We start from the raw sequence: 71,752 nt of genomic DNA, 5'->3' as shown, positions 1-71,752 counted from the left end.
AACCGGTTAGAAGTAGTGGTCCAAGAATTCGATAAACTAAGCTCCGAAAGATGATCTTGAGCTTGAATCCGCGAGCCTTGATGCTATGGTTTGACCCGAGAGAGATGAGATGGTGAGGAAGTGATCTTGGTTGCTAGAATTCTTAGGGTTTTTAGTGAGAGAGATGAGAGGAGAGTATGAGAGTGTTGTGAGTGGAGTGTTGTAAAAATGGTTAAGGGAGGGGTGGGTTGGTTTATATAGGATTTCGAGTGGGTTAGGGTGTGGTTGCGATGTGGGTTTCTCGGTCACAAGGCCCAACCGGCCCAACAGAAAATGCTCACTCGAGACTAAGCGGTCTCGAGTCGGGTCTCGAGTGTATTCAAGGTTCCGGCTCATCTCACTTATATACATACACGCCTACATATATATATATATATATATATATATATATATATATATATACGTACACATAACATGATATAACAGATAATTCATCGTTTTCATTTAATAAAATACGTACACGAAACGTTACATCAAGAAAGTTTGTCCGGGAAAACCCGAAGTGTCACATTATCCCCAAGTTTTAGGAACTTTCGTCCCGAAAGTTAAGGCAGCCACTATCAAGCTAGTGTGAGTGAAAGCGTTTCAACGGGGTGTCACAATTACAATTGAGTACCCTCTAGTTATGCTAATTATAATTGATGATCTAATATTCCCCAGCAAGCTAAGGGCGGGGAACGACCTGAAGCTTGGACCTCAAAACAAAAAGCGTTGTGACAGGAAAGGCTTCATGAAGACATCAACGATTTGATTATTTGTGGAGATAAATTGAACCTTCAGTTTTCCTTATGCCACCTTCTCCCGAACAAAGTGAAAATCGACCTTAACATGTTTAGTTAGAGCATGAAATACGGGATTGGCTGATAAATATGTGGCACCTAGGTTATCACACCATAAAGTGGGTGAACTTTTGCTTGTAACACTGAGCTCATGAAGAAGAGCTTCCAACCAAGTTAATTCAGAAATTATATTAGCAGGAGCTTTATATTCTGATTCGGCTGACGAGCGAGAAACCGTTTGCTGTTTACGAGTTGTCCATGAGATCAAATTGAATCCCAAATATATAGCAAATCCTCGCGTGGACCGGCGATCATCAAAACACCCGGCCAGTCAGCATCCGAATACGCTTCAACCAATGGAATGATGGTTATGCCTATGAACTTCTATAAAAGCATGCAAGGTAGCACCAAAATCGTGACAGATAAACAAACCATAATCAGAGGTGTTGTTTAAGTAACACATGATCAGTTTCACAGCAACCAAATGATTCTTAGTTGGGGCATGCATATATTGACAAACTTTATTAACAATAAATGTCATATCCGGTCTCGAGAGAGTAACGTATTGGAGAGCACCAACCAGCTGCTGATAGTTTGAAGGATCAGTAAGTTAGTGGGTTATCCTTAAGAGCCAATGCTTAAGAGGTGCTCATAGGTGTAACACCCCGTGTTTCCGAAAGTCAAAATCAAAGTCAAGATTGAAGTCAAAGGAAGAAAAGACCGCTAATTGCGATCTGTCTCTCCTTGCTCAATCCCTGTTTTGATTTCTTTGACTATAGATAGTCTATTTTTATGTTTTTACGTTAGTTGTATTATGTGGAGTAATTAATTACAATCGAAGTAATCGAAGTATAATTCTCGATGTGAACCGTTTTACCACTGTGAATAATAGGAAGTAACAATGCGATAAAGTCAACTAATCAATAATCGAGCTAATCTAATCATCATCGAACTCGAAACTCGAACTACGCAACGTTGGTGTTATTATACGTGTGTGTGCCTTATGTGTTACTTGTGCATGTTTACTTTATGTTATGTGTGGTAATTAATCGAAACTCGAATCAAAATCGAAACCCAATCGAACTCAATCGAAATCGAATTATGATAATTGGTGGAGAAGAGATAGCGCGAGATATAGATGCTTGTATGTAGATATAGTAGTTGGGATTAAAAGTAATTTGAATAGGAAACCCTATCGTACTTGCATCGTCATCAACCGAAATCGAAATATCAAAAATCGTCACACCAAACACTCGAATCAGGCAGCTGAACGATCAGGCTATCAGCCAATCGAACAGCCAGCTGATCGGACTGCTGTCCGATCGGACAGGTTGTCCGATCGAGCTGCCTGGCCGATCGGCCAGCCCTTTCCTCATTTGGCATCCTATAAATACCCCTGTCATTGTCATCCTTTCCACTTTTGGAAACCTCTGTCCGACCAGCACGCTTAGCTCATCCTTTTCTCAGATTTCTCTCGATTCCGGTAAGTTTTCGTCCTAAATCTTGTACTTTCTTGATCTACACGCGCTCCTACACCTTTCTATCTTTCAAATCTTAACTTTTAAGAATGAAATCATCAAGATTCAAGTGTTCTAGGATGATGTCATCATGGTGTTCTTGAAGAACTTCATGTTATGGCCTCAATCCACCAAGAATAACTTGGATGTAGCCGATTTCCACATAAACAAACAAAGATCTTTCATAGATCTAAACATTTACACGGTGAAAAGGATTGGAAAATGGTTTTTCCAACTTTCTTTCAACCCTTTTGCACTCAATGCCTTCAAAACCGATAGAAACGGAGCTTGTGCCGACTTGCTAATCATTTCGGTGGTTGCGTGGCTCAGGATTCGGATTCTATCCACGAGGTTCACCGATTTCGGGTTAAACATTATACTCCGTTCCGAACAGTTCACCGGCTGGATTTGGGTGATTCCTGTCTGATCAGGAGAAACAAGTAAGAACGAGGGTTCTATGGTTCGACTCGTTGTCAAAAACACCTCGATATAACGACAGACAAATCAGAACAGCCAAGTGTTAGACGAACAGGCCAACCAGGTCAGGATGCTGACCGATTGGACTGCTGTCCGAACGGACAGCCAGCCGAACGGACAGTCAGCCGATCGACTGGCCAGCCGATCGTCTAGCATGAGGTCCCACACCTAATCAGTTTATTATTTCATTATTTTAGAAGACTAGTATTGAACGAACTATTGTTCGATCGGACTACCGTCCGATCGGATTACTCTTCGGATCATGAGATACTATACTTCAACACTTAATCGATTTTCAACATGTTCAATGCACGAGGAATCCCACCCGATCGAACTGCTGTCCGATCGAGTGACCTTTTGCTAAGGACATGTTCTCCCTTGGAGTACTAACCGATCGGGTTGCCGGCCGATCGAACAACCGTTCCATCGACCGACCTGAAAGGTAAAGATACTTCAATATTTTCAAATGCTACAACGAAAACCTCAAAAGGTCAACCCATCATACACAAACACATCCTTCTCAAAGGAAGAAACAATCCACTCGAACAGCCATCTGATCGGCCTACCGACCGACCGAACAGCTGTCCGAACGGACTGTCAACCGAACGGTCAGCCGTCCGATCAGACTACCGTCCGATCGACCAGCTGTCCGACCCTCCAACACTTGTTCCCGTTTTACGCGTTGCTTATCGTTATGCTATCAAACTATTCAGGCTAACCCTACTCTCAAGCGCTCCCTTCAATCCATCAATCGCTGTGAGTATACTTGATCCCTTTTTGCTTTCAGCACTTTTGGGTGATACATACGTTACTTATTCTAAATCATAATCGAACACACTACTCAATTACTTTAAACGCTAACCGTTACCGCATGTATTACGTGACTAAATGAATGCTTGTTGTTATGTTTACACATGGAATGTTGTCTACCTGCCTTAACGACGATAGTACTATAGTTTGGACTCAGCACTCGTTCACACGGGGGTTGTTAAGGACAATTACTCCACCATGAGCGCTTTAGGGCGTCCTCAAGATATGTTTTCAGATACCGCTATCCAATTACAATCTGTCTTTGCTCAATGGATACAAAACACCCACGCTTTAGCACCTGGTGCAACGGCTCCAGCAGTTTAACTTGGGGGGGGGGGGGGCGGTGATTTAGTAGCAGCGGGTGGCAAGGTAGCTTTGTTACCCATTCCATTAGGAACCGCGGATTTTTTGGTACATCACATTCATGCATTTACGATTCATGTGACGGTATTGATACTTCTGAAAGGTGTTCTATTTGCCCGTAGCTCCCGTTTGATACCGGATAAAGCAAATATTGGGTTTCGTTTTCCTTGTGATGGGCTTGGAAGGGGGGGGGGACATGTCAAGTATCAGCTTGGGACCATGTCTTCTTAGGACTATTCTGGATGTGGTGGATTACGGTGGTAATCATGTATTGCGAACTGCCTCGGGCAATGATGTGCAAAATGTGGTCTATAAAAACTAAATCTAATCTAGACACCCTAGTTTTAAATTTATAAACTAAGACTCTCTAAATGCTAGACCACTGACAGGCAAGTGTACCTATCGTACGTAGTAAAGCCTAATGAAGTCCGAGTATCGAACCCACGAGACACTAGCGACGCTAAACTAGACTCTGACTCAACTAATACTTAATTGGTTTTAATTGTTTTGGATTTGAGGATTTTAATTAACTAATTCTACTAAAACGAATAAACAAGAGAACGAAACAAGCAAGCAAGATTGGTGAAGTGACAGGAAGCAGACAATGATGAGGAAGAACTACCCAGGCTTCGAATCCCTAGAATCATGCAATGCTACTCTGATAGTGACAATGGTTAAATATCCTACTCCCTCAATTGACCCCCCGTTAGAGATGTCCCAAATGAAGAAGCAAGACTAAATGTGAAGTGCTAGAACGAACCGGCTCGAGCTATCGATACCAAATCCTACGAAAATAGAATCCTTTTGACCTCAGAGACGGTTATGTTAAGAGAAGATCCCAAAATCGCAAAGCAAACCCAACTTTGATAATTAAAATCCTAGGAAACCTTAATTACGATGCAATAAACGAGCTCGAGCTATCGGTCACCCAATCTACCCACCAATAATTAGCTAATAACCTAGCTCACCTTAATCGTCTTTCGAGTCACAAGATGAGGATGCAAGTTTTAATATAGTGGTTTCAATTATTAGTCAACTTGGTCAATTCCTCAACACAATATTCAACCCGAAAATCCTAAGATCAACGAATTAAATTAAATCCTAAGTCTAGGGGGAATTTCTTCGTGCCTAAACCGCTGAATTTATTGACTAATAAAATAACCAAAACATACCAACATGCAATATCAAGATCAATATCAAAGAAAAGTTATGTAAATCACATCAAATAACCATAATCATGTTAAAATCGCATTACAATCATCAAGTTCATCTAAACCCAGGTAGCATGAAAGATTAGCCAAGAATCATCGTCAAGAAAAATAAACAAGTCTGAACCGAGTAGCAAAACATATTCATAGGTCTAAATAAAACCAAAAATAATAAATTACAAACCCAACTCAAATCTTGAATGATGGCTTTGAAGCTTGATCAAATCTTTTCTTTCCTGTTCCTTTGATCGCAGCCTACTCCTGTCTCTCGAACTATGCTTGATGCCGTCCGATCTTCTCTTACTACCTCTGTTCAATCGTCCTTGTGAATTTGATATATATATATATGGCTAGATATATTAGGTGATTTAGGGTTTCAAGTATTGATGGGGTACGGTATTAAACCTGACCCGAGCGGTCAGACTTCTCGTTACTTGTGGCTTTTATATTAATTATTTATTATTGTTGCTACTAACCCAACCGCGAGGCCCAACGCGATGTAGTTTACACTACTTTGGGCCGGGGCTTGTAGAGATAACCCCTAACTGGGCCTGGCCCATTGAGGTTAGGGGAGGCCCATATCCCCCTATATAAAGAGGTCTTCACCTTGTTATTAGGGCAGAGGATATGGAGCCGCCACACTTTTTGTAGCTGGAAACAGGAGAATCTTCTCCTACCGGCAATCTCTACAGCTCCACTTTCTTCTCTTCTCCATTGCAGATCTAGGTTCAAGAGGAAGAACAAGATGTGATTCTTCACCCTCATGTAGAGCGCGGTCAAGTCATCCCGGCGGTGAACCCGTGTTTCTTCATTGGCGCCCACCGAATCAAAATCTACTTCCAAGAATTACAACTTGTTCCTTCTCCATTCCATCTCTCAGATCTGTTTGGTTTTCAATTTTACACACAGCTCTTGATCGAAAACCCCACATCTGGGTTTTCTTTTATGTTTTATGTGGGTTTCCTTGTTTTCACTTCTAGATCCGAGTTTCTCAACAGATCTACACATGATTTCTGTTCGACAACCCTTCATATCTATGTTTATTAAGGGTTTTTGTGAGATTAAAAGAAAAAAAAAAGAAAAGAAGAAAAACAAAGGAAACCTGATCTGCTTTCATCCGGATCGGATGTCCTCAGTTCCAAGATAAAGGGGGTTGATGAAATTCACCGTCACATGTAAGCACCTACCTTATTTCCATTAATGCAAACTTGTGCCAAAACCAAGGTATGACAAAATACTCCATGTCATTATTTACATCTTATGCTACGTGCCACACCTAAAGAATCTAAAATGCTCACCATGAGTATTAGTTTGTGAGGAGCATTAATGATCTTATTTTAATATTTATTATTAATCCTTTTTTTATAAGAATCTTACCTAACTGTGCATACAAACAAAATGGTACTACCAAGGTCAGAGCCTTTACAGCTGTAAAGGCATGGTCACATATTTCAAAACCTTTACAGTTGTATGCAATTAATATAGTTGTCAGGAACAAGCCGACTTCAACTTTAAAATGAGATGGTCACCTATAGTTCCTTTTTCATGGATACATAGCCATGGTTGGAATTTTTCACAATTCCTCAAATGTTTCGACCATGTTTTACGAGAAATACAACCCGACATTTCGCAAGGATCTCACTCCACGGGTGCGCGAGTACACACCCGCCTGCCGGACACACGCGCAGCTTCGCGAGCAGACACCCATCTGCTGGATACGTTCCGCCGCCGCGCAAGTGCACCTTGCCTGTCCGCGCATAGTGAGTAAGCTCCAACAACTCGCGCGCCGTAATTACCCCCCGCGCGTAGTGAACAAGCTCCACCGACTCGCGCGCCATACATGCATTACACCTCGCGCGCGGTAAAACAAGCTCCGCTACGGACAGGCTACTCACCCTCGCGGACGATGAACAAGCGTAGTGAACAAGCTCCACTGACTCACGCGCCATACATGCTTTACACCTCGCGCGCGGTAAAACAAGCTCCGCTACGGACATGCTACTCACCCTCGCGGACGATGAACAAGCGCAGTGAGCATGCTCCGCCACCCGCACGATAACATTTAACAAACCTGCAACCCTAAGACATGCCTCCCCGCCTTGCGCGCCGGGCATGCCATACGTCTCGCGCGTGGTGAACAAGTTCCACCACCGCGGGCGCGCCTAACATGCTCTACCGGATGATGACCTCCGCTCTGTGCAACACAGGACTACAACAACGGGTGATTTCCACCAGCGCACGCGAATATGTGCCAGAGTTGAATCATCTTCGCCACGATACATTTAAAAGACCAAAAGAGACATACTTTAATTACTCCATAACATGGCACCATTAAAAACCTGCTTCAAAATTTTGCGTGAGAAAGAAGCTAAAAATGTGTCAGATGTTTGGTGGGGTTTATAAGGATACTTGTCAACTTTTTTGTGGTTCAAATCTCTATTTTTACATTTCACTCCACAACTTACTATCTTTCACAACAGTGACCCTTGAATATCATATACTGATGATTTTTTTTATATACCTTCTCACATACACCAAGAGTTGGACTATCACTTTGAGGTTTTAGGCATACATGGGTATATATTCATTTTAGCAAATATAACTACTCATGCTATTATGCTTACATTTTCAATTAAAATATTGATATTCAGATTTTCCACAAAGGATAAAAAATGTTTTTTTTTTTTTTACTATGTAGACGTGTAACCATTTTTCGTTAGGCAATAACCAACACGCCCGCTACACGTGTATACATATACGAGCATACACTCTTTACTTGTCTAATATCAATATTTTAATATAACGCTACTAACATTTTAGTATCAATAAACTGAAAGACTAGCAAGGCGTAACACCATTCCGAGGGTCAAAATTGCTTTCACATATTGTGAAGTATCGATGCATAATACACACTTCTCCTAAGGACAAAGTTCCGGTACAATGTGTTCCATATGTCACTCTTTATTACAATATATCTTGTCAACTTATTTTAAGTTCGAGAAATACTAATACACGACTGGGCATCTCATGATACACCAGCATTTGATAATGAATTTTGCAGGTTTGGCGACGCATTACATACGAGCACGTAAGTCGCTTTACGCGCATGCTCCTTTACTTATGAGGACGTAAGTCGCCATACGCGCATGCTCCTTTACATACGAGCACGCCAGTCTCCGTGCGAGACTGACTACTTCTCTACATGTGAGCACGTAAGTCGCCGGCAGGCGCATGCTCTTTTACATCTGAGCACGTAAGTCGCCATCCGCGCATGCTCTTTTACTTATGAGCACGTAAGTCGCCGGCTGGCGCATGCTCTTTTACTTATGACCACGTAAGTCGCCGGCTGGCGCATGCTCTTTTACTTATGAGCACGTAAGTCGCCGGCTGGCGCATGCTCCATTACTTATGAGCACGTAAGTCGCCGGCTGGCGCATGCTCTTTTACATCTGAGCACGTAAGTCACCATCCGCGCATGCTCCTTTACATTTGAGCACGTAAGTCGCTCTACGCGCATGCTCCTGTACATATGAGCACGTAAGTCGCCATACGCGCATGCTCCTTTACATACGAGCACGCCAGTCTCCGTGCGAGACTGACTGCTTCTCTACATGTGAGCACGTAAGTCGCCGGCAGGCGCATGCTCTTTTACATCTGAGCACGTAAGTCGCCATCCGCGCATGCTCTTTTACTTATGAGCACGTAAGTCGCCGGCTGGCGCATGCTCTTTTACTTATGAGCACGTAAGTCGCCGGCTGGCGCATGCTCTTTTACTTATGAGCACGTAAGTCGCCGGCTGGCGCATGCTCCATTACTTATGAGCACGTAAGTCGCCGGCTGGCGCATGCTCTTTTACTTATGAGCACGTAAGTCGCCGGCTGGCGCATGCCCCTTTGCATATGAGCACGTAAGTCGCCACGCGCGCATACTACTTTACATACGAGCATGTAAGTCGCCACGCGCGCATGCTCCTTTACATACAAGCACGTAAGTCGCCACGCGCGCATGCTCCGTTACATACGAGCACGTAAGTCGCCATGCGCGCATGCTCCTTTACATACAAGCACGTAAGTCGCCACGCGCGCATGCTCCATTACATACAAGCACGTAAGTCGCCACGCGCGCATGCTCCGTTACATACAAGCACGTAAGTCGCCACGCGCGCATGCTCCGTTACATACAAGCACGTACCTAAACCTTGTTATACAAACCTACTAGCGAGTGCGGAATCCAAGCTAGCAAGCAAACCGAGTTAGTAGCAAGTAGAGAAACAAACACACAAAGATTCACCGATTAACACTAGTCGTATTAATGCAAATGAAAGTTCGGTTACAAGCTCAATGTTTACAGAAGTGTTCTATAAACTCTCTAAGTGTGTGTGTGAGTTCTGGGCAGAATGCTCTCTAAGCTTCTATCTCTCGGGTGTGTGGGAATGGCAGAACTCCCTAACACTCAACACATGCATGGGTATATATACCCAGCTCAGCAGGTCTGCTCGAAGGATTCGACAGATGGTCCGAAGGATCACCTGTCGACCACATGTTACACGAAAGATCAGCGTGGACCTCGAAGGATCATCCTTCGAGGTCTAATGGTCGAACCATGGTCGAACCATATCTTTCGATCACCTCGAAGGATCAGGTGTATCCTTCGAGGCTATCCTTCGATCAGAACATCTTTCAACTGTTGTCCAAGTCAAACCGGAGGATGGTTGACTTGGTCAACTTACAATACAAATCAGGACATCGTTTATATCAGACCGAATACAGACAAAGTACAGACACAAGTGCACCAACAAACTCCCCCTTGGCTGTAGCTTTGTCTTTGATCTCTAAGCTTTGTCTTGTTCTTCTAAAAGTGTAGACTTGTCTGGAACTTCGACAGTCTTTGGTCTTCAGGTCTTCAAGACTCTGATGTCCTATCATGTCTTCAATGCCGGAGGATCTTCAAAGTCTTCACGTCTTGAAAGTAGAGAGTGTATCAACAAACTACCCGTATCATGTAGGAAGTGTGTTGACAAACTCCCCCTTAACATAAGCTCCCCCTTGAGTTATGCTCGTGAAAAGACTTTATCTTTATGAAGTGAGATCCTTGTGGTGTTGATGATGGCCAGCGGCAACTCGATCATCTTCATCTTTTGAGCGCCTTCTCGTCGTGTCTTCATTCCAAGGCTTGTCATCGACCATGTTCTCCTAGCCTTTAGAATCTGCACATGCAAGAAATCTAAACGCGTAATGAGAACAACTGCTTGGAATAGTATAAACAAATGACACACGTATGACCATGTCACAAATAAACACCGTCCGACAGTTTGAAAGTTTAATAAATTTGCCAATTTTAGCCTTTTAACTTTCAAACATGCAAATTTCGACCGTTTATGAAGATTTAGTCAGTTCGGTTTTCAGTCAGGTTTCAGGTAACGAAGACTTGAGTTCCAACATCGTACGATCGAAAATAAAGCAGAAATAAAATCTTTTTGGCTTTTATAAAGTTTAAGACAACAATTTAAAATCCTTTGAGTGTTATCAAACGACATCACCGCTAATGTCGTGCTGATATGCACCAAACGATGAAACTGTTTAAAAGAACTAATAAAGGTTAAGCAGTAAATAAATATATACAAACATTCTTTTTGCGAGTTTCGAGGGTAAGAGAATCATATCAGTGTACGGTCATGCCAAAACACTCTTGTTGTTCAGTTAGTTAACATTAAGATAAGCATCCTATAACAATTATCGGTATTGTTGTCCACTTAAGCTCAACTTATCAGATGTAATCATGTTTAGAGGATACGTTAATGTATGATTTATACTTACCGACCGGTGTTCATCCACATCACGACACATTCCCGTATCAAGGTATGCACGAGAGTTCATCTTACCAGTGAGTATACCGATTATCATCTGTTTGACCGTATAAATTGTGAGATACTCACTTATTTTGATTTGAAAACAAGTCCTATGTGATATAATCACTTATTGATGAGGAACTTGATTTTCGTATGCATGAGGGCACAGGTGCAAGTCCGTGAACAGGTCAGTACTTCCGTACAGCAGAGAGACGAACTTGACACCCGGATAAATGTGATATTTTATCACTTATTTGAAATGGACATGTGATTGTTTATCACTTATTGAGGTCGAATGCAGTATGCAATATGTACACGTATGTATAGTATCATGGAAGATCTAGACTTGCGTCCCCGTTATTTTTCGGTAAAAGATACAACCATAATACCCAGATGATAAGCAGCATAAAGACCGAATATCTCAGAACCTCGGCAATCTATCAAACGAAATTTCGGTACTAAGACCATATGCCAATGAATGGTTCCCACCTGATCTTCAGTCGATTAAGATTTATATCACCCTGCACACTTTAAAATGATTGTGAGCCTACCGATACATCTTATATAGAGCTGCTTATCGTTTTGCATTTAAGGTTTAAAGAGGTTTGGATAGACCACTGATGTACTATCATTTTCTCTTTTGCTCGCCAGGAAACTCATTTTTGTTTTTCTATTGTTTTTGTGTTTTTGAATTTTTCGATGTTTTTGGATTTTCCGATTTTTGGATTTACTCCCCCTAAAATCAACAAACTAAGATAAATTTAAAAACACAAAGGTATTTACAAAAATGATTTTCAGATGTTGGTTTTACTCTTGCTTGACCTTAATGCCGTTTACCAATAATAAAAAGTCAAATCTTGATTTGTCAAAAGCTTTGGTAAATAAGTCGGCACGTTGGTCATCGGTGTGGACCTTAACAACATCGATTAGCCTTTTCTCAAAGCAATCACGTATGAAGTGATATTTGATTTCGATGTGTTTGGTCTTTGAATGCTGCACAGGATTTCTAGTGATATCTAAAGCAGCAGAATTATCAACGTAAATAGGAGTAGTTAGGAATTCAAAACCGTAGTCCCGCATTTGTTGTTGAATCCAAAGTACTTGGGAGCAACAACTTGAGGCAGCAATGTATTCAGCTTCGCATGTTGATGTAGCTACACACGTCTGCTTCTTGCACTGCCATGTGACTAGGCGATTTCCTAAAAACTGACATCCAGCCGTTGTGGATTTGCCGTCGATTTTGCATCCGCCAAAATCAGAATCACTGAAAGCTACCAATTCAAAGTTATTATCCCTAGGGTACCACAGACCAGTGTCAGGGTACGCCTTCAAATAACGAAAAATCCTTTTAACAGCAGCAAGATGTGAGGCCTTCGGGTTAACTTGATATCTAGCAAGCAGGCACGTTGGGTACATTATGTCTGGCCTTGATGCTGTGAGATACATGAGAGATCCGATCATGGCGCGATAGATAGAAGGGCTAACAGCTTCTCCCTTCAAGTCTGGAGTAATTCCGTGATTAGTTGGCAATGGGGTACCAATGGGCGTTGCATCAGACATCTGGAACCGGCTCAAGATGTCACCAACATATTTAGTCTGATGGATGAATATCCCAGACTCCGTTTGTTGTACTTGTAGGCCCAAGAAGAAGGTCATTTCCCCCATAGCACTCATCTCGAATTTATCCTGCATAATGCGCTCGAATTCCCTACACAAGACATCATTAGTAGAACCAAAAATAATGTCATCAACGTATACCTGTACCAGAAGAAGATCTCCATCTTGTTCTTTGATGAAGAGAGTACAGTCGATAAGACCTCTACGAAAACCGTTCTCCAGCAGATAGTGAGATAAGGTTGCATACCAAGCTCGTGGTGCTTGATGAAGACCATAAAGAGCTTTGTTGAGCAACCAAACCCGATCGGGATGGATAGGATCTTCAAAACCTGGAGGCTGTTCGACGTACACCTCTTCTTCAACCACACCATGTAAAAATGCACTTTTCACGTCCATCTGATAAACCTTGAATCCTTTGAAGGACGCATAGGCTAGAAAGATTCGAATGGCTTCGAGACGTGCAACAGGTGCATAGACTTCGTTGTAGTCGATCCCTTCAATCTGACGAAAACCCTGAACGACTAAACGAGCTTTGTTTCGGATAACAACTCCGCGGTCATCCTTTTTGCATTTGAAAACCCAACGGGTACCAATCTTCTTGTATCCAGCAGGTTTTTCTACTAATTTCCAGACACCCAGCTTCTGGAATTGTTGCAGTTCTTCCTGCATTGCTTCAACCCAAGCATTATCTTTCAAGGCTTCTTTCCACGTTCTTGGTTCTTCTTGTGAGACATAACACGCGAAGGACCAGTCGTTTTGTTGCCCGGATTCTCGAATAGCTGCATACAAGCCTGCATTGTTGTTGTTTCGCAACATGTTTCTTGTTTGTACGCCACTTTGCACATTTCCAATGATGTTTTGTTGAGGATGGGTATTATGAATCCTTGTTTCTGGATTGTCTGGAACTGGAACATTTATACCCAGGTTGTTAAGATTAAGATCAACAACCAATTCAAGACCCGGAATTGACGAAGAGGATGATGCAGTAGCCTCAGCTGTTCGATGAGCATCTACTGGAGGAGTACCCTCTGAAGTACCATGAACTGCTGTTGTAGGAGCTTCTTGATCTGCATCTAGAAATTCATCATCCTCTGAAGATTCGTTCAATTCGTTTGCATCATGAAAATCCTCATTGTTGAGAGTATTGTTGTTCACCGAAGAAGATGGTTCTTGATTAACAAGAATTGGACGAACCACCGGTGAAACTGTTGCATTGTCACTCTCGAAAAACATCCTAGCCGCAGCATTGTCTTCAACGGCTTCAACATTGATCGAATTGAAAAAGTCATCGTACTCAAACATCCAAGGTTGACCAGGACATTTGACTGGCAAAGTGTGCCTTTGTACTCTGACCTCAGACCATTCCTCGACCCTTTTAGTCTCTAGATTCCAGACTCGTAGGTTAGGGGTGGCATACCCAAGAAAGTATCCATCAATTGCTCTTGCCCCAAACTTTCCATTAGGATCGATGATTGTGCATGGAGCTCCAAACGGTTCTAGATAAGACAAATCTGGTTTCCGTTTCTGAAGAAGCTCAAAGCAGGTCTTGTTGTGTCTTTTGACTGTAAGGACTCTGTTCAATGTGTAACATGCAGAGGCCACAGCTTCAGTCCAGAATGGAATGGGTAGCTGCGACTCTACCAACATTGTCCTAGCAGTCTCGATCAATGTGCGGTTCTTACGTTCAGCGACACCATTCTGTTGAGGAGTATAAGCTGCACTAAACTCATGAAGAATACCCTTTGAAGTGCAGAACTCCATCATGGAATGATTCTTAAATTCAGTACCATTGTCGCTACGTATCCGCCTAACCTTCAACTTATACAAATTCTCAATCTGAATGATCAAGTTTTTGATAATGCCAAAGGTTTCACTCTTGTGTGCCATGAACGCAACCCAAGAAAATCTTGAATAATCATCAGTAACCACGAGGCAGTATTGATCACCCCGAATACTCTTGTGCTTGACAGGACCGAACAAATCCATGTGCAAACGTTCAAGAGGAACTGCCACTGTGTTGATCTTCTTTGTAGGGTGCTTCTTCTTTGTTTGCTTTCCTTTCTGGCACGAAACACAGATGTCTTGAAGATGGAAATTTTTGAGAGGAACACCATTCACCAATTCATTTGAAACCAAATGATTCATTTTGCGTAAGTGAATGTGACCCATTCGTCTGTGCCAAGAGATAGTGTCTTTTTCTGTGGCTTTAGAAACGAAACAAGTTGCTTGTGCAGACGTAGTAATAGCCTGGCTCATGTCAAGGACGTACAAATCATTTATCCTTGGAGCCGACAAGAGAATCCATTCTTTTGGAATTTTGAAGCCGGGTTTCAGCACATAACATCCATTAGCATCAAAGTGTACTGAGAATTTCTTGTCACAAATTTGAGAAACACTGAGAAGATTGTGATCAAGTTGTTGCACAAAATTGATCTTGTCAAAGCTGACAATCCCGTTAGATATCATTCCTTCACCCGTTATATATCCACCTTTATCTCCAGCAAAAGCAACATAACCTCCTCTAATAGATTTAACGTCGTAGAGAAGCTTCATGTCGCCTGTCATGTGCCTGGATGCCCCACTATCAACAATCCAATGACTACTGATAGTTCCTCCTGAAGCACCCTGCACATGAACTCAAATGAATTAGTTGGAGATGGGGACCCAAGCCATTGTGGTCTTGGGTCTTCCATTTTCATCAATGACAATAACTTCTTGTCTTTGATGGTTGGTGAATTGTGATGGTCCCCCTGATTCAACAACCGTTTTTGGTTTCCAAGTCTGTTTGGTTTCACCAGTGTTTTTCTTTAAAATTTTAACTTCTTGATGATTTGAAGTTTTAGAATTTTCTGGTTTTACAACAACAGATTGTTTATGAACCACATCGGTTTTAATCGCTTTTTCAATTTTCTTGACCTGTTGCCGTTTCTGTTTCTTTTCCCTTTCTTTTACAAGTCGGGGATCTTGTTTTGTGGAAACAGATGGCTTACGGTCAGTCTTACCACGGGGATCATCAACCTTTCCTTTCTGCTTATGAAGATATGGGCAGTTTCTAATAATGTGCCCAATGGTTCCACACTCAAAACATGATCTTCGTTCTACAAACCCCGAAGAATCATGTGATCGTCTAGCCGATGATGTTGAACTTTGTGAACCCGAGGTACTAGGTTTTGAACTACTTGGTTCATTTCTTTTCTCGACAATAGCTTTCTTGACAAAATCTAAGTTAGATTGATTTTCAAACTTTTCAATTTTGTCTGTTCCCGTCGATTTCACAAAGTTAACATTCTTCTTCTTCTTTTGATTCGGCTTCTTTTGCACTGGAGCCGGTACTTTACCTTTGGGTTTGGTGTGATTTTGCTGAGTTGGCACTGTTGGCAATTTCTTGTTGCCAAATTGCTTTCGAACTTCAGCCTTTGGGATTGGAGGACACTGTGTGACTGTAACTTTAGGTCCTGCCTTTCCCAAGAACTTACTTGTCGAATTCTCAAAGACTTTGCAGATTAAGGATTGATTAACATTCTTAATGGGAAAATCTTTGTCTGAGTAAATTTTATCATCACCAACTAGAGTGTACAGCAAATTCACACTCTCCGGCTCTCCTGCAGATGAGGACTCAGTTGCAACAGTCTTAGCGGGTTTGACAGGGGGATCACATAGAATGTGATTCTCAAGAGGTATGTCCTCATTTTTGACTACCGCATCAGACTTTGCTGGGACAGTATCATCAGATTCATCATCAGACGAATCAGCATCCTCAATCACAACTGGAGGATCTTGATTCTGTTCAGCACTCACAAATGTATCTGCTGACACATCTGAATCTGAGGATACTTCCTTTTGGTATCCGAGTCCTGCAGCAAACTCCTTAACATCTAGAGGCACAGTAGGTTCAAAGAAAACCCTGTCCTCTTCATCAGGCATGGCATCATAATTATGTCTCACTGGTGGTGGACACTTCTTGTAGCCAATGCATGTGACATCTCTCTTTTCCTTCTGAACGTCAATGATGTGATCTAACACATAGCTAGAACTCAAATAACTGTCTAGCTTGAGTTGGATCGCATCACTTTCGGTTTTCACACAAGCCATCTCTTTTTGCATACTCTCAAGGCGAGATATATACAAATTAATATCAGTTTGTTTTCTTGAAACCATTTTAGTCAGTTCAGTTTTATCCTTCTTTAATGTTTCAATTACTGACTTAAATTCTTTTTCATGGTTTTCATAAAACATGTTGGCTTCTGTGCATTTAGAGAGATCCACAGTCAACTTCTGATTGTGGAGAAAGGTCACATCATATTTTTCTTGCAAAGCGTCATGCTTACTTTGCAAGTCACTCAAATTCTCATTCACAGTAGTATGTTTGTCTTGCAAGTCAAACAAACTAGCTTGTAAAGCATCATGTTTGCCTTGCAACTCAGACATACTTTTCTCAAGATCAGCACATCTAGCATGCAACCTAGCACATTCATCACAATTAACAGCAGTGGGTTCATCGACACATACCTGACTTGATGAACCGTCGACATTAGCCATAAAGGCTGAATGGAGAGAAGACGAAGAGTAAGCAGCTTGATCCACCAGAATAGATCTTCTTTGAGTTTCTGCTACAGCTTCCCCCAAGAGTTCATCAATGTCAATATCATCCGAAACATTAGATGTCTCACCCACATGATCATCACCAGAGTTGGATGATTCTTCATCAACACTCCTGCTGTATCCAGAGGAGTCTTCATCTTCAGACGATTCATCACCACTGGCAGAAGATTCTCCACCACTGGTGTGAACTAGCTCCTTCACAATCTGAGCAAAACATGCTGTTCCATCAGGAGCATCACCACCCAACTGGATTGACCAGTCACAACCTTCATCCACCTGAACTGCAAGTGCTCGGTTGGTTTGGTTGTTGACAGGCACCAATGTACGATCATTGTTTCTGTTCTGCTGGTTGCCTTGGTTCCTGAAGGGGTTTTGATTCCCGTGCTGGGCTGGCTTTGTACATTCCCGTTTAAAGTGGCCCCGTTCACCACAGTTGAAGCACTTAACAGCTTGCTTATCGAACCCATACTTGGTGTCTCGCTTACTTTCCAAGCTGGTTCTTCCAGTACTTTCCATCCAATCCTTTGCTCTTCTCACAGCACTCGCAAAGGCCCACTTGATGTCCATCAAGTCCATCTCCTCCTTATCAATCTGCCTGTAATCTTCTTGTGTCAGATTAATGTTTCCAATCTGACCTTCTATCAACCCACAGTACGCGCTCACTACAGTGTTAAGCAGCTCCATATGTTCCTTAGCTACTTCTACACTGATTTTAGAAAAACTTGAAGTGTCAAGCTGTACTGGATTTGACTTTGATTGTTGACCTGCAGCAGATGATGTTCCTCCATAACATGCATATTGAGGTTGTTGAGCAGGAGGAGGATGAGGTGGTTGTATTGGATTTCCATACAGATCTGTGGTTGGAGGCGGCTTTACAGGAACTTGCACTGGATTGCCATACATATCCGTGCTTGTGACAAACGCCGTTTGAAGTGGAGCATGTGATCCAGCTTTTGCAGATGAAGTAGTGGAGGTGCCATAATACATCTCTGGATTCTGTGGCACTGCAACTCTCTTTGCCTTCAACGTTTCTTCCTGATCCTTGTTCTCCAGAAGCTGCACGAAATCGTTGATATTGGTAGTTCTCAACGTTCCGTTGTACTTCAAGATTTCCAGGAAGTTGTTCCATTGAGGAGGCAATGCATCGGCAAACTTCTTTACCACCTCTGTTGGAGTCGTTGTGACTTCAAAGTTGGTCAGCTCAGTAAGTAGGTGATAGAAACGGCTTGTCATATCTCCTAAGGACTCCTTATCCATACATGTGAAGCCATCAAATTCTTTCTTCAGTAGATCTCGTCGTAGTTGACGTGTGGCTTCATTACCTACTCCTCTTGTCTTCAAGGCATCCCACAGCTTCTTCGTAGTCTTGAAACTGACGAACTGATGATAAATATCCTTGCTCAGTGCTTGAGTAAGAATAGCGTATGCTTTCTTTTCTAAGTCATACGTCTTCTTTTGATCATCAGGAAGATCGGCAAATGTAGCTGTCGAAGAAGCAGCAACCTCGATAGTTTGATCGAATTCCGTAATGAACCGTAACCACAACTCTGTATTTTGACCAAGAATGTATGTATGGAAACGATCAACCCATCCTGGATATTCATGAAGATGCATCAACTTTGGAGGCCTGTTCAAACTTCCGGTTTCACTTTCGCTTAGAAGAAGACTTTGAATACTCGGAGTTTGATTTGAAACAAACGCCCATTGACCAGCTGGAGTGGCATTTGCTTGTGAGGATGTAGAAACTGGAGATTCGGCCCATGATGGAGATTGACTGGTATTCATGTATTTTCCACTGTCTGGAGCCGGACTTCCCCACCAACTCGGATTCATGATAGATAAGCAAAATAAATGCTAAGTAAGAATGATCCGAAAGATACACAGCCGAAGGATCCTGGTTGAAGGATCTGAAATCACAGAAACTTGTTAGCAATAAACTGACCACAGTCGAAAGATCGATTTATTGTTCGAAGGATCAACAGTATTCGAAAGATTACTGTTGACTCTCGAACAATGACTTCGAAGAATTCAAGAGCTCGAAGGATTCCTTTTTGAAAGATCCTTATCTTTCGAGTTAACTCTTTATCTTTCGAATAACAGATCTCGAAAGATTCACCAATACGAAGGATCCTAATCTTTCGGACACTAATCTTTCGAAAAGATTCCTCTGTCGAAGGATATGTTTCAGACTTCGAAGGATGGGTCGAAGGATATAAATCTTTCGAGCCCTCCTTGATCGAAAGATATCGAAGGATGATCTTTCGATGTCGAAAGATATCTTTCGAGAGCTCTGACACAATCTGATCTGATGTGAAAGGTTGGTGAAAAGGTGACAGGGTTGGTGAAGTTGCTTTCGGCAGAAAGGATGTTTCTGCACAACTTTCCACCAAACTTTTTGACTTTCAAAAATTATACCCAAAAAGGCAAAACCTTATCCTCAAGTTCAGTCACCGGAAACACACCGGAATACCACCGGAAAACACAAGGTTTTCTAAAAACCAATTTTGTGTTACCCAACCCAAACTTGAACACTCCCGGTTAGTTTAGACACGTTTTTACTCAAAGAAAATGCAAGAAACTTAGTAAAAACAGGTGCAAAACCAAGTGTTTCAACACACCAAAACTTGTAAAAACCCGGTTTTAAACAAGGTTAAGAGCCTTAGCTCTGATACCACTTGTAGGTCCCTTTTCGCGGAGGATTACGAACCTAAACCTTGTTATACAAACCTACTAGCGAGTGCGGAATCCAAGCTAGCAAGCAAACCGAGTTAGTAGCAAGTAGAGAAACAAACACACAAAGATTCACCGATTAACACTAGTCGTATTAATGCAAATGAAAGTTCGGTTACAAGCTCAATGTTTACAGAAGTGTTCTATAAACTCTCTAAGTGTGTGTGTGAGTTCTGGGCAGAATGCTCTCTAAGCTTCTATCTCTCGGGTGTGTGGGAATGGCAGAACTCCCTAACACTCAACACATGCATGGGTATATATACCCAGCTCAGCAGGTCTGCTCGAAGGATTCGACAGATGGTCCGAAGGATCACCTGTCGACCACATGTTACACGAAAGATCAGCGTGGACCTCGAAGGATCATCCTTCGAGGTCTAATGGTCGAACCATGGTCGAACCATATCTTTCGATCACCTCGAAGGATCAGGTGTATCCTTCGAGGCTATCCTTCGATCAGAACATCTTTCAACTGTTGTCCAAGTCAAACCGGAGGATGGTTGACTTGGTCAACTTACAATACAAATCAGGACATCGTTTATATCAGACCGAATACAGACAAAGTACAGACACAAGTGCACCAACACAAACGAGCATCTCAGCCTCCATGCGAGCCTGCTTCTTTACATATGAGCACGTAAGTCGCCACGCGCGCATGCTCCTTGAAATTTGAACACGTAAGTCGCCACGCGCGCATGCTCCTTGACATTTGAGCACGTAAGTCGCCACGCGCGCATACTCCTTTACATACGAGCATGCAAGTCGCCACACGCGCATGCTCATTCGAGCATCTCAGCCTCCATGCAAGCCTTGCTGCTACACATGTAAGTACGATAATCTCCACGCGGCCCTACTGCTTTACATATGACAGTGCGTGTCACCCGCGCGCGCATGCTCAGCGCGCATGCTCATCCATATATGAAAACGCTTACGAAACGTAAATTGATCTACAAATGCACGCACCACTTTGGGTATACGCAAAAACACATTGGCTAAAATAAAGTTTCGCTTACACCTACAATCTTCAAGACAAGCCACATCTCCTTGCTTCACGCCACATTGCCGTCGCGGCACACTAGAGGACTAGCGCAAGCTCGGGTTTCCACTTCATTATCCTGACGCAACTTTATGCCAATTCTCATTCGCGATAACCTGTTCAAAGTGGATTAACACGTGCAAATATTGTAGACAACAATTTACACAGATTTAAAGACTATATATATACGTATGCTTCATGGCCTAAGACACGCGCACCATGCAAAGTCATCAAAAGGTGAATATTTTAGAGTAGCCACATGGCTGTGGGCGCACTGCTACAGTTTTCCCACACTCGAAAATCACCCGAAAGGGAGACAACTCATTTAGGCCAGAATTCCACCCACTGGAGTGGTATGGTCCCAAATGCTGCATCAGTCATACGCATGTTGGGCCCTAACCACACTCAACCGTAAAACACTCAGCCAATCCCAAGACTAGTGCACAAGGCCTAACCACGTACGCGCAACCATGACAAGCTCATGGCAGTGCGCCAGTACAATTATACGCGCGCCATCAACCATCTAACTTCTTTTTTCTTAAGTCCAGAGCTCCAACCATTTACTTCGCGCATGGTGCAGCACTGGACTGGGGGGACTTGAAGGGGTATGGTCCCAAAAGGCCGCGCAATTCTTCCTCCAGATCACGCGCTGGACCATACTCCTTAATCAACTACATTCCGATCTCAACCTCGCGCGGGTAGAGCAATACTAGACAGCATCGCGCGGGGTCTAAAGAGACCAAATCAACAACTTAACATCCTGAAGTCAAGCCTCCAAGCGCTTGCGCAGGCCAGTACCATGCGCAGCAACGCTCACGCAAGGATGTGGCGTAAAGGCATCTTAAAAGTACAAAGGGTACAAATGGAAGACCAAAAGAGCCAATCCGCATCCTCCAGGCCCTGCTCAATCGTGCTCCACGATCATCCGACATGCAGGGGACAAAAAGTACTCAAAGACACTGCCCCACGACCTCCACTAACTGGCTGATTACAGAGACCGACAATAGCAACCGCCTGCAACCAATCAGCGTGCGTCAGGTTTGCCCAACCAGTATCATGTAATATTCACCGCTCCATTATCTTTACTCACAGCAAAAGACAGACGCAACAAGCATGGCCAACAACTTTCCCGCACCCGGGCGACAGGTAAGCCTAAAACTCAATCTTTACTTTCGAGCACTCCTAACAAGTCTAGTACTCTTACCACGCTCGCACGCGGAGCAGCACTAGACTGGGGGACTTGATGGGGTACGGTATTAAACCTGACCCGAGCGGTCAGACTTCTCATTACTTGTGGCTTTTATATTAATTATTTATTATTGTTGCTACTAACCCAACCGCGAGGCCCAACGCGATGTAGTTTACACTACTTTGGGCCGGGGCTTGTAGAGATAACCCCTAACTGGGCCTGGCCCATTGAGGTTAGGGGAGGCCCATATCCCCCTATATAAAGAGGTCTTCACCTTGTTATTAGGGCAGAGGATATGGAGCCGCCACACTTTTTGTAGCTGGAAACAGGAGAATCTTCTCCTACCGGCAAACTCTACAGCTCCACTTTCTTCTCTTCTCCATTGCAGATCTAGGTTCAAGAGGAAGAACAAGATGTGATTCTTCACCCTCATGTAGAGCGCGGTCAAGTCATCCCGGCGGTGAACCCGTGTTTCTTCAAGTATATATGGGTAATAAAATAGCATATGTGATATTCAAAGCCCACAATTCATAAAATCACAAAAGTCCTTGAGCTGGATGTCTGCGGCAATACTGTCTTTTTTTCTTTTTTCCAAGGCAATTTATGATCCCTTCAATGTTGTCTGATTATGTCACGTCCAAGGAGTGTGTTTATTGTTGACTTTTTTTTATTCCAACATTAATAATAATAGTAATATTGATTGCTCAGCTTTTGTCTAATGGGTATCTTAGCAGCTCAAACTTCATGCGGCAATTTTACTTTGGTTCCTGGCACCATACCCAACTGGCTGGTCATTTTCATATTACTCGTTTTTGCTCCATTTGCACCAGGACCTGACCCAACACAAAATAATCAAATATAACACTAAAACTAAATAAAAACTATACAAAAACTATACAATTTACACGGGACAAATCTGTATATTTTACCACACATCAGGCAGTCAACCCGCAGTCATTGGTATCGATATATCCATGTCGATAATTAACATGCTTCGTTTTCCTCTCTGTACGTGCTGGTTATGCGTAAACTATTTCGAACTCTATTATGCTATTATCAAACTTGTATGCTCACCTTTACATTTTATGTATTGACTTTATTTTAACGTATGTGACAGGTGTTTAAGATGCTTATCTGCTAGGAAAGCGAGGCTAGAATAAGCGTCTAGAGCATAGTTGTCTGTAGATCTTGCAGCATGAGTCTCTAGAAGCAGATGAATAATTTTTATATTTAAATCTCAGTTGTCGGAACAGAATATTTGCCTGGATTTATATCTGTAATAATTTGTTTGCTATTTGAGGTACGGTATGGGACATATTATTTAAATTGAATAGTAATGATGATTGTTATGGAAACTTCTGGATAATCTGTTTCCCTCAGTGCCATGCCCCGATGATTCCGCCATCGGTTGGGGTGTGACAATAGGGGAGTTTACGGGTTTACATTCCGAAAGACCAAAAATCTGAAGATTTCCAGAATGTATTTGCGTTGGGACAGGAAGATATTACAACCACGAGGAACAACTTCAATACCCAGAAAATAGTTCAATGTACCAAGATCTTTAAAAGCAAAAGTAGAACTGAGCTGATGTATAATCTTGTTGATGGAATTAGCGTCATTTCCCATGATAATGATGTCATCAACATAGACAAGAACATATACAAGAACCCCACCAGAGTGCAAAATAAAAAGATAAATAGAGATGGGTCCGTTTTGGATCCATTGAACCAAGCTGTTGAAGTGTGGTTGATAAACAATGAAACCAGGCCCTTAGAGCTTTTTTGAGCCAGTACAACGACTTGTGTAGAAGACACACATGATCTAGCCTTGCGGAATCTACAAATCCCGGTGGTTGTCCAAGATATACTGTTTCTTGTAAGTCACCATGCAAAAAGGCATTTTGGACATCTAGCTGTCTGAGAGACCATTTGCTGGTGACAGCCAGAGACAACACAACACGAATGGTTGTTGACTTAATGATTGGGCTAGAAGTTTCATGATAATCAATGCCCGGTTGTTGAGGAAACCCCTTGGCAACAAGGCGGGGTTTATACGAATGATCTTGCCCCGTGGATCCTTCTTAAACATGTAAACCCACTTACAATCAATGATATTGGTGTAATTAACATATGGTACTAACGATCAAGTCCCGTTCTTAACAAGTGCATGAAACTCCTCAGACATGGCTTGACGCCACTCCGGAATTTTGTTAGCAACAGAAAAGGAAACAGGGTCGGTTGGTGAGACAGGATAGACGGAAGCATGATAGGCGGATGGGTAATAAGGAGTTGTATGTTTGGGATTACGACGTAAGTTGGCTGGCCAAGAGCGTAAAGGTGCCGGGGTGGCGGAGGAGGAGTTGGGGTAAGAGTTGAGATAGCAGGAGATGATGTAGAGTTGGTTGGAGGTGTTGGAGTTGCAGGAGTTGATGGAGGAGTGTTTTGTGGAGAAATATATATATGGGCAGGATTGGTTTAAGACTCGGGTGTGAGAAACGAGGATGGAAAGGAGGAGATATAAAGGTCGGTTAGTTTGGTAGAGGGGTTTTTAGGAGGTGTTTGAAACGGGAACGACTCTTCATTAAATCGGACATGGTGAGCAATGTAAACTCCATCGGTGGCCAAGTCCAAACAACGATAACCAAGGAAGGAGACAGGGGAAACATACGCACCTGAAGATGGAGTGGATCGAAAATCCATTTTGTGTCAATTATAAGGATGGAGATAGGGGAAACATAGGCACCTGAAGACATGAAGGAACTGAAAGAACTGATAATCTGGACATCTCTTAAAAACATGTTCAAAGGGTGTATTGTTGGAAGAGGCACGGGAACGTAAGCTATTTATAAGATAAACTGCCGCTTTGAAAGCCAAGGACCATAAATGTTGTGGAATACTGGACTGAGCAAGTAAGGTTAGTCTTGCCTCCACAACATGTCGATGTCACCGTTTGACAACACCATTATGTTCGCTGGTGTGGGGGCACGATCGACGATGAATTATTCCAAAGGAGGTAAAATGGAGTTAGGTTGCGAGACTCAACTCCTCAATCAGTTTGGACACTTTTTAATTTGGTGGAAAATTGACGTTCTACCATAGTGACAAAGTTTGTAAATGTATTGTAGACATCAAATTTTTTAGCTAAAGGGTGGATATATCATGAGTCATTGTCAACACATAACATAAAAAATCGATGACCGTCAAATGAGCGAGTTGGTGCCGGTCTCCAAACATCACAACATATTAAATCCAAAATATGTTTACTAAGAAAATTAGATTCATGCAAAGAAAGTTTGGAAGATTTTCCCAATTGACATGAAATACATAAAGATGAAACTAGTTTGTTTAGAAACAGATAAAGAAAAACTGGAAACAATGGAATGAAAAACACGGTGATGCGGATGCCCCTAATGTTGATGCCAGATGTTGGAAGATGCTCGGGTGACGGTGAATGCAACCTTGGGGATTTGTTTGAGTTGTGGAAGGCGAATGGAATATTTTCCATCATCACTTGGACCCGTGAGTAGAGTGGTGCCTGTATGTTCGTCCTTCACAACAAAAAAAAGTAGTGAAACTCAAAGAAAACATCATTGTCAAAGCAAAAACATTGGACAAACAAGAGATTCTTTTTTAATATCGGGAACATGAAGTAAATTGGAAAGGTTAAAAGTTTTTATTGGTGAGAAAATTTTAAAGAAGCCGATGTGAAAAATGGGTAAGGCCTTACCATCGCCAACATGGAGAGCATCGTTACCATAATAAGCTTCGGAGTTATCAAGACTTGCCAAGTCCGGAGTGTCGTGGCTGTTTTCCCTTATATCGGGAAAGTGGGAAACCATGTAGCACCCGATGATGAACCTATTTCAGAAAAATTTGCATAGTTTGCATAGTTGGCCTGATTTTGTTGAGTACCCGAGTGCTGCTAAAGATTGGTTGTTGACATAGCTCTTTGTTTCTTGATTTGTGAATTCGTCATATTACAAACAAACATATAGTCTGCACTCTGCACATCAAGTTGATTAATATAACTCTTTTTAGTTTCCTTTTGCAATGTTTTTTGCATTAAGTTTTTTTGCTAGATGTGTGTTCTAATGGTGAGTTAGTTCTTATCGATGGTACCACTGATGTTCCTACTGATTAGTTGAAAAGGAGTCATGATAGTTAAGTAGTTAAATCAGTTGGATATATAGTTATTTAATTATTAACAATAGTGAGACATTTGACAATGATCTCTACCAACTTTATGCACTCATTCTTACGGTTAACTACTACCACCTTTGTGTGACGGCAATCAATAGGGAGACATTTGACAATGATCTCTAACAACTTAGAGACGTTGGGTGAGGATATGGTTTGCATTGAAGATGGGATTGAGGCGGGGCTTGCACGATCGTTGGTGTGGTGTCATGGTGGTGATTATGGTCTGGTTAAGTAAAAAAAATGATATTTATACAGCTGTAATAACTGGAAAAACAAGAAATCATGGTCTTGACAGAAATGTTGGTAATAAACTAAGATGGTCATAGTAAACTATGGTAAGCAATTAATTCTAACCTTTTCCTGTTGGATTATATTGATCCAAACGGCAATACCTTCTATAAGTTATTGCTCTATTGTTCCTCAAACTTACCGCACAGACAAATATAGCCATGGAATTCAGAGCTCAAAAACGCGCGCTGCTCGTGATTTATGTAGCCGTTTTGAGTATTCTGACAACATCCACAAATGGTGGAACCATTGTGCCGATATTTATATTTGGTGACTCAACGATGGATGTCGGCACAAACAACCACGTGGCTAACTGCAGCTCAACGGCCAATCACCCATACAACGGGATAGATTATCCAGGGTCCCAAGCAACCGGGAGGTACAGCAATGGTCTCAACACTGCTGACTCTATTGGTATGTTGCGGCTGACATTTTAACTCCTGAGCAAGTTGTTTCAGTATATTTTTTTTTTATCTCTAACGGTTCAACCTATATACTAATATATTGTTATAAAAAAACAGTCAGACGAGTCGGAATATCTCTTATACAAAATATTTTGTTATCATAATATAACTTTTGTAATCACGTTGAAAACAATTACTTGCATGTGCAGTGCAACTTCTGGGCGGCTATGATCTCAGTCCGCTGCCATATCTTTCACTCGTCGAGGATGGTTCCAACTTCACGAGAGGGATATTTAACGGAGTTAACTTTGCTTCTGGAGGTGCTGGTCTTGGTAAACTAACTGTAAGTCTCTTTTCTGAAAAAGAAAATGATATACAAATTTATGTATATCTGACATTACTGTTTTAAACACAAAACAAATATATGACATCAAACAAATTATATATAGGAGAAAGTTGTATCTATGGAAGAACAGGTCCAACAATTTGCAACGGTTCAGGGAAACATAACAGCATTACTTGGGAAGTCTAAAGGTGATCGTCTGCTTCAAAAGTCCATGTACATCTTCAGCGTTGGAAGCAACGACATCATGGAATACTATTTCACCTATCCTAGGATTATGACTCACGAGCAGTTTGTGATCAACCTTACCGACACCTATGCCATCCACCTAAAGGTTCCCTTTACTTCTAATTTCTAAATTGCTTAGAATTATTATTATGATCAACCTATAGTGCCACCTATAATCTAAACTTAACTCTTTAAACTGTCTAATTGTATTATATTAATTTTGTGTATTTTGCACTAGCAGAACTTATACAGTATGGGGGCAAGAAAGTTTGGAATATTAAGTATTCCACCAATCGGGTGTTGTCCAGCTGCACGTTTTGCGGCTCCTAATGGTACTTGTGTCAATGAGCTAAACGATTTGGCTAGAGCGTGCCACGCCTCATTTGAATCCCTTACGAAAAACATGAGTTGTACGCTTGAAGGATTCAAGTACTCACTTGCGAACACATACAATATGACAATGAGTGTCATTACCCAAAAATTTGGTAAACATATGTTTTCTTTTTACATTCAAAGGCTTACATATTCAACCTCAGTGATCAGCCTAGCGTCCTAAATCGTTTTAATTAAAAGAAATTAATCAACTTATCTTTATTACACTAGCAATAGAGCTTTTTATCATATATAATACATTAGTTATTTGGAAAGAAATAAAAAAAAGACAAAAAGTGTTGTCACGTCTGCATGACCAGGCTTGTTTTGACCGGAACCCACTTTTGACCTCTTACCCCACCAACCCATTTTGCGACCTCTAAGGTTAAAACCAAAACTCTTTGTTGTTTTCTCTTTATCAGAATGGATGTTTTTACATTAGAGTGGCACATTTTCAGGGTTCAAAGACGTCGTGTCAGCATGTTGTGCCGATAATTCACCATTTGGATTAAGTGAATGCTTGAAAGGAGTGCACCTTTGCAAGTATCGGGATGATTATTTGTTCTGGGACAAATTTCATCCGACTCAAAAAGCCGCCAAATTAGCAGCTACTGTAGTGGTTTCTAGCCAAGATCCAGCTTTTGTGTCTCCCATAAATTTTGGTAGTTTGAGAAAGGCTTGAAAAGATTGTTACACATTATGTACTAAATGTATTGCATTCCCAAATAAACTACACCAGATCTTGTATGCCTCTATTTTCAAATTATTTATCAATAAAATGTAACAATAATACATGAATGAATGTCATTTGCATTGGCAGTATGTAATTGATGTAACGTCGTTGGTGATCACTACCATATTAGTGAGACATTTAATGATAATTTCTATTGGTTTAGAATGACGTTGATGATGAATTTGTTAACGTCCACCCGAACAAGTTACAATGTTTTCCTTTTTTCCTTGCACTTCAATTTACTTGGATATTTTATAGGTAGACAGGAATTTTACAAAACCAAAGTAAAAAAAATCAAAAATAGGTTGTGTGCTCTAGGGTTACCATCACCACCACCACTCCCCATAAATATATGAAAACAACTGAAATCATAACTTATTTTGAATATTGGGTTTTAATAATCTCAACTATTCGTTGTTGGCCGTTAACAGTCCCAACTTCAAAAATAACCACTGGCAGTCCCAACTATTAACATATTGGCCTAAAATGGACCCTGACTAACAGAACTCTAACGCCGTTAGTCTCCGTTCACCGGAAAAACGTTTTTGGCCGGAAAACTCATTTTTGTTGCCGGGAAACTCAATCTTTTAGTCCCAAACCTCTTTGTAACCTTATTACGGTCCTTTAGGAACCTTTTTTCGCCGGAAAACTTCTTTTTTGCTGGAAAACTCAATTTTTTGGCCGTAAAACTCAACATTTCCATCACAAACCTCTTTGTAATCTTAGATCGGACATTTAGGACCCCTTTTGCTAGCAAAAAGATTTTTCTGGCGACCGGAGACTAACGGCGTTAGGGTTCTGTTAGTCAGGGTACATTGGAGGCCAATACGTTAATAATTGGGACCGCCAGCGGTTATTTTTTAAGTTGGAATTATTGGCGGCCAACAGCCAATAGTTGGGATTATTAAAATCCAATATTTCTAAAAAAAAATTAAAACTTAGCTGCCATAGGATTTGTTAACTTTTTAATAGATAAGGTTTTAGTTACATATAAAGTTTGTTTACCTACAAACACACATACATTCGGTCCTACACAGATACTGATACATATCCAACTGACCTAACGAGTCAAATTAACCTATTTCCTGCTGATGATCCTAGACCCATGACCCATTTAATTGTAGCTCTAACCCCGTCAAAGGACCCAATTAACTGCAGCTCTAATCAAGGGAGAAACTGACGTAATGTGAGAATATGTGAATGAGCGGTTACTTAGTATTTTGTGTCTTTAAATAAGTTGTTTTAGGTTGAGAATAAGTTATCGAGTATTTCTTGAATCGGCTAATCCTAGTGTTTCAACTTTAATAATACTCGAAAACGTTCAAAATATTATAAAAATGAATAAAAAATAAGGATACTAATAACGAAAAAACAAGAAAGCATTTTCTTGATAGAAATTTGGTCATAAACTAGGATGCTCATAGTAAACTAGGTAAACAATCTCAACCTTTTCCCTTGTATTATCTTGATCCAAAAGGCTCTAACTTCTATAACTAATTGCTCTATTGTTCCTTAACTTACCACATAAACAAACATGGCCATGGAACTGAGAGGTCGTAAACGTGTGCAGCTCGTGATCTATGTAGCTGTTTTAAGTGTGCTGACAACATCCACAAACGGTGCACCGATATTTATATTTGGTGACTCGACGATGGATGTTGGCACAAACAACCATTTGGAAGACTGCAAAGCAAGGGCAGATCACCAATACTATGGGATAGATTATCAAGGGTCCCAAGCAACTGGGAGGTTCAGCAATGGTTTCAGCACTGCTGACACTATTGGTAAGTAGAGGTTGACAAGTTTCAACTACTGAGAGATGGAGCGAGTTAGCGGATGATAGCGACAAGCGTATAGAGCTACCTATACGCTACATAGCGATAGGGATGAAATGGCGGGCGCTATTTTATGTTTAGCGATACACTAGAAGATAATTTTAGAAATGTTTATGTGTATTTTATCAGAATTTTATTAAAGGGTTATTGGACTTTAATAATCCTAAGTTTCGCCTGTTGGCCGATAATAATCCCAACTCTAAAAATTCCTTCCAACGATCCCGACTTGTAAGAATTTGGCCTCCATCGATCCTTTTCAAACTGCAGGTGCACTTAATTCAATTAAGGAGGCTGCAAGTGCACATGAATCTATTGAGGATGTCAAATTCTTATATGTTATAAAAGGATCAATGGGGGCTAAATTCTTACAAGTTGGGATCGTTGGGGGGAACTTTTAAAGTTGTAGCTAACATGTGAAACTTAGGATTATGAAAATCCAATAACCCTTTATTGAACACGTTGTTTTCATACCTATATTAAAAAAAACGAAAATTTTGCTATTGTTGCTATTTATATTAAAACAAAAAAAAACCTATAATCCCGCTATTTCCACGCTATGGAGACGCCGAAGTCAGATTGCGAGGGATAATCGCATCGCCACGCTAAATGCTATAGCGAGCGCTATGCTCGCTATTAACAACACTAAGCGAGTTGTTTTAGAATATTTTTATCTCGGGTCAAGCTAGATCTCATCTCTAAAGAAAGCTGGTCAAACGGGTCAAAATACATTTGAAAATATTAAAATTATTACCGAAATGATATAACTTTTGCAATTGTCTTGTAAATGTGCAGTTCAACTTCTGGGCGGCTATGATCTCAGTCCGCTGCCATATCTAGCACTCGTCGAGGATGGTTCTAACTTCACGAGAGAGATACTTCATGGAGTTAACTTTGCTTCGGGAGGTGCCGGCCTAGCTAAAGCAATCGATCAAGCTTTTTACGTAAGTCTCTTTTCTAAAAAGAAAATGTAATACAGCAGCTCGGGTCTATAATCTAACGTTTAACATAGGTATGACAATGTCGTCGGGCCCGTCACAAATTTATGTGTATCTTACATTGTTTACGAGTCCTGTTTCAAACACAACAAATGTATGACATCAAGCGAATTACATATAGGGAAAAGTAGTATCTATGGAAGAACAGGTCCAACAATTTGCAACGGTTCGAGGAAACATAACAGCATTACTTGGAGGGACTAAAGGTGATCATCTACTTAGAAAGTCCATGTACATCTTCAGCATCGGAAGCAACGACCTCATGACCTACATATTCACTAGGCCTATGACTCCCGAGCAGTTCGTGATCAACCTTACTGACACCTATGCCATCCACCTAAAGGTTCCTATACTCCTAAATTGCGCTATATACATAAAACTGAATTTGTTATTGTGTTATATTTATTGTTTATTTTGAAATGGCAGAACTTATATAGCTTAGGGGCAAGAAAGTTTGGGATAATAAGTCTTCCACCACTCGGGTGTTGTCCACTTGCACGTGCATCGACTCATGGTGGTGTTTGTGACGATGATTCAAATAATTTGGCTAGAGCGTGCCACGTCTCGTTTGATAACCTTTTAAAAAACTTGAGCTCTACGCTCAAAGGATTCAAGTACTCACTTGCAAACACGTACAATATAACTATGAATGTCATTAACAATCCAAGTGGTAACCATAAGTGTTCTTTTCTTTTTACCTTTAAATGCTTAAATATTTAACTTCCATGATCAGCAGAGCATACAGAGGTGGCAGTACAACCCGTTTATGTGAAAACATGTCAACACGTGTTGTATTTGTTGGATAAGAAATCAACCTCGTAAAAAATATAGAAAAACCAAGGTCAAAACAGGTGAAACATGTACAAAGTAGAGCGTCCTAAATTGTTTTATTTAAAAATAATTGATCGACTCTAATTATCATGTTAGCTATAGGATTTTATCATATTTATCACATTAATTATTTTACCAAAATAAATAAATAAAATGAAAAAGAAAGAAAGAAAAACAAAAAAAAGCGTTGACACGTTGGCATGTTTTGACCAGAAACCCACTTCGATCCATTGCCCAACCTGCCCGTTTTGCCACCTCTAAGCTTACCCAGATGGGATGTTTTTACATAATAATGACACGTTTTCAGGGTTCAAAAATATCACATCTGCATGTTGTGCCGATCCGAAAATACTAGGAATGCCATGCCAGAAAGGAGCGCAACTTTGCAATATTCGGAACGATTATTTATTCTGGGACGCATTTCATCCAACTCAAAAAGCCTCCGTATTGGCAGCTAACGTATTGGTCACTAGCCAAGATCCAGATTTTATGTCTCCGATAAATTTCGGCAGTTTGAGAAACGCTTGATTAGAAGACCATTACGTGCATCACACGCACTTTATATCATTATGTACCAAATGTATCTATCATTCCCAAATAAACTACACCAGATCTCGGCTGTCACCATTTACAAATCTTTTATCAATAAAGGTAACAACAATACATAACGAACGTTAATTAGAGGACACAAACTTTTTAACTGCTTCGCTAGATTGATGAGCAAAGTACTTTTGCCGAAAGAATACATATGGATATCCTATAACCGATAGAGCATGTGCTGGTTTTGAGAAGGAAAGTATTTCGTACCAAACTCGCTTGTCTCCGTCCATCTCAATTGCAAACCGCTCTTCTCCTGACTGTTTGCAACAGAATTTATATGAGAAAGTCGACAAAGAAATCAACATAATGGTTATTAGAAGTTTTTAAAAGAATTACATGAACAGAAAGACGGATTGAGACAGTTATTCCTGCAATTCCATGTAATTAAGCCTAGGCTACAACAATCACGTCTAATTGGTTTTTTCGGTGTTTTTATAAAAAAGAATCACACTTTATCCGCGATGAAGTCACTTTTTTTTTCATGTGACTTCAGATTTATTTGTATTCTTTTATAACCATTGATTTTTCGCTATTTTTATACCAAAAAAACTAACCATTGGTTTTTCGCTATTTTTATATTAAAAAAAGGAGTAAAATGTCATTTTCGTCCCTGAGGTTTGGCCACTTTCGTCCAAATCTTGTCATTTTCATCCAACTCGTTAACTCCATCCATTTTTGTTCGTTAAAGGAGGGGCATTTCCGTCTTTTTAGACATTTTTTATTAGGAATATTGGAATTTAATAATCCCAACTATTCGTCGTTGGCCGCCAACAGTCTCAACTTCGAAAATAACCACTGGCAGTCCCAACTATTGACATACTGGCCACCAATGGAGCCTGACTAACAGAACCCTAACGCAGTTAGTCTCCGGTAGCCGGAAAACCGTTTTTGTCCAGGAAAATGTTTCTAAAGGTCCGATCTAAGGTTACAAAGAGGTTTGGGACGAAAATGTTGAGTTTTCCGGCGAAAAGGAAGTTTTCCGGCGAAAAAGGAGTTTTCCAGCGACTTTAATAATTGGGGCTTTTACTAGAAAAATGTTCCCAAAAGTCCATAATAAGGTTACAAAGATGTTCGGGACGAAAATGTTGAGTTTTCCGGCCAAAAATGAGTTTTCCGACCAAAAAACGTTTTTCCGGCGACCGTAGACTAACGACGTTAGGGTTCTGTTAGTCAGGGTCCATTGGAGGCCAATATGTTAAAACTTAGGACTGTCAATGGTTATTTTTAAAGTTGGGACTGTCGGCGGCCAACGACGAGTAGTTGGGATTATTAAAATCCAATATTCCTTTTTATTAAAATAAAAAACACTATAGGAAATAAAGATTCACCTCTGTTGACTTTCTCCCCACCCAAACCCTTTAATCATCACAAAAAAAATGTATAAAAAGAGGAAAGTACCCCTGACTTGACATAAAAAATGGATGAAGTTAAGAAGCCGGATGAAAATGGCAAGATTTGAAGTACCTTTGGATCGAGATGCGGAAACACAAACCTTAGGACGAAAATGGCATTTAACTCTAAAAAAATCACACTTCTACTTGCTAGCTTTGATTATCATAACAGGGTACCCAATTAACATCTCCTTCAAGATAACTATTTTGATTCTATCAATTTTGTTATTTAACATGACGAAACGAAGATGCTCAATGACAATACTAACAAACATAAAAGTTCTTTTTATGTTGTAAAATTGCAGAACATTTTTCACCAAACCAAATGAAAAAGAAGAAGCACAAACCAACAAGTGTCCGCTGAGAGTGCCGCCACCAAAACCAAAAGACGCAACATTCGTTTTTCGGCTTTTGGTTTCGTTAACATAAACAACCTGCAAAGGCATCCTGAGCCACGGAAAGAACTCCTTCACACAAACACAAAACTTCATCCCGTTTTCAATCGGTGTCTTTGGATCAACAAACGCCCAACTCAATCCAAAATGCCTAACAAAAACCACAATCAGATTTTATATTTTCTTTCAATATTATCAAATTTTTAAGAAATATGCAAACAAACCTCCAAGTTTTGAGAGCAGTTTTCCCCTTTTCATATGTATCAGAGCCTGATCCCACCATGATTTTTGAATAATTTATTACAAATCCATCTTTTGAAAGCTCTTTATCTTCTTTAAGCAATGACAATGGCTTTGCAGTAGCTCCTCTGTACTTAACATCATAGTTAAAGGTACCTGACCTGATGCATATACTCCACAACACATTAGAAACAAACGGGTGTTGTTAAAGATACACCACCCCGTTAGTGTACACCAGCCCACATGTCACATCATACTGGCCGTATGGGTCATACAATCCTTGTGACAGGATGAAAAAAGGTCATACGCGCCATATGAGCTTGTCAATGGCCACAACTGTTTCTTTGTCAGTCAAAACATCATATGGCCCGTATCCATATTCTCCTTGTCATATAGCCCGTGTGACAAGTTGACGTCTGAATAGTGTGTAAGTGCCGGTGTGCAACCCAACCCATATTATTATTTGTGTCAGATTTTAACCCTAACCAGCACACACATAAATTTGGGTCAACCCGACCCGTTTAACCCATTTTTTTAATGAGTCATACATGTTGACAAGTTATACGTGAGTTGTTGGGTTGTAAGTTGGTTACCGATAACATATTTAATGTGAGTATGGGTGTGACAAATAGATAATAGGGCGTGTCAAAACTAACATTATTATTACTAACCATTTAAAATGGAAAACACAAAAAACAAATACATATTAGGTCAATCCAAACCCAACATTTTCAATATGGGTCAACCTGAACCCAACCCGTTTTTTTACGGGTCAAACGTGTTGTGTTAGTAGACCCAAACTTTTTTTTCGTGTCGGGTTTGGGGTCATGTCCAAGAATCACCAGTCTCCAAACAGACACACCGAGTGAAATTAGGGTTTCTGAGAATGAATAATTCCGTTACAGCAATCAGTAAATCACGGTATAACAAGAACAAATTTATATTAAAAAAAAAAAAAAAAAGAAAACTGAAATGGAAACACGAAGTGAAGTATTAATAATAAGTTAAATCTCACTTGTTAATGCAATCTTTCTGCTCTTTGGGAGAGGGGCGAGTCCAAGACAAGAACACCATAAGTTGTATCTAACAGTTTCAATTTTGATTGCATAGATTGAATGATCAAAGTGTCAACAAACTGATGAATCGGACGAATAGGGGGTTCTGTTTTGTGGTTACGCAGCAGGGTTTCGGATATGAACAACGTTAAAATCAATTGAGATGGGATATTGAATGTCCGCGGTGGTCCGGGTCGGGTCAAACGGCCATTTGTCATCAACTTCAAACTGATTTGTTCGGATTTTAGGGGCTATTTTGGTTAAGCGAGGCGCTAGGCGCTAGTCAGGCGGTGGGGTACCCACCTAGGGATTAATAAAGATTAATTGGATTGAGTTTTTATGTATAATTTTATAAATTTATATATAAAAAACATTGATTTTATACTTTTTATCTACAAAATTGAAAGTTTAGGGAGCAAGTGTAAACTAGTGAAAATAGAGAGGGGGTTAAGTGTTAAAACACCCAAACCTTATTAACCCTAATCCCACCATCGTTCTTCATACGCCGTCTCCTCTGTCCTTCATTCATCAGAACCATAAAATTCTCCTTCATTCATACAGCGACATATCAGGAATCTCTTGGCTCGCTTGGCTGATGTTGATTTCGCATAATGGAGACTCATTTTTGACTCGAAATTGGTCTGATTTTGGTTCGATTTCTGGTAAGAACAGCCTTCTCTTGAACGATTTGGTCTAATCTTGAACCATTCTGATTAAATTGCTACCAGTTTTGACCTAATTTTGACCGACTAGGTCCGATTTTCAGCCGATTTCCACCGATTTTCCCGAATTTTGACCGATGTTGACTTTTACCGCCTAATTAGACCGATTTTGGAAAATCCGGGTGGCAGACCTCCGATGAGCGACTAATCGCCGCCTAGGCGCCGCCTAAAACCGATTTCTACAACATTGGTTAAGGGGTTGTTTGTTTACCTCTTAATGAGGCTCTTAATGGTTCAGACCTCTGGTTCAGCACTTAATGGTGGTTCAGACCTCTGGTTCAGACTGTTTGTTTCGCGAGCAGATGTCTGAATGGTTCAGACATCTGCCTCTGAATGGTTAAGCATTATACTAAGTCTGAATGATTAAGACCTCTAATCTGAATTTCTCAGACATTTGCCTCTAAACGGTTAAGCATTATACTGGCTCTTAATGGTTCAGACCTCTTACTGATTCAGCACTTAATGATTCAGACCTCTTATTGGTTCAGCACTTAACCATTCAGAAGTTGCCAAACAGCCCCTAAGTGCTGAACTAATAAGAGGTCTGAACCATTAAGTGCTAAACCAGTAAGAGGTCTGAACCATTAAGAGCCTGTATAATGCTTAACCGTTTAGAGGCAAATGTCTGACCAATTCAGATTAGAGGTCTTAACCATTCAGACTCTGTATAATGCTTAACCATTCAGAGGCAAATGTATGAACCATTCAAACATCTGCTCGTGAAACAAACAGTCTGAACCATTAAGTGCTGAACCAGTAAGAGATCTGAACAATTAAGAGCATCATTAAGAGGTAAACAAACAACCCCTAAATGTTTTAAAGTACGCTAGAACAACATAAGAAAGAAAATTTTTATGGTTCATATTTCCGCTGCGACGTTTTCGGTTAAAACGTGTTAGGGTGCTAGAGAAGTAAGAGTCGTTTTTGATAACGTAATTCTAATAGACATTTGGTAATATATCTTATCTTTAGAGTTACTTACACTGATAGTTCTTATGGTTTATTGAAAGTAAAATCTTTGAGTACTAACATAAAGTTAAATAAGGGAATTTTAGTCATTTTATGTTGATTTGATAGAAAAACTAACGGAAGTTAGTCTTAATACTCAAAGGTGTTACAAAATCGAAACTATATAACCTGAGCCTGTTAAAAAAAAAAATAAGTTAGTAATCAAAGACGTTACTTTTAATAAACCACAAAAACTATCTGTGTAATTAACTGTAGTCCTTTTCTATCTGTAATTTTTATACTTTTTTTTTTACTAATAGACTACTTTCACAGCAGATATAACATTGTTTCATCAAATGAACTTATGTATAAACCACTCTTATTAGTTTATCCATTGGTATTATAAAGAATCTATATGCTTACTACAAAGAAGCCCCATCAATCATCAAATGAACTTGTGTATAAACCACTCTTATTAGTTTATCCATTGGTATTATAAAGAATATATATGCTTACTACAAAGAAGCCCCATCAATAAATAATGATGTTTGTCAAAGACACCCATAGACATGAATTATTCCATCCTCTTTGACGAATTATTGAGTCATCGTTGTCATACCGTCGTTCTCCTTAAAGGAACAATAAAAAAATTCAAACAAAAAAATAATAATGAAAATTCAAACAAAAAAAATCAAAGAACAATAAAAAATTTCAAACAAAAGATGAAAAGAAATAATAATGAAAATTCAAACAAAAAAAAGTCAAAGAGACCGATTCTATCCGCATCAGAAAACTTTTATATTCTTTAAAGTCAATGTTTCTTACCCATGGCATTATAGCCTAGTGGTATCTTGGTGGTGGGATAAGGCTTATGACCATTAGGTCATGGGTTCGATTCCCACAAAGGGGGTTTTTCTCAGATTTATTGGGTTTCCTCCTGAATTGGTGTATAGGCATTATTGCCTAGTGGAGATGGATATGATCGGATGGTTCTGCTGGTGGCACGATGATACTCCAGTGGTCCGTCAGTGATCCAAATTTGCCGTTCAAAAAAAAAAAAAAGTCAATGTTTCTTTTATAATACAATATAATTCATAAATTTATTTAAAAGATACTAATTACAAAGAATTTATCAAATAATTTTTACAAAAGAAAACTAGAACAATGAATGTTATAAGAAAAGCCCGTTATCAACATACTACAACACCCGAAATATTGCTAAATACTATATATTGCACTTCTTTTAGCACCTATTTTCAAAAACAAAAGAAAAAACAACTATTTCCCCTATGAGATACACCTCATGGAATAAGCCGCCACAGAGGAATCAACCGCGGGCGCTCCATAAACTCTAGCGTGGTCACTCTCTATCCCGTAATCCATCATCGGACGGTACTCCAGATCCTCATCATGATCGTAGACAAACTCTGGGATCTCGATCTCGTTCCTTTTCACATGTTCCCACAGATACGCCAATCGACTCACAAATCTCAGCTTTGCATATAACCTACATCATACACCCACATACACATACACATGATTACAATTCAATTCGTTTTTGAAAACTAAATCAGTTGTTCAAAAAGCTCATGGCTTGCTTGAAGTTCATTATAAACAAGCTCGACACGAAAAAAGCATGTTTATACATGCGCCGAGCGGGCGGCTTGGCTCGTGGCTCACTCGATAACTGGCTCGTTAATTATTTAAACCCAAATTTTAATATGAAAAAATATTGAAAAAAATAATACATAATAATATTTTTAATCTACCCATCTTTAAAAATATTTAAAAAATATAATAATAAATGTTAATTTAAAACATAATTTTTTTTGTCTTTTATAAAATGTAAAAATAAAAAATATTTAAAAAAAACATTAATAACAATTTTTTAACCTTTAATAAAATGTAAAATAATACAAAAATAATATATTAATTTGAGTTAACTGCCATCTTCGTCACTGTAGTTTGTCCAATTATGTCAGTTCAGACCAAATTTCAAATTTGTACCATTTCCGTCCCTAACATTCTTGAAATATCTCAGTTCCGTCCAAAAAAACATGAGTTAACTGTCATTTTCGTCCTTGTGGTTTGTCCAATTATACGATTCAACCTTAGTTTTTTTTTATGGAATTGCATGTTTCAAGAATATCAACGACGAAAATGGTACAAATTTGAAATTTGGTCTGAACAGACATAACTGAACAAACCAAATGGACGAAAATGACAATTAACTCTATTAATTTAAAAAAGTACTCATTAAGCCGACTTGATGAGCTACGAGCTTGCTACGAGTTTTTTTTTGTGAGCACAACACAAGCTCCACTCGTCAGTTTTAAAATATACGAGTGGCTCGTTGAAGTTCGAGCTCAAGCCCAACCTGACTCGGCTCATTTACAGCCAAGTTAAACGAGCCGAGTTGTTACACATGTATCACTAACTATACCGTACAGATAAGTAATGCATAACAAACTAACTTCTGTAACTGTTTAACGTACCCTCCGGTGAAGATAAGCCGGCCAAATGTAGCCAGAAAAATTCTGGACTGCAGATCCGGATGAACAAAGTAAACCGCCTCAAGATATTGTTTCACGGTCATCGGAATCGCGTCGTAAACTGACCGGAGAACGGATATTCCAGGGAAATTCTCGCTCTTCTGAACATCAGTGTGAACGTAAACCACCACAAACGGTCGTTCAAGTTTGGGGAAAATTTTCACTTCTAGATATTTTTTCAACAGGTCAACGGTCAAACTCTTAGCTGTAAACAAAATCAACAAATTTTCACTTCAAGATATTACTTCAAAATCACCAATCCGACTTCAATTAACAAATAATAATTTAAAAATCACTTGTTAGACTTCGATTAACAGATGATAAAATTGAAAATTATAAAAAAAAAAAATCAACTAATATAATTACTTAAAAAATCACTAATTCGACTTCAATTAACAAACAATACGAACGAAAATTAACGAAAGAAATCACCTAATATATTACTTCAAAAACTTAATAATACAAATGAAAATTAACGAATGACATCAGCTAATATGACTTAAAAAATCGCTAGATCCGACTACAATTAGTAATCAACAAACAACTTGAAAGCAAATTAAAGAAAAATCACCTGGAAAGTTTTTTCCGACAATTCGTAAGATTTTGCGATTGTGTTTATCTCTGCCTTTGATTTTGAACAAATTAAGCTTGTGAATGAGTTTAATTTGATCAGGCGGCAGTTGTTCTTCAGCCATGGTGATTGAAGATTGGATTTGGATGATAAGATGAAGATTGATGATGAAGTTAGGGTTTGATTGAGTGGTTATTTATATGTGGAAGATTTGAAAGAGGATAAAGTGGGGGAAGAAGATGAGATGGAATCTGATCTGACGGAGGATATGCGGATAGAATATTCGGGTTTTGACTGAGTTGGATGGGTATGAATACAGGGTCGAGTTTCTACAGCGGGATGAGTATAGAGATGTGTGCCCGTGGTTGATGATCTGGACCGTTGATTTTAGGTCGGGTAATGTATGGTTTAATATTTTAAATTAATGGGCTTGATGATGGTCCGTGGTTTTGGACCGCCTAACTATGCCAAACTTTGGACTTGTTTTCCTTAGTAAAACTATTATTCCTTAGGTGTTGCGGCGAGTATTGGTTTGGTATCGGCTCAGTTTGTTACAGTATCGGTGTGATATCCACATTTGATATGGCAATCAACACATGTGTTACGTTGATTAAAAATCATAAGAAAAATAGCGCTGCCAATACTGATGCTATTCGGATAGGCTCGGTTCATTTTGTGATGGTATCAGTACGATACCAACATTGAATATAGCTTACAATACCAAAAAAAAATTAATAAGTCAGTGTTATTGAAATAATATTGGTTCTGGGTAAAGAAAAGAGGACAAATTTATGTTTGAACGATTAAAAGGGTAAACATCATTATTCTATTAAAAAAACAAAACAAAACAAAACCGGAAGCCAGGTTTGGTGACATGTATGTTTGTGTTTCTATCACTTTACAATATTATTCTCAATTAAAATTTATATCAACACGTGGATAAAAATAATCACGTTGCAACGACATAATTTGAACTTTATAAAACGACGTATGTTAAGTTGTAATAGAAAAGTGAAACATGCTTAAATTGTTAAGTGTTTGACATGCGAACTCCACACTTGGTTTCTTAAAATGTATGCATGTATGTACATTGAAGAGACATGGGCTCAAAACCCCCGCGGGGCAACCTGAACTCGACCCACAACCCATTAAACTAGCATAGACAAATGACATGCGGGGACCATCTGCCACGTCAAACACACCAGGACTGAGGAGACAAATAGGACATCCCGAAAGGGACGTCTAGTTGACGTTCTGTAGATCACTGCCTCCTTAGTCTCCACTAGTCGTTATCGGAGGAGAGACCAAAATGACAGATGATAGCTACGTCTGGCCAATCACGTTCCGCGGATTCCTACTCCTTTTAACTTCCACTAACAGTTGCCACAAAAGAGACCAAAAGGACGCCCTGATAGCGACGTTTGGCCAATGACGCTCCATGAATACACACCCTCCTCTGCTACCACTAACGCTCAGCGTGGAGGGGACATAACGGATATCCTGAAAGCGACGTCTCGCCCAATACCTTCTCACCATCCCAGCTATAGATACCACACTTCTTCAGGAGATCCATTCTAGTCTCTTACATTTACTCATCAATGAGGTTACTTATTTTTAAGTCGTAGGGTAGGTACAAAAAAAAAACCCCAATCTCTCCTCCTAATGAGTCTAACGATGTTTTTCAGTTTTGCAAATTGAATCGTCAACAAAAACTCATGGTGATCAGAAGTTCCCATTTCCCAACCTGTCAAACCTAGTCTAAAGAAGCCGTTGGATCTAGTGTTCCTTCATACATGTTTTCAAAAGATGTTGTTAACATGATAATAAGTGTCTTATAAAACACTAAAGTTAGCAAACCAATTGAAAAGAAATATATTTTCGATATAAATATATTGGGTGCGGTTTGAGGCATGATTACGACCACTGATTATGACTTATGTGTGAAACTGAATTCAATGCAATGCAATTTGCAAATGTCTGGTGATAAATGTAATGATAAACTACTGATGCAATATGTTGTTTCAGTTTTGTTTGTTCATGAAGGAAAACAATATAAATCATACCTGTCACAGCAGATAGTGCAGAGGAGAATCCTGTAAGGGGGTTCGACATGCCTGTCATCTTGATCTGGTTCCTCCTTAGGGTGCTGACTGATGATGGGAACTTAGAAACCGAAAAGGGTATCGGTTATGGAGAGGAGGTTTCGTGATGATGTTATGGCTAATGGGGTGTGTGAATTGTGTAACTGAGTAACCCCTAAACCTCCACATAACTCTCCTTATATAAGCACCCAGGAGGAAACCTAATTAGTTACTAAGGGTAATATGGTCCATCAACAATTACCAACTAATTAAATAATAGGTTCTAATATATTTTGATCTCTATAATGTAAATGATTAAGATGGCTATAGATTAAATATTAAACATAATATATTTAATCTTACATTCTCCCACTTAGCCGAGTAATCATTTACTATGAGTATTAGCTAAGCCTGATCAGGAGTTAACACTCATTTTAGCCTTAAACAAGTACTATAGCAGAAAAATACAGCCGTTGAATCATTATGCGACTCAGGACCCCCATTAATCATACTATAGCCTTAATTTAAAACCTAGTCGTTATGATCAAAATACGTGTAAGCCCTTTGTTTGATTTGTAACCTTTTGTTTGTCTATATGCCATTATACCGGTTGAACATATTCTAATAGACATACAAAATCAAACTTTGAGGAAATTTCATTAAACATAAAACATAAGCTAGTACAATATGCTCAAATAAGGTCTTTACATAATCCCATATTCCGAACATGTTCTTCATAAACCTTAGGAGGGAGACCTTTAGTCATCGGATCCGCAAGCATATCCTTAGTACTAATATACTCGATACAAAGATTATTTTCCTCAACACGTTCACGTACAAATAGATATTTCGTATCGAGATATAAACCAGCTCCAGTCGAACTGTTACTGTTCGAGAAACTAACGGCAGCTGAATTATCACAGTAAAGCTTCAATGGTCTAGAAATGGAATTAACAATTTTGAGTCCAGTGACCAGATTTCTAATCAACATTCCATGACAGGTTGCGTTATAGACAGCAATGTACTCTGCCATCATTGTGGAAGTTGTAGTCAACTGTTGTTTATGACTCTTCCAAGAGATAGGGCCGCCTGCTAACATAAAGATATAGCCCGAAGTGGATTTCTTGTCATCTTTGCATTTGGCAAAGTCAGAATCAGAATAGCCCACCACTTCCAAATGATCACTTCTTCTATAAGTCAGCTTATAGTCTTTCGTCCCTTGCAGATATCGAAGTACCTTCTTAGCTGCTTTCCAGTGATCTAAGCCAGGATTAGTCTGATAACGGCCTAGCATTCCAGCAATATAAGCGATATCTGGACGAGTACAGACTTGAGCATACATCAAGCTCCCGACTACTGATGCATAAGGTATCTGGCTCATTTGCTCCTTCTCAACCTCTGTTGTCGGACACTGAAACGAACCGAAAACATCTCCCTTAACTACTGGAGCGATGGAGGGTTTGCACTGTTGCATGTTATACCGTGTAAGGACACGATCTATGTAGGCCCTTTGGGACAATCCTAAGATCCCTTTGTTTCTATCTCGGTGAATTTCGATGCCAATGACGTAAGATGCATCTCCGAGATCCTTCATGTCGAAGTTATGCGAGAGTAACCGCTTCGACTCATGCAACATGTCTAAACTATTACTTGCCAATAGAATGTCGTCAACGTAAAGGACAAGTATAGTAAAGTTGCTCCCACTCATCTTGAGGTAGGTGCATTGATCCACTTGATTCTTCATAAAACCTTGCTTCTTCATGACTTCATCAAACTTGAGGTACCACTGACGTGATGCTTGTTTTAACCCGTAAATGGATTTCTTCAGCTTACAGACTAGATACTCCTGACCTTCAGGCTCAAAGCCTTCAGGTTGCTTCATGTAAACATCTTCGTCCAAATCTCCGTTAAGGAAAGTGGTTTTAACGTCCATCTGATGCAGTTCTAAGTCGAAATGAGCTACTAGGGCCATGACGATCCTTAATGAATCTTTACGAGAGACAGGTGAAAACGTCTCTTGATAATCAATTCCCTCTTTCTGAGTGTAGCCCTTTGCAACCAATCTCGCTTTGTAGCGTTCAACGTTACCATTCGGATCCAGTTTTGTTTTGAACACCCATTTGCATCCTACGGGTTTGACTCCGTTGGGTAATTCTACCAAATCCCAAACGTCATTTTTCTTCATGGAATCAAGCTCATCAATCATTGCTTTATTCCATTCAGAAGACTGATCACTGCTAATGGCTTCATTGTAAGAGATAGGATCATTGAGCTTTCCGGGATCCATTTCAGTCAGGTAGGTAACATAATCATCCCAATTAGGAGGCCTTCTTTGCCTGGATGACCTCCTAAGTAGATTATCGGGTTCAGCGTTTGATGTGCCTTCGTCATGAGGTATAATGGGTTCTGATTGTAGAGGTGAATTTGGAGTTGGTGCAGTAGCTTCAGGTGTAATAATTGCATTGGGTACAAGAGGAGTAATCGGAGTAATGGTAAGCGACGAGTCTCTCCCCCCCGCGTCTTGTACTTCTTGCAATTCTTCGTAAGTGTTGGTACTGCTCCCACTGACCTTGAAATCCTCCAGGAACGCGGCACGCTTGGTTTCAACAATACGGGTGACATGGGAAGGACAATAGAAACGATAACCCTTAGAGTTCTCAGGATACCTGATAAAGAAACAGGTAACTGTCTTAGGGTCAAGTTTCCTTAGGAAAGGATTGTAAAGTTTTGCTTCAGCAATGCAGCCCCATACTTTCATATATTTAAGACTCGGTTTCCTTCCTGTCCAAAGTTCATAAGGAGTTTTAGGGACAGACTTAGAAGGAACTCTATTGAGTATATGAACAGCTGCTTTTAACGCTTCAGTCCAGAGGAATAATGGTAAGTTAGTGTTGGCTAACATACTGCGCACCATGTTCATAAGGGTACGGTTTCTTCTTTCAGCGACACCGTTCTGCTGAGATGTACCAGGCATGGTGTATTGGTTCACAATCCCCTGGTCCTTACAAAACTCATAAAATGGACCAGGAGCTTGACCCACATCAGTATGTCTTCCATAATACTCACCGCCTCTATCTGATCTCACAACTTTAATCTGACGATCTAATTGCTTTTCAACTTCAGCCTTATAATCTTTAAAAGTTGTTAGAGATTCATATTTCTCCTTAATAAGATACAAGTACATGTAACGAGAATAATCATCAATAAAAGTGATAAATGAAGTATGTCCTGTTATGCCAGCGATTTGGTAGGGACCACTAATGTCAGTGTGAATGAGTTCTAATAAATTAGAACTCCTAGTGGCACCTTTCTTATTCGCTAATGTCATTTTACCTTTAAGACATTTGACACATGTTCCAAAGTCAGAGAAATCGAGAGGAGGTAAGACTTCATCCTTTACGAGACGATTTAATCGCTCTTTTGAAATGTGGCCTAAACGCTGATGCCACAACATGGATGAAGTCTCTAAGTCTCGTTTCTCTTCCATCTTTGTGAGTGATTCATTAATGTTATATGACAACAAAGATTTGGAAAAGCCATCATCTAGTTCTAATCTATAGAGACCTCCATCCAGAACACCAGTACCATAAAGAACAGAATCATAATGGATAGAGAGTTTGCGATGACCATGGGAAACAATAAAACCGTCCATGTCTAACTTTGGTCCTGATACAAGGTTCCGAGTTACCTCAGGAACATATAAGGTATCATAAAGTTTAATACATAAACCAGTTTTCATAACTAATTGTAATGTTCCAATGGCCTTCACTTCTAATTCTCGATCATCCCCAACCTTAAGCGTTCTTTGGTTTCTTTCCAGCTTCCGGATTGAAAGGAATCCCTGAGTAGAATTGGTAACAGAACCATAGAACCAGAATCAAACCACCAAGAATTAGCAGGAACACTTAAATTATAGGACTCAAGTATCATAAAATAATCGTTACCTTTCTTAGCCAGCCACTCCTTAAAGTCAGGGCATTCCTTCTGCATGTGTCCTGTCTTTTTACAGAACTTGCAGCGGATACTGCCTAAGGAGTTCTTAGAGCTGGAAGGTGCACTTGTATTAGGGTTAGGATTAGACTTATGGACTTTAGAAGCATCCTTCCTCTGATAATTGTGCTTCCTTTTCTTAGGATTGGAGGTAGTGAAATTGGCAACATCAGTAGTGCGATCCATCCTCATGCGCTCTTCCTCCTGTACGCACATGGCGACCAGCTCACTCATCGTCCATTTTTCCTTCTAAGTGTTGTAATTGATCTTAAATGCTTCAAAGGATGAAGGAAGCGAAGTAATGATGAAATGAACAAGGAAACCATCACTGATTTCCATTTCCAGCCCCTTCAGCTTATTGGCCATGTCATTCATCATCATGATGTGCTCGCGAATGCCGCTCCTCCCATCATACTTAGTTGTCACCAGCTTGAGAATAAGAGTACTAGCGTGCGCCTTAGACGTCCCTTTGAACTGCGCCTCCACATGTTCCAAGTAGGTCTTAGCATCTTCAGAATCAGGAATAGCTCCCCTGATTGCATTGCTTATGGATTGCTTCATAAACATGAGAGACATGCGGTTACACCTAGTCCGCTTTTCATGAGTTAACTGCTCAGCAGCAGTACTTTGAGTGGTAAGGTCCGCTGGCTTTTTCTCTCTTAGAGCATAATCAAAATCAAGCAATCCGAGAGTAAGCATGAGAGCATCCTTCCATGCAGCAAAGTTATCACCAGTCAAAGGTGGAATCCCGCAGTTGGGTGCTGATAGTGGAAATAAGATGAGCAAGTTATGATACTAAGGAAGAAATTCTAATGTGATCTATGGGCACGTTAAACTAAGGCAGGCAAAATAATGACCATTTTACATAATGAAGCTGTGATAATGTCTATTACTAACATCAAAATAATAGACTTAACTAAAATTCTACTTAAACGAAAACAAAACAGCTTTGGCCAGAAGTGTAATCATTTAAGCATATGTGCAAAGTGGTTGTAACAAATCAGCTTTGGCCAGAAATTGAAACAATCACTTTAGTTATGCACTTGCTAAGTATGCCATCTATGAAAGAATTAAATCAGCTTTGGCCAGATATTAAAACATTCATGCTTATGATGCACACTTAGCATAGCTTTCGTAATACTTGAATGATAAGTAGATGTATCAAGTCAGGTTTGGCCAGAAATGATATATCAAAAACTCATTCAAGTTAAGCTATTTCTGGTTTTGTAAAACATTACATTATCTGATTCTGATTAATTAACTAAGTAAATTACAAAACCATTTATTTAATAGCAAACTACCCGTTAGCGCGGATCGAACTAATGACGTTATGGTTGCGAGTAGCAACCTCATGGTTGCGAGTAGCTCCCCTGATTAATTAACTAAGTAAATTACAAAAAATTTTTCTTTAGTTCACATTTAAACAGCTTAAAATAATGAGATTGCGAGTCGCAACCACGATCTCGACTAATGACGTTATGGTTGCGAGTCGCAACTACGGTCTCGACTAATCACGTTATGGTTGCGAGTCGCAACTACAGTCTCGACTAATCACGTTATGGTTGCGAGTCGCAACTACGGTCTCGACTAATCACGTTATGGTTGCGAGTAGCAACCTCATGGTCTCGAGTAATGACGTAATGGTTGCGAGTAGCAACCTCATGGTTGCGAGTGATGACGTTATGGTTGCGAGTAGCAACCTCATGGTTGCGAGTGATGACGTTATGGTTGCGAGTAGCAACCTCATGGTTGCGAGTAGCAACCTCATGGTTGCGAGTAGCAACCTCGCTAACAGCTGTTAATTGTGATATCATAACCGAAAATTCGAAATCTAAGGGATTAAGAGATATTCTTTCCTGTTTTAAGCTGATCTAATTTTGTCAACAGATTTCGAAATGGCAATCTCTTTATCTTTTTAACAGTTTTCTAAAAAACTTTAGAGGACAAAATAGATCAAAACCAGGAAAAAACACTTAATAATCCGAAACATATTCCAAATCATAACAGAATACTTCGAATTTTCTCAAGAACATGATGAACCCTAAAACATAAAACATAAATTCTGGAACCCGAAACCTGAATTTTAATAGTTTTTTCTAAACAGATTTCGGCTAAACATAAACAAGTTAATTCCGAATGAACATATCATTAATCTTTTCCGAAAATCATGATTTCGAGTCGATCTTCATGACTGAAACCGGCTGTGACGGTTTTGAAAAATTATAAAGAAAATAATCCGTTTTCCAAGTTTCAATCCCAGAATTATGGATACGAAAACAGAACTGACTAATCAACATATGCTCTGATACCACATGTTGTTTCAGTTCTGTTTGTTCATGAAGGAAAACAATATAAATCATACCTGTCACAACAGATAGTGCAGAGGAGAATCCTGTAAGGGAGTTCGACATGCCTGTCATCTTGATCTGGTTCCTCCTTAGGGTGCTGACTGATGATGGGAACTTAGAAACCGAAAAGGGTATCGGTTATGGAGAGGAGGTTTCGTGATGATGTTATGGCTAATGGGGTGTGTGAATTGTGTAACTGAGTAACCCCTAAACCTCCACATAACTCTCCTTATATAAGCACCCAGGAGGAAACCTAATTAGTTACTAAGGGTAATATGGTCCATCAACAATTACCAACTAATTAAATAATAGGTTCTAATATATTTTGATCTCTATAATGTAAATGATTAAGATGACTATAGATTAAATATTAAACATAATATATTTAATCTTACACAATATTCTGCACAATGATTATGCTTTATGTGTTTATAAATGTAGAGCGGCAACATTGTCTGATAAATCATTGTTTTGACCTGACCCGTTTTAGGTTGAACACATTTTGACCTTGTTACCCAACCGGCTCATATTACCACCCTTTAATGATATAAAGAAATCATAACATTCAAGAATCAAGACAAGTGGGATTTGGGCTGGACGATCGGTAATATTGGTTGTGGAGATGCTAGATCGCCGAATGAAATTTTATAGTCTGATTGTATGTTATGGACATTATGGTCAGTGCTTTGTCCTCAGAGGTGTTTCAATGCAGTATAGATGGCAAAATGAGCGAGTTAGGTAACATATTAGAATGCGTTACGGGTCAAAACATGTTATTTGGAGTTCACCCAAAACCTTTTGACCAAAGTTTTTGTATAACCGGTGTGTTGAATATGATTGAAGAAGTTATGTTATTTCAGTTCGTGAATAAAATAATTTATAAGGGTTTACAAATTTAAAGTACACCATGGGCGACTTTCGACACGTTTGCTTAAAAGCTATTTTCTTGTCTTACTCGTTTAACCCGTTAATGATAAAGCATACCTTGGGCACATATTTACCAGCATATGTGAGATTATACGAAACACTCACGAATATAATCTTGTTTATAATTGCAGAAACGCATGATGTTGATGATGATGTAAACGTAATTGGAAATTATATTAGCAGAGGTACAAATAGAGTTGTGAAAAGCAGGTTGAATGTCTTCGGGTTAGAAAATGGAATTTGTGTTTTGTCCCACATCGGGGGGTGGGTGTGAAAGGAAGTGAGTATGAGGTGTATAAAAGGAGGGGTTGGAGGTATGGTGAAGTTATCTTTGCGCTTGGGGCAATGACGCAGCTAATGAGGTAATAACCGAGGCGCGTCAATTGCTGGTTGAAAACTATTTCCAAACCCCCTCCTCGGCTTTGGGTCTCCCTTGGCCGTCGAGAATTTCTGGAAGGACTCCCTTTCGAGGGTAAAGTCCTACAATTTCTAGTACAAGTTTCCTATAGCTTTTTATAATATATTTATAAATAGGCTGATTTTGATTTCTTATACTTTTTAAAAAAAGTTTGATATGAAGTTTTGAATTGTTCAAATATAGAAATTCGATTTAATTTTTCATCATATTAAAAGATTTGTTATACTTGGATTATTACGTATAAAACTAAGTATCGAAAGAAATAGTTTCCAAAGTGTAAACTAATAACTAAAACGTCCACGACACAACCAGGACATGTTGCATTACAACAAAGCTGAAATTTCTAGACCTGTTACTACAACTTCGTACATAATTAAACACGGCATTTCGCGAAAATACTAACTCAATGAAGCCCTACGAAATTCCATGTATGTACGTGAAACAGAGCTTTCACATGGAATGAGATACAACAAAACAATACATGTTATGTACATACATCATGGTTGCATGTTGGCCTCAGCAGATTGTTTAGCAAGCTCTGCTAGTTCTCCACTGAATTCACCGGCTTCGAATCCCGATGCTTTAGCAAGTTCTGGGAATTCTTGAAGTCCTTTATATACCTGCACTCCAAAAACAACTTATGCTTCATACATGGAAATTATATAACTTTGTTCAAGATTCCCAAAATTAACACTTTATACAAAGTTTTAATACAAAAGTAGCTCCTTAAACGAAAGTATAATTCAGTTGTGGGAATCTTTCATTATCGTTACTAATTATCAAGCTTCGCAGAACAAGGATGGTCCATGTGGTTTACCAAAATTTTAGATATGGTCCCTAGCTTTCTGAAAGTACACGGATGGTCCATGTGGTTTGCACTTTGTAACGAATTTAATCCCCAACCAACAAATCTAAAGGTTTTAGCATGTCCAAGTCAGGGACTAAATGTGTTACAAAGTGCAAACCACAAGGACAATCCATGTACTTTTGGTAAAAGTTGGGGACTAAATGCGTTACAAAGTGCAAATCACACGGACCATCTGTGTCATAATTGTTAATGGCGAATAGCGACAAACAGCGATAAGGTACCTACATGCTACATAGCGATAATTAGCGGACGCTATTTTATAAATAGAGATACACTAGAAAAGAAATTTAAAATTTTTTATATGTATATCATATCGAAATACCCTTGTATATATATACTATTTTACATGTATATTTAACAAAAACCAAAAATCCAGCTACTTTATAGCTATATTTAATTGCTATTTATATTAAAAAAAATACAAAAAAATAAATAAATTGTCGCTATCTATTGCTACAACCCTAATAACGAGCCCAGACCTATACGCTACGTGGTTTACAAAATAAATAAATTGTCGCTATCTATCGCTACAACCCTAATAACGAGCCCATTAATTTAGAGTAAAGTACACGGATGGTCCCTGTGGTTTACAAAAAATTGGATTTGGTCCCTAGCTTTCCAAAAGTACACAGATGGTCCTTGTGGTTTGCACTTTGTAATGTATTTAGTCCCCAACTCTTTACAAAAGTAATGATCCCTGTGGCTTGCACCTTGTAACGCATTTAGCCCCGCCCCTAACTTGGACCTGTTGAAACCTTTAGATTTGTTGGTTAGGGACTAAATGCGTTACAAAGTGCAAACCACAGGGACCATCTGTGTACTTTTGGAAAGCAAGGGACCAAATCCAGAATTTTGGTAAATCACAGGGACCATCCATGTAGTTTACCATTAATTTAAGAACGAGTAATGATTGCCAGGGGAACTTATTATTCGCGACACAAGATTCCACCAATTTTTGTACGAATGAAGGGTATTTTAGACATTTGATTTAATAATCAAACATTTCCAGTTAAGCTTTAGTAGAGTAAAATATTCCAATGATGGAAATGCAACGGATGAGTATTTTTTAAACTTTAAATTAGCATTCTCACCTGACCGTTGATCACCCACATTGGAAACCCTTCAATTTTGATTTTCTTACATTCCTTACTTAATTCCGTTCCGGATTTGAATCCATCCGGGAAGCATTCGGCATAGTCTATCAGCTTTGCTGCTTCACGTCCGAACATCTACACAACAGAAACTCACGTTTAATATTTTACCACATATAACACAGGGAATCAAGAAAGCAACAGTACGATGCGTACCTCTTTCTGTTCTAAACAGTGTGAACACCAGAAAGCTCCATACATTTTAGCTCCAACCGAACGCAAATGTGTTGCAAGTTTAAGAGCTAAAGGACTTGATGGAGCCTTTATCTCAGTTGGATAGTACGGCAGGAATTGCTCCCCAAAGCTGCGGAGAAGACGGATCACAGAACGAATAGTGTAAAGATTATTTTAAATAAACAACCCTGATGCATAATTTCTTCACAAGAAACAAGACTACTAGAGTAAAGTACACAGATGGTCCATGTGGTTAACCAAAATTTTGGATTTCGTCCCTGGTTTTCCAAAAGTACATGGATGGTCCCTGTGGTTTGTATTTATAACACAATTAGTCATCAACTTTTGCCAAAAGTACATGGATAGTCCTTGTGGTTTGCACTTTGTAACGCATTTAGTCCCAACTTTTAGTGACTAAATGCGTTACAAAGTGCAAACCACAAGGACCATCCATGTACTTTTGGAAAAAGTTGGGGACTAAAGGCGTTACAAAGTACAAACCACAGGGACCATCTATGTACTTTTGGAAAGCTAGGGACTAAATCCAAAATTTTGGTTAACCACACGGACCATCCGTGTACTTTACTCACTCAAACTACTATAAAGGTAACCACAGCACACCGAATTTTAATGCATCATCAGGCTACTTTTGGTTATTTGTCAGCAAAGAAAGATACCGTGCAGGGGGAGAAAGCGTCGCACTATACGAGTTGTTAAGAGCGGCAAAAACCAGACCAGCTATGCACAACTGCAAACCCACTTCGTCTCGGACCTTTTGCCAGCCCAAATTCTGCATAAATAATCAGATAAAAATGTTAACAATTTAAAATAACTATAATGATAGAAAGTGAACATGTACCTTGGCAGTAGTGAGGAACAAGGAGAATGATAAGACAACAGACGCTAAACAATAAGAACACGAGGCTCCTGGAAATTGTGTGTTTAAAATGTACAAAAAGTATGCACTTGCGGTTGCCATTGCGGTAGTCGTCCCGAGTAAAATTAATCCGCCATTACTTTGATCGATTCCGAAAGGCAAGTCCTTTGAAGCCAACTTTAACGCGAGAAACGTTGCAGCCCCGTATGCAAACATTCCAATCAACGGAAGAGGAATACCTGCCAAACCAGTAGAACAAATTTCAAATTTCTCTTACTATAGATTATCAATATATCAAGCTGATAACTATCTTAGTTTTCTAATGCAAAAAGGCCAAAAAGAAACTGCAAAAGGATCAAAAGAAATTACCATAAACAAGAGCATAATCACTATTAAGTATATCACCACAGGAACCACCTCCAACCGGACAGAATGCATCTGAACCGGTCAACTTTAAGTAACTCAAGTAACCGGTTTCAACAAACCCTAACCCTCCAAGTGCTGCACACCAACTGTATGACGAAATGCCTGAACCACCAGAACCCACCAACTTAGCTTCAGATTCCACAGTATCTCTATTCGGCTCATTCAAACACTTGACTCGCAGCAACCGTAACCTCCCATAACCCCAATCACTCTTCACACAAAATCAAACAAACGTTTCAATTTTTAATCAGATTAAACTTGAATACGTATTATACATAGATAGAGTGTGCTTGGGGACTATAGCTTCGATCCGATTGGATCTGAATGAGTGTTAATTGGTGTGAAGAAATATAAGTACCTTGAGTTGGTTACTGATGTAGGGATGGTGTTTGTTATTGGAGAATAGTGTGGAAGAATTAGGAGAAGATGAGAGGTTGATGAAGGTCGCCATGACTGAATACTGATCTTCCGGTTAAAGGTTGATGCCGCCGGTGGTGGTGGTGGTGGTGTTTGTGCCGGTTTTTACCGGTTTTGATTTGTTTTGACTTTTTGGTCACCGATATATGTGTCACGTGGAGTGATAATAATAATAATAAAATATGAAAGGATAATAAAATTAAGTACATCGTTTTATTCATTCAAAACGCTTCTCTTGTTACCAACCAACGAACCATCCACATTATATATTTTTATAATAATTTTTTTAACGGTCAACAAAATCAATTCCGAGCATTCTTAGTGCACCTACTGGATCAAATAGAGTACTCTGAGAGTAACCCCGAGTGGCCGAGTCGACCACCAATTCCGGGGAAAACCCGGTAACCCACCCGTTCGTAGGCATGACGGTGAAATTACCAGTAAAATCTGTTTGACTCAAAGATCGAACCCATGTTTCCATGTATCTCCTATCAATGCCTACGAGTGCCTTACTCTATATCAAATGTGAGTTAAACCAACCTCTCCCAAAAGAAATACATGTATTCTATTATTTTATCTAGACATCATTGGCTAGAACAATTTTAATACCGCTAATACTGCACAAGCAGGCCATCTCATAGAATCTTTGAGAATTAAAAGGCCCTTAGATAATCGACAATCGTTCTATTTATTTTCTTATCATGAGTGCGTCGTTTTGGGTTTTATTCAATTTTATTTAAATTATTAAATTAAAATATGATTGGCTTGTTATGCTAATGGATTTAGCTGGGATATTGGGTAATTGGTTCTAATTGAAAAAAAGTTTAGTTAATCACTAGAAAAATCAATATTTTGTTGGAATAAATGTGAATTTTAGTATATCTAATTTCTACAGTTTTCTTCAAAAGAGAAAATTTCACTTTTTGTCTTTTATGTTTGCGCTGAATTTTGAAACGTGCCCTTTAAAACTTTTAGTTTCAATTTATGTCCAAAAAATACATGTTTTGTATCACTTTATGTCCTTTCCACCAAACTGAGTTAATTTAGTTAGTTAGGTTTATTTAATGCAATGGTATAATTGTCATTTTAAGGTTGATTGTAGCTATGTCCCTTTATATTCTTCACAACGCATAATTGTCCTTCTAATTTCACTCATCGATCTCAATCATCCTCCTAATTTCTGCAATCAAACTTTGACGATGAACCCTAATTCAGACACCAATGGAAGACAATTTATGATCCGACAACACTTATCCCAATCTGATATCGATGCCTTCTACGGTAATTTTTAGGGTTTTGAGTTTCGTTTATTGAAATTATGAATAACACTAATCGATCATTGCATAATACTAATCGATCATTGCATAATGCAGTGGGGTTCCCAAGTCTGTTCACCATTAAGCTTTATTACAGTGGCAGATTCACCCGATTTCCCGATAGGGCTTATGTCGAAGGAGAGTGCAATTTTATTGACTTGTTAGATGAAGATAAGTTCTCTGTGCATGAACTGGATTGTATCGTGGACAAGTTTGGCCTTCCAAGCGATATTGAAAGGTATTATCACTTTTGTGTTCCTGGTGAGAATCTTGATTTTGGGCTAAGGGCTTTAGGAAGTGATGCAGATGTTTTAGATTTTATCAAAGTTATTCCTCAGTCTAGGGTGATGAATGTGTATTGTGAGTATGCTATAACAACTGTGCATACTTATTTCTGCTCCCCAACCAAGTTTAGGGTGCAAGAAATAACTGATGAGGAGATCATGGCGATGGAAAACATCAATGCTAGTAAGAATAGGTTATTGTTAGGATGGAATGGTAGTGTTGAAAATGATGTAGGACAGAGTAGTGTTCAACTAGAAACAGGGCATATTAGTGCTGAACATGAAGTAGGACAAAGTAGTGTGCAATATGAAGTTGATATTACAATGGATGATCTTGAGTTTGACCCTTTCTTTGGTGAGAATCCTGTGAATCAAAGTGATAGTGTACAACATAAGTTGAATGATGTGGCTGTAAATGAAAGTGAGCATGAGGGGGATGTAAATGAAAGTGAGCATAAGGGGGATGTGAATGAAAGTGAGCATGAGGGGGATGTGAATGAAAGTGAGGATGAGGGGGATGTGAATACCAGTGAGGATAATGATAGTGATTTCATAGCAGATGATGGAAACAACATAAATGATGTTGAAACTGATATGAGGAATTACAAGTTTTTAACTGACTATGTTGATGATGGTGTTATTGATCATATGGTTGACACTAATGGTGATGAGTTAGGAGAAGATGCTATAGACAATGAAAAATTCCATAGTGGTTCAGAGTCTGATGAGAATGATACAAGCTTTAGGAAAAGGGCTTTAAAGGCCATGAGAAAGGATGGTGAAGGAAAAAACACTTTGTATCTTGGGCAAGTGTTTGGAACCAAAAAAGAAGCCAAAAAACTGATCAAGACACATGTAGTTGAAACTAGGAGGCAAATTAGGATTATCAAGGATGACATGCAGAGGGTAAGGGTTGTTTGTTGGGGTGATATCCCACAGTTTGCTGAAGATGGTAGCATACAAAACAGTGTTGGGATTAGTATGACACAAGGTTTAAAAGTTAAAGGAGTGTGTGGAAGGTGTAGGGGTACTGGACACAATAGCAGAACATGTACTAAACCACAAGTTGAAAAAGGACACAATGTGAAAAATAAAGAAGTTGGGGGTTCTAGCAGTTCTAGACAATCTGAAGGACCAAAAAGCAAAAACAGTGGTGGCAGGGGTAATAAAGCAGAAACACACAAACATAAATGCCCTTGGACCCTGTTGCTTTCTAAAGTGAATAGATCTGAATCTTGGATGATAAAAACCCTGGTTAGATGAACACAAATGCTTTCAAAACAGGCATGTTAGAGCCTGCACAGCCACTTTTCTATCCAAACAGCTAATGGAACATCTCCAAGATAACCCCAAAATACCAATCAAGGCTGTACAAGAGCAGCTACAAAGAAAGTTTGAAGTTGGTGTATCAAAGCAGAAAGCATATAGGGCTAAACAGAAGGCTGTCATGCAACTAAATGGTGATTATAATTCACAGCATGGGTTACTTAGAGCTTATGTAGCTGAATTGATGAACACAAATCCAGGGACAACTGTGAAATTTGAACTAGAACCACCAGCAGATCCTGAGTCAACTGAAAGGAAATTTAAAAGAGTATATGTGTGCTTAGGGGCTCTGAAACAAGGTTTTAAAGCTATTGGAAGAGATATGTTGGGACTTGATGGGGCTTTCATAAAAGGTCCATATCCAGGCTAGGTTCTTAGTGCAGTTGGGGTTGATCCCAATAATGGCATTTACCCTGTCTCATATGTTATAGTAGAGGCTGAAACACTAGACTCTTGGACTTGGTTTCTAGAATGCTTAGGTGATGATTTGGATTTGGATGCCAATTCAAACTTTACATTCTTAAGTGACAGGCAAAAGGTCAGTCTTCATCCATTATTCTTACATTATTCTTCATGTATTGTTACATTATTCTTACATTATTAACAGTCTTCATATCTTTATGGCCTATTTAGGGCATTATTCCAGCAATTATGAAGGTCTTCCCATTTGCTGAGCATAGATTTTTCCTAAGACACATCTATGAAAACATGAGATTACAATTCAAAGGAAAGGCCTTCAAAGACCTTTTGTGGAAATGTGCAACAGCAACAACTATTGTTGAGTTTGAAAAGGAGATGGAATATAAAAAGTTTCAACAATGAATGTCACTTGTGGTTATCTAACATACCTCCTAAACATTGGTCAATGTCTCATTTTCTGGTAATATAAACAGTCTTTACAAGTATAATATTCTGTTATTTGTTAAATAGGGCATTAATATACTGTTTAACCTTGTGTATTATAGGAAGGGCAACATCTGATATGTTGCTCAACAACATGTGTGAGATGTTCAATTCAAAGATACTTGAAGGAAGGGACAAGCCCATCATTGCAATGTTAGAATTCATTAGAGAGTACTGCATTAGAAGAATTGTTAATGTTGTTCAGTTGATTGAGAGGAGTGATGGTTTACTAACACCATATGCAACTGAGTTGTTTGAGGAAATTAAGAAGGATGCTACCAGGTACACTATAATTTGGAATGGTGAAGGGCACTATCAAGTAACTGGTGGTGTTAATCAGTATGTGGTGAACTTGGAACAGAGGACATGCAGTTGAAGAAGATGGGAACTCAATGGCATACCTTGCAGACATGCTGTCGCAGCCATCTGGAACAGAGCTTCACATGGCCAAGTGGGCTTACCAGAAAGCTTTGTCCATCCTGTTTATAGGATGGATAGGTGGAAGCAAGTTTACACATTCAAGGTGTATCCAATTAATGGTAAGTCAATGTGGCCAAGATCCCTACTGCCAACAACAATCACACCACCATATTACCATAAGTCTATTGGGAGGCCAAAGAAAGCAAGGAGAAAAGCAGCCTCAGAGTTAGAGGACATCACAGAGGGTCGGAGACTAAGGAAGGTTGGTACATCAGGTACTTGTGGAAAGTGTGGTAATACAGGGCTCAACAGCAGGTCCTGTAATGGTAGGTCAGAGGCCTTCCCAACTCAGCAAACTAGTGCTAAGTCCAGTAAACTTGCTGTTGGATCAACAAAAGGGCAGAAAGGGAAAAAACATTATGCTGGAAGTAGCGAAGGTCTGAAAGGGAAGAAGGATGTCCAAAAGCAGAAGGCTTGTCGAAAGTGTAAAGGGATAGGTCATAACAGTAGAACTTGTCAAGGCAAGAAGGTGTAGGAGACCATGGAACCTGTTTATGTATTAGTAGTATGTATGCAGCTATGTTTATGACCATGGAACCTGTTTTGTGATGAATTTGAACATGTAACCTGTTTTGTGATGACACTTATGTATTATCAGCCTTAAATGGCCATTTTGGTATTGCTTATGTTATGGGTTTTGATCATTTTGGTTGTGCTTTTGGCCATTGTGCATATTGTGCATTTGGCCATTGTGCTTTTGGACATTGTGCATATCGTACCGGTAATCAGCCGCAACAAAATCTACAACACATTTCATTCCATTGCCATTACTTAACAAAAGTCATTACACTTCCATTACTAAACAAAAGTCAGTACATTATACAGTTGATTTCATTGACGGAATACAAAAACATAGATACAAAAGAAGACCCAGCTGCAAATCAGGTATTTCTTCCAACTTCTTGCTTTTTCTTCTAGTCTTCTTCTTTCTTCTTCATATTCGTTCTTGAACTTCAACAAATCGGGTATGATGTCCATGCAACTTTGACACATTTTTGGTGGTTCAATCCACATAAAAAAACCCACATTTTCTATTCTGAAACAATGAAATGAAACAAAAAAAAAACCCACTTATGTTCTTGCAAGTTCAGTACATAAAAAACCCAAACTTTTGAACACTTACCTTGTCGTGGCATCCATAGAACTTACGGCCTGGATTTTTTGAGGTTTTTGATGTTCGAATCGCTGCTTCCTTTCCACACCCACAAAACACCATTATCGACCTAAGGAAGAAGATGCAGATGATAAGAGAGAGAGAGAGAGAGAGAGAGAGAGCTTATGAAACCCTAAAATAATTGAAGAAGAAGATGCAGTGGTTAAATAGGGGGCGATAAATAGAGTTAAACCTTAAAATGACAATTATACCCTTATATTAAATAAACCTAACTAACTAAATTAACTCAGTTTGGTGGAAAGGACATAAAGTGATACAAAACATGTGTTTTTTGGACATAAATTGAAACTAAAAGTTTTAAAGGGCACGTTTCAAAATTCAGTGCAAACATAAAGGACAAAAAGTGAAATTTTCTCTTTCTTCAAATATATATATATATATATATATTTTACATTTTATATGATAGTGTAAAAACATCTACTAAATATTACAGAGATGTTAATAGAGCTTAACTTTATAAAATAAAAGATTGGGATTGGATGTGTATGGGATGTGAGTAAAACTCGAGGGGTGATACCACTATTCTAACGTACCCTAAACCACTCCAATTCTGTAGTGTCATATTACTCACTACATTTAACTAATAAGGGGTTTCAAATATCAAAGACTTGTGTTTAATTCTTCTCCCCCCCCCCCCAACCCCAAAAATCAAGCCGCTTTGGCTTCCACTTGTGACACTCGGCTGCTTTCGATTATTATCCGTGTTAATGTAACACTTGATTATATAACTAAAAACATTATTTGACTTATTTTGGAATAATTAAAGTCTTTTAAAGTATAGAAAGCCCGAATTATACATGGATTTGTATTTGGTAAATTTTAGAAACTTACTTATCGCGTAGCGGTTAAATATAAGAAACAAACTTTGGCGACGACCCGGTTAAAATGAAAAGTCCAAAATTTGACCAAAATGCTTGGAAAAGCTTAAATGGAGGTTTTTGATCTGTGTTGCTCGGAATTGCACGCATATAACGTTTTTATACATTTTTAAAGTGTGATACGTCGATTAACACAAGAAATAAATATTATTGGCTACAAATAAGAGTTAAATGCCCGGATAGTCCCTGTAGTTTGGCTTTTTTTCACATTTAGTCCCTAACTTTCTAAAATTACAGCTATAGTCCTCAACTTTTTCCGTTTTGTTCTCGGATAGTCCCTTGCGTGGATGAAGGTTAATTTTTGGTGTTAAGTAGGTGTGAAATGACCAAAATACCCTTAATGATAAAAAAAATGTTATTAATTATCTATTTATATATCTAATTAAAAGAAAGTGGAGCCCACCATACCCTCACCCCACCCCACCCCACCCCACTTCCCTTTTCTCTTTCCTTTGTTTTGTCTGCATCCATAATTATCAAACACCACCAACCACCCCCAAATACCAACCACCACCACCCCAAATACCACCGCAACCACCTCACCATCCCACCATCATCTTCAACCTCATCCACCACTGCTACCATGACCCTTCAACCTCTAAACAAAAACATTGAATTTTATAACTCATAGTTCATCTGAGTATTCATAGTTAGGGAGAAAAATTGATCAAGAAGGTTCGTCGGTCAAATCAATGACTATGAGTTATAAAATTCAATTTTTCTCATGGACTGTGATAAAACAGTCTAGATCCAAACAACACTTATCTGGGCTCATGGACTGTTATGGGCAACCAAATTTGACGGCTCATTTGATGGTGTCTTCTGCAACGAGAATGGTCAAGTTGCTAACATTTCTTTACAGGGTAAAGGTCTTTCTGGTAAGCTCTCACCGGCTTTGTCTGAGCTCAAACAGTTGACTGGTTTGTACCTGCATTACAACTCTTTGTCTGGCACCATTCCTGTTGAGCTTGGAAACATGGAGAGTTTATAAGGTAAGTAAATCACTGAATGATTGACTTTTTTGGAGTGTGTTTTACTTCATTTATTCATTAATTTTTTTTGGTTTTTTGGTGTTAAGTTAGTGTCTTTTAGAAGTATTTATGTTTCAAACTTCTTGACTGTTATATGTAGTGTTGCAGCTTTGTTACAACTAGTTTAGTGGAAGCATACCAACTCAACTCGGGTCAATAAAGAAGCTGGGTGTTCTTTCTTTGCAATAACCACCTTAGTGGTGCATTGCCTGCAAGTTTGGGTGATTTGGGATGTTAACGAGGCTAGATTTGAGTTTTAATCGCCTTTTTGGTTCAATTCCTACAAGATTGGCTGATGCTCCTATGCTTAGAGTTTTGGGGGGTGGGGGTGGGGGTATGGTGGGCCTCACTTTCTTTTAATTAGATATGTAAATAGATAATTAATAACATTTTTTTATCATTAAGGGTATTTTGGTCATTTCACACCCATTTAACACCAAAAACTAACCTCCATCCACGCCAGGGACTATCCGGGAACGAAATTGAAATAGTTGTAATTTTAGAAAGTTAGGGACTAAAGGTAAAAAAGGTCAAACCACGGGGACTATCCGGGCATTTAACTCTACAAATAATGATATTAAGTGGGTAATATTATTTGGCTAATAACTGGATTGAAAACCCATTGAAAACACACCTAATTAGTACCTACTATAAATAAGCAACTACTTTGGGCTTGGATGGGTTGTACCATGTGCTTGGGGTGTTTTTCAAAAAAAAAAAAAGAACTTTATGGTTCTGATTCATAAATATTGCTCACCCCTGTCTCTCTCACCAGACTCTCCATCTCCCATCTAAGCATTCTCTCCATCTTCCTATCTGAGCACTCTCCGAATCACTTATTTGGCTTCTAATTCTTGACGTTCGGTTAAATGACGGTGGCGGCAATGTATTTTGGTCAGGAAAAACAGCAGTAGCATGAAAATCGACGTTGGCAGTTAGGGTTTCATATTTTATTTTAGTTTTGTTGTTTTAATTGCTAAATATTTGTTCGTTCGTTGATATTACAGAATATGTATATGATGGTTGTAATATACAAGCTAAAACGATCTATAAACAGTTGTTTTTTTGGGTCCACAGCCGGCGGGAGAATGGGTCATGGCCAGAGGCAGGGAAAGGAGACCACAACGCTCTAAGTTTGTAAGATTTCAGTTTCTAAATCTTGATTCTAAACAATTGTTGGTCATATGAATGTAGCATAAGGGCCATATTAAACAATGATGACTCAAAATAGTTGTATTTTTTTTACTCATTTGTGACTGCAAGTCATTGATTGAGCTATGTGAGTGTGTGTGTGGATGCTTAGTTTTTCTACCTTTGTTATTGATTTACTTATTACCTTCTGAAGCTTAGTGGTTTTATTTAAAGTTTGGGTTTAGTGAAACAAACACTGTTTTATTAATTAAGTTTCAAGTTATTTTGTTATACATTTAGGCTTTTTTTATATAGAATGTTGGTTGCTTTAAGATGGTGGGGTCTGAGAGAGAATGGTTCTTCACCAAGACCATCGCCACAGGAGGCGGAAGTGATCGAAAAGTGTGATGAAACCAATATCATATGGTTGACCCGATGGGGTTAACATTTGTAGGAATACACCACCTTATGCGTAAGTCCTAACTGTTCTGCAAAAAAAAGAAACTCCGAAGTTAACAAAAAGCTTAGCGTACTCCGACTTTCTATATGAAATTGATGTTTTATAGGCACACTTCTCCCAATAGCTTCAAAGTTATTACAAATGCACATAGAACATAGCATTATTACGTTATTTATGTACTCTGCATTTGCTAAATATTTATATTTCTCATATTACAGTGTATTACAACAAGCGTTTAATGGCCAACATACATATTTGAGCCACACAACCAGGTGCCACTTCACAACCTCTTGAAATACTTATTAGTACCTTCTCGGACACACATGAAAGTAGTCATGCACATAGCATCCATCCGAATCCAAAAAGATCTCTTTGATACCAACAACCCATAGTTGTTAATTGCGACCATAGCGGTCGCTATAGCGCCTTATGGCGATGCGACCAAGTGTCGCTATGTTGCTCAGGACGTGCATTCGTGTCCGCAGGACGTGCGGGCACGCACGAGTTCAATTAAATTTCAATTCAGAAACTCATTTTTTGCACCTCCCCCCCCCCTGCGCGCGGGTAGGACTTGTGGTAAAACATGCCATAAAGCTACAATGGAGTAGTAAAGACTTTACCTTATAAACAACCACTAACTTTGTTAACACACCAATGTGGGACAAAGTATTTACCACCTTTTGAGACTTTCATTCACACACCCAACATATAAGTCCTTTGCTACTAACTATTAGTTTTTGCTAAATATACATGTAAAATAACATATATACAAGGGTATTTTGATGTAATATACATATAAAAATTTTCAAAAATCTTTTTCTAGTGTAATCGCTATTTATAAAATAGCCGTCGCTATTTGTCGCTATTCGCTACGTAGCCTAGCCATGCCTTGTCGATATTCGCTATCGACAACTATGCAACAACCCTACATTTTGGTGCAGCTTTGCTGTTCTCAAGACTTGAGTTAACAACCATCACTTGCTTAGAGGTACAACTGTACACATTAACTAATATGTTATATGCTCTTTGTAACACCCCGTGTTTTCGAATGTCAAAGTCAAAGTCCAAGTCAAGTTCGACTTCTTTGACTGTAATTAGTCTAATTTAAGTTTTATTGTTTGTATTATATGGAGTAAGTGTTGTCAATCAAAGGAATCAAAGTAATCGAATGTTTAATCGACGCGAAACGCTTTACGACTATGAATAGTAGGAAGTAACAATGTGATAAAGTTAATCAATCAATAACCAAGCTAATCGAATCATCAATCGAACTCGAAACTCGAATTATGCGAATTTGGTGTTATATTACGTGTGTGTGTGTGCCTTACGTGTTACCTGTGCGTGTTTACTTTATGTATGTGTGGTGATCAATCGAATCGAAACTCGAAACTCAATCGAACTCAATCGAAATCAAAATCGAATATGGAATGTAGATGCTTATATGTAGATATAGTGGTTGGGATTAAAAGTAATTTGAATAGGAAACTCTATCGTATTCGTATCGTCTTCAATTGAAATTGAAATATCAGAAATCGTCGCACCGAACGCTCAAAACAGGCTGTGGATCGATCAGGCTCCTAGCCGATCGAACAGCCCAGCCGATCAGACGGACTGTCCGATCGAGCAGGCTGTCCGATCGGGATGCCTGGCCGATCGGCCAGCCCTTTCCCCTTTTGGAAGCCTATAAATAGGCCTGTCATTGTCATTCTTTCCACTTTTGGAAACCCTCCCACCGACCAGCTCGTGTTCCTCACTATTTCTCAGATTTCTCTCAATCCTGGTAAGATTTCATCCTAAATCTTGTACTTTCTTGATCAATACATGCTCCTACACCTTTCTATCTTTCAAATCTTGATTTCTAACCGTGAAATCATCAAGATCTAAGCATTCTAGGATGATGTCATCATGGTGTTCTTCAAGAACTTCATGTTTTGGCCTCAATCCACCAAGAATCACTTGGATCTAGCCGATTTCCATATAAACAAACTAAGATCTATCACAGATCTGAACATTTACATGGTGTGAAGGATTGAAAGAAGGATTTCCAACTTTCTTCCAACTCTTTTACACTCAAAGCCTTCAAACCGGTAGAAACGGAGCTTGAGCCAACTCACTAATCATTCTAAGGGTGTGTGGTTCAAGATTCGGATTCTATCTACGAGATTCACCGACTTCGGGTTAAAGTATAAACTCCGTTCCGAACCGTTCACCGGCCGGACTTGGGTGATTCCTGTCCGAGCAGGGGAAACAAGTAAGAACGAAGGTGCCATGGTTCAGCTCGTTGCCAAAATACCTCGATAAAACGTCAAACAATCAGAACAGCCAAGTGTTAGACGAACAGGCCGACAGGTCAGAATGCTGACCGATCGAACAGGCTGTTCGAACGAACAGCCCAACCGATCGGACATGTCAGCCGATCGACCAGGCTAGCCGATCGGCTAGCACATGGCCCCACACTTTGACAATTTCATGATGTATAGTATTGAACGAAGTGATGTTCGATCGAACGAGCTATTCGATAACATTACTCATCGGATCATGAGATACTATGCTTCAACCCTTAATCGATTTTGCAACTCGTTCGACGTATTGGAGTGCCACCCGATCGGACATGCTGTTCGATCAGGTGACATCCTGCTGAGGACTATTACTGAAGTGTCTAACCGATCGGTTAAACCGGCCGATCGAATGGCCCGTTCTATCAATCGACCTGAAAGGTAAGAACACTTCAATGTTCTCAAATACTACAACGAAAACTTCAAAAGGACAAGCCATCATACACAAACACATCCTACTCAAGGGAAGAAACAATCCACTCGAACAGTCCAACCGATCGAGCCTACCGGCCGATCGAACAGGCTGTCCGAATGGATTGCCTAACCGAACGAACAACCTGTTCGATCGAACCTATCGTTCGATCGACCAGGCTGTTCGACCCATCATCACTCGTTTCCATTTTACGCGTTACTCATCGTTATGCTATCGAACTATTCAGGCTAACCCTACTCTCAAGCGCTCCCTTCAATCTATCAATCAATCGCTATGAGTATACTCGAACCCTTTTTGCTTTAGCACTTTTGGGTGTTACATACGTTACCTATCTAAATCACAATCGAACACACTACTCAACTATTTAAACGCTAACCGTTCTGCATGTATTACGTGACTAAATGAATGCTTGTGGTTATGTTTACACGTGGAATGTTGTCTACCTGCCTTAACGACGTAGTACTATAGTTTGGACTCAGCACCCGTTCACACGGGGTTGTTAAGGACAATTACTTGCATGGATTACGGTGGGAATCATGTATTACGAACTGTCTTGGACAATCAACCCGCAGTCATTGGTATCGATAGGTCCATGTCGATAATTAACATGCTTCGTTTTTGTAACACCTCGAAAATTCATGTCCAATAATGTATTGACACGTGTCATAAGTTTTGAACGTGTGAAAGAATACTTTAAAGGGGCTAACGTTGACAAACAAGGAAAATATGTGAACATAAGGGTCCAAAATGTCAACAATGAATAAATATATTTTAAAATAGCCCTACAAGATGTTTATACCCTTAAACGAATAAATCATGGATCATACGAAGCTAATTGTGAAAGAAAGTGAGGAATTACAAACTACAGGGGTTAAATGTGTCAACATGTTTAAAGCATACCTCTGAGTGACCTTTTAGCAAACCCGAAGCTTTATAATGATAAATTATACTCACGAGAATGAGTGATAAAAATTTCACAAGGTTTCGATTACGTATGAGAAAGTTATGACAATATTCGTATACAGGGTTAAAAGCGTCAACGTTGAAATTTAAGGCTTTACGGGTGATCACAAAGTTAACCAAGGACTTAACCAAGTTTTTTTATAACTTAGGGTCCTTAGAAATCAAGTTGGAGGGTTAAAAGTGCAAAATAATAAGTTAAAACCACTATTTAAAGTCCAGGGGTCAATTCTGCCAAGTTTTGAAACTTGTTTGGCTGGTTACCCACTTGCTAGCGTAGCGCGAGCACCTACCCCTTTTGCCGTAGCGCTACGCGAGGACCTTAGCTGGGCAAAAATCGTGTACACCTGCAAGTTCAGCAGGTTAAACCGACTTAGAAGCCTTGTATTCAATACCTGGAGCTTGTTTGATGGTTTTAAGAGGTCTAGGGACACTTGTAATGATCTGGAATCAATCCTAGACTTGTTTGGCATGATCAAATGGCATCAAGAAACCTATATAAGGGCCATGAATTGGGTTCTTCATTGCTCATTCACTTGTAAACTTCACAACTCACTTCTTGGAGGTTCCTGGAGCTCAAGACTCTTTCATAGTGTCCATTAGTCGTGCTTAGGACTATTATAAGTATGCTTAACCTCCTTTAATATAGTTTTGCTTAGTTTATTAGCATTTAGTCAAACCGTCGTAATTAAGGTTTGACTTCGTCATTAACCTTAATTGCTCCAGTCAAATTTCAATTTGAAAGTACCTATGAGTTGGTAATTATGTGGGCATTAAACCTTTAAAAGGTCACCCTCTGATTCCCACTCTAATTAGGTCAATTGTCGGGTCAAAGCTTACTTTAAAAAGTCAACAGAAAGCTAGTTTTCAAATAAATGCATAATGAGCAATATAAAAGCTATGCCACCTATTTTGACATTAATATAACTTGGTAATTAATGTAAGGACATGTCTAAACATGTTCAACTCGACAATTTTCATCTTAGGCTCGGTTCGGGACCGAAAGTCGCATAGTTTGACTTATGCTTTGACTTTCAGTTCTGACCCGTTTGAGCATGAATTAGGAATGCCTTAGAGCCTTAATAGGACCAAGTTATCTATAAGTATAACCCTCTGAGATTATACGACTTGGTTCATTAGTTATCCGATTCATATGCATGATTCCGTTAAATGCTTAAATGTTGACTATTATGCCCTTATGATCTTAAAATGTGATTTTTGATAAAGTGAAAGGATAGAAACCTTCACTACTGATTTATAAACTTGTCCCTAAAATTTGACATCAGTTTGAGGTCTAGGTTAGGAGTTATGCTCATTAGCGTAATTAAGAAGCTTTTTAGTAATTAAACCGAATAATTAGCATATAGCCTATCTAAACCCAATTTTTGATACCAAACTTATTACCCACTGATGTAATATAATATTTTGGGATTTTTGAAGATTTTTTTTAGGATGAGCATAACTTAGAGTTCTAAGCTTAATTCGGTAATTGCCGGTTTTGCCCTTTTGGGCTATAAAATGAGTTTTACAAATCCTTTTGACCCCAAACCTTTTTCTACTGATCTAATATGATAAATAAAGTATTTTGAGCCTTCTGGAATATTAAAAATATCAGCTTTTCTTTAAAAACCCGGAAATGGCTCAAAATCGCCTTTTTAAGCGTTTTTAACGCATAGTATGTATTAAAACCATTTTATGAATATAAGACTTGATACCTACTGATGTTTTAAGTAAATTTTCATACTTTAGCAGTAAGCAAAAGTCTTAAACTCAGAATTCCAGTTTTGACTTTTTAAGCCTATGTGAAATTACCAAAATGCCCTTAAGATGCATAGTTTGGTTATAAGTGATAAATTTCACATATGAGTTATACCCTACTGATATAACTTAGTAAATTAAGTATTTTTACTGATTACATCAGACCTGAAACTCGGAATTATATTTAGACTCTTTTTATTACCTTTTAAATGACCAAAATGCCCTTTCGGGGCGTAATTTGAGTTTAAATTCATTTGGGGCATAATAGAAGATATCTTTCTGATGTCACAACATATTTAAGGCATAATTAACTTAGGAAACTTGCATATGACTCTTATGGTTACCTGTTACGCATGTTTCGCGTTCGGATCGGCCTACGTAACTAGTTTACATATATTAGCCGAAACAGGTCAAACCATATCGTTTTTGTCTCAAAATACAGAATGTGTTTAAGTTACCCATATTAAATAAGCATACGAGCTTGTCGGGTCAAAACCACATTCTAAGACCGGTTTTCGCTTTATCTTGCGTTTAAACCGTCTGTGTCTTCCTTTTTGAAAACTAACTGGTCTAAAGCTTAGGCTAAATTAAAGACCCGTTAGAATTCTAATAGGTTATTAAAAACCTTCATTCCAGATTAGGAGCCCAGTAAAAGCTATCTGTACTTGCTGATTTGATATACGGCTAGGTTTGAATTTATATTTAGCTCAGGTAAATACCCTTAACTTATTTTCCCTATACGGGCTTGGGATACGGTACTATAAAAGTACCGCTTGTTCGGGTGTATGTAGTCATTTAAATTGTATTGTGATTGATGTATTTACATAACCTGTTTAATATGTATTATTTGATGTATGGCCCTTGGGGGTTAAATGACCATATCCCGGATATCCTTGGCATCATTCATGAAATGGCCACGACCTAAGCACGGGGTGTAGGCGTACACCTGACAGATGCATTATCTAAAAACTAGTATCCCACTTAAAGGAATCAACCTTGTGGGCATTATACCTGTGGCGTGTCAGATAACTTAAGTCCGGCCCTACAAACCGGCCCTAATGGACGACAAATGAGTAAAACTGTATACAAGATTATTTTAATTGTCCCAAGTTATAAAATATTTTTGCCGAAGTGCATTCAAATCAATTTTCAAACTCTTTTCAAAATGAGTCAGTTAAGTTGTATTTACCAGTGCAAACTGACGTATTTTCCGAAAAGGCTAAGTGCAGGTACTAGACGAAATAGGCTGGCTACTCCAGGCATCATTACTCAAGTCTCGCAAGCTTTAGATGTCAAAGTCTGTTCAACAGTTTCCTTTTTATTTGATCCGCCTGTGGATCTGTTTCGACTGTTTTGTGATACTTAAACATTACAATTTATTCAGTTGAAATAAATCTATCTTTTGCTTCCGCTGTGCATTTATATGTTGTGTTGTTTGACTATGATGATATCAATTACGTCACGATACTCCCCAACGGGCCCACTGGTGACACGTGGAAATTAGGGGTGTGACAGGTTGGTATCAGAGCCAACACTGAGTGAATTAAACACTAGCATTTTGTGTTTAATCTCAGTTTCACAATTGCACATTTCTTGATTCTTGAGTCTAGATAAGAACTTAGGACTAATCCTAATTCGTTTCATTTTGTCTTTATTTGTTTCCTTTGTTATATTTCTGATTGGCCCTTGCATGGGTAAATCATTTCAGTTAGAAGTCCCGTTTAGGGCAACCATGTACTTATTTAAATTTTAGTGGAATGGTTAGATTTAAAATAACATTCCTATTATAAGATCTACCATTATAATAAAATGGCAAAATCTAAAAGGACAAGACCTAGCCACGTGTCACCTTGAGACAAGGCCAAGATGGTAGTTCCTCAATTAGATTCAGATCCTTGTTAACATCTCAACTTAGGATTGCTCTGCATTAATATTAAAAGAATCTTAAAGGTAAAACCTAGCCTAATTGTCATTACAGACATGGCCAAGATGGTAAAACCTAGCCTAATTGTCATTACAGACATGGCCAAGATGGTAAAACCTAGCCTAATTGTCATTACAGACATGGCCAAGATGGTAAAACCTAGCCTAAATGTCATTGCAGACATGGCCAAGATGGTAAAACCTAGCCTAAATGTCATTGCAGACATGGCCAAGATGGTAAAACCTAGCCTAAATGTCATTGCAGACATGGCCAAGATGGTACAACCTATTCAAAAGATTCAAAACCTTGTTAACATCAGAAAGTATATTAATATGCTTGACAAATGTGATTCGATAAAATCACATAAGTCATTATTAAAATGGGTTATTCTAAATTCCCTTATTTAAAATAATCATCCCTTAAGGATGAAATGCCTACGGGCTATAATTAACGTCCTCTGGGACTAAAGACAGTGGTAGCCTACAACTCCCTGTCTAGGAAAGGTAATGAACTTTGATTCAAACCTTAAATACCTCGATCCTGTAAGAATCCTGGTTTATAAATTAAACTTGTCCTCATGACTAGGCCTTTTGTGCCATTATTAACTTATAATTTAGGGTTATAACGAAAATCCTGAATAAAATAAATATTATTCCTTTTCTGCTAGTATATGTATTAAAAAGAATCTTAAAAGGTATAACCTAGCTTAAATGTCATTAAAGACCTGGCTAAGATGGTAAAACCTGTTTAAAAGAGATTCAGATCCT

The 71,752-nt window shown here is 39.1% G+C and overlaps 5 protein-coding genes, 1 long non-coding RNA gene and 1 other non-coding gene across 7 annotated transcripts; 4 read left to right on the top strand and 3 right to left on the bottom strand.

The window, feature by feature from the left end:
• Positions 1–26,876: 26,876 nt before the first annotated feature.
• Positions 26,877–28,941, top strand: LOC110866695 (GDSL esterase/lipase At4g16230-like). The gene is made up of 5 exons (XM_022115839.2): positions 26,877–27,113; positions 27,313–27,446; positions 27,553–27,780; positions 27,916–28,159; positions 28,505–28,941. Exons 1-5 carry the CDS (start codon positions 26,981–26,983, stop codon positions 28,726–28,728), a joined length of 963 nt encoding a protein of 320 aa, XP_021971531.2. The 5' UTR covers positions 26,877–26,980; the 3' UTR covers positions 28,729–28,941.
• Positions 28,942–30,350: 1,409 nt separating this feature from the next.
• LOC110866339 (GDSL esterase/lipase At5g37690-like) lies at positions 30,351–33,118 on the top strand. The gene is made up of 5 exons (XM_022115522.2): positions 30,351–30,563; positions 31,407–31,555; positions 31,731–31,952; positions 32,036–32,279; positions 32,748–33,118. Exons 1-5 carry the CDS (start codon positions 30,431–30,433, stop codon positions 32,966–32,968), a joined length of 969 nt encoding a protein of 322 aa, XP_021971214.2. The 5' UTR covers positions 30,351–30,430; the 3' UTR covers positions 32,969–33,118.
• LOC110868105 (UPF0548 protein At2g17695) lies at positions 33,011–36,335 on the bottom strand. Its single transcript, XM_022117191.2, has 4 exons — positions 36,082–36,335; positions 35,051–35,227; positions 34,779–34,977; positions 33,011–33,297 (listed from the first exon to the last, which is right to left on the bottom strand). The coding sequence occupies exons 1-4, from the start codon at positions 36,138–36,140 to the stop codon at positions 33,115–33,117; spliced, it is 618 nt and encodes a 205-aa protein (XP_021972883.1). The 5' UTR covers positions 36,141–36,335; the 3' UTR covers positions 33,011–33,114.
• A 2,537-nt stretch (positions 36,336–38,872) lies between these two features.
• LOC110868106 (ganglioside-induced differentiation-associated protein 2) lies at positions 38,873–41,193 on the bottom strand. The gene is made up of 3 exons (XM_022117192.2): positions 40,915–41,193; positions 40,287–40,548; positions 38,873–39,298 (listed from the first exon to the last, which is right to left on the bottom strand). The coding sequence occupies exons 1-3, from the start codon at positions 41,036–41,038 to the stop codon at positions 39,079–39,081; spliced, it is 606 nt and encodes a 201-aa protein (XP_021972884.1). The 5' UTR covers positions 41,039–41,193; the 3' UTR covers positions 38,873–39,078.
• Positions 41,194–50,587: 9,394 nt separating this feature from the next.
• On the top strand, positions 50,588–50,740 carry LOC118480626. Its single transcript, XR_004863606.1, has one exon. It is a non-coding gene; the product is annotated as a U4 spliceosomal RNA (small nuclear RNA).
• Positions 50,741–50,941: 201 nt separating this feature from the next.
• On the bottom strand, positions 50,942–54,798 carry LOC110868104 (thiol-disulfide oxidoreductase LTO1). Its single transcript, XM_022117190.2, has 7 exons — positions 54,533–54,798; positions 54,118–54,385; positions 53,731–53,987; positions 53,549–53,661; positions 52,854–53,001; positions 52,638–52,775; positions 50,942–51,298 (listed from the first exon to the last, which is right to left on the bottom strand). Exons 1-7 carry the CDS (start codon positions 54,623–54,625, stop codon positions 51,176–51,178), a joined length of 1,140 nt encoding a protein of 379 aa, XP_021972882.1. The 5' UTR covers positions 54,626–54,798; the 3' UTR covers positions 50,942–51,175.
• Positions 54,799–62,755: 7,957 nt separating this feature from the next.
• On the top strand, positions 62,756–63,292 carry LOC118480602. The gene is made up of 2 exons (XR_004863507.1): positions 62,756–62,917; positions 63,061–63,292. It is a non-coding gene; the product is annotated as an uncharacterized LOC118480602 (long non-coding RNA).
• The last annotated feature ends 8,460 nt before the right edge of the window (positions 63,293–71,752 follow it).

Source organism: Helianthus annuus, chromosome 7 (genome assembly GCF_002127325.2).
Source record: "Helianthus annuus cultivar XRQ/B chromosome 7, HanXRQr2.0-SUNRISE, whole genome shotgun sequence".
Classification (NCBI taxonomy): Eukaryota; Viridiplantae; Streptophyta; class Magnoliopsida; order Asterales; family Asteraceae; genus Helianthus; species Helianthus annuus.
The sequence above is the reverse complement of the archived record's forward strand: the minus strand, read 5'-3'. Positions and strand labels throughout refer to the sequence as shown.

Excerpts from the sequence above, each read along its gene's own strand:
- LOC110866695 (XM_022115839.2), top strand. The coding sequence starts at position 26,981 with ATGGATGTCGGCACAAACAACCACGTGGCTAACTGCAGCTCAACGGCC. Across the intron at positions 27,114-27,312 it reads CAACACTGCTGACTCTATTG|TGCAACTTCTGGGCGGCTAT; the intron begins GTATGTTGCGGC and ends TTGCATGTGCAG. Across the intron at positions 27,781-27,915 it reads CCTATGCCATCCACCTAAAG|AACTTATACAGTATGGGGGC; the intron begins GTTCCCTTTACT and ends TTGCACTAGCAG.
- LOC110866339 (XM_022115522.2), top strand. The coding sequence starts at position 30,431 with ATGGATGTTGGCACAAACAACCATTTGGAAGACTGCAAAGCAAGGGCA. Across the intron at positions 31,556-31,730 it reads CAATCGATCAAGCTTTTTAC|GGAAAAGTAGTATCTATGGA; the intron begins GTAAGTCTCTTT and ends AATTACATATAG. Across the intron at positions 31,953-32,035 it reads CCTATGCCATCCACCTAAAG|AACTTATATAGCTTAGGGGC; the intron begins GTTCCTATACTC and ends TTGAAATGGCAG.
- LOC110868105 (XM_022117191.2), bottom strand. The coding sequence starts at position 36,140 with ATGGTGTTCTTGTCTTGGACTCGCCCCTCTCCCAAAGAGCAGAAAGAT. Across the intron at positions 35,228-36,081 it reads CAGAAAGATTGCATTAACAA|GTCAGGTACCTTTAACTATG; the intron begins GTGAGATTTAAC and ends TATATGCATCAG. Across the intron at positions 33,298-34,778 it reads CTCTCAGCGGACACTTGTTG|TCAGGAGAAGAGCGGTTTGC; the intron begins GTTTGTGCTTCT and ends TGTTGCAAACAG.
- LOC110868106 (XM_022117192.2), bottom strand. The coding sequence starts at position 41,038 with ATGGCTGAAGAACAACTGCCGCCTGATCAAATTAAACTCATTCACAAG. Across the intron at positions 40,549-40,914 it reads TGTCGGAAAAAACTTTCCAG|CTAAGAGTTTGACCGTTGAC; the intron begins GTGATTTTTCTT and ends TTTTGTTTACAG. Across the intron at positions 39,299-40,286 it reads CGGCTTATCTTCACCGGAGG|GTTATATGCAAAGCTGAGAT; the intron begins GTACGTTAAACA and ends TGTATGATGTAG.
- LOC110868104 (XM_022117190.2), bottom strand. The coding sequence starts at position 54,625 with ATGGCGACCTTCATCAACCTCTCATCTTCTCCTAATTCTTCCACACTA. Across the intron at positions 53,988-54,117 it reads TGATTATGCTCTTGTTTATG|GTATTCCTCTTCCGTTGATT; the intron begins GTAATTTCTTTT and ends CTGGTTTGGCAG. Across the intron at positions 53,002-53,548 it reads ACGCTTTCTCCCCCTGCACG|CTTTGGGGAGCAATTCCTGC; the intron begins GTATCTTTCTTT and ends TCTTCTCCGCAG.